Genomic DNA, 72,089 nt, shown 5'->3' on the forward strand with positions numbered 1-72,089 from the left:
ATCTCAGAGCAATCTCACTGAAATTCAGAGCATAATCTATGCTAAATTGATATGAATGAAATGAGTGGAAGATCAACCTCCTTCTTTTGAAGTTGATGGAATTCACCAGTGCTTATAAAGAGCCCTTTTCTTCTGAAATCTTCTGATTCCAACATGTTGAACATTTCCCAGGAATACAGCTGGTGGAGGCAGATCTATTTTTAAAACTCTTTCTCAGTTCTTTTTTCTTGCAAGGAGTATTTTGGCCATCTAGCTGTAAAATATTTTGTCTTCCAGGTACGTTATAGGTGTGTGTCACAGTTCAGTGGACATTTATGGGAAGAGCTACATAAGATACACCTGAACCCTTGTCTCATGAGAACATGCAATGAAATAGGCAATGGGGGTTTTATTCTACTAGTCACATTAGTGGAGATTGCATGGCCTGTGGGAAAAACAGGACTAGCCAATTTTTACTTCAGGTCAGCTGTGTCCTTCTGATACATGGTTGGGCTATTTCCAGGTCTAGATGGATGGACCTTGCACAAACCCAACATCAAAATCAAAATAAAGATAATAGGGTCTTTTAAACCCAGTATTATCCATACGTTTCCCCTCCCTGTCCTACTGAATACAGTAAGCCCTCAGGGGAACCCAGTTTAAGAATGCTTTATTCTAGGCGTTCATTTTAATTACAACCATAATTATTTTTGTGCATGTGTATGACCCAGTTAGCAAACCCATCTTCGGCATCTCATGGTCTCTCCGTCCCTGCCCATCTCTGCAAGGAGGTAACCTCAGCTCCTGGCAACAATGAGCAAAATTATTTTTGAAACAAGCGGTCGAACTGGTTGCTACATCTTAATGAAAATTATTTAAAAAAAAAAAAAAATTTCTATGTATATAAACAGCCCTTCCTCCCAAACCTGGTTAGACAAGAATGTTCCTGGGTGTGGACTGCCTTGTATAATTAACTGCACAGCTGTAGCTTCAGATCCCTGGTAACGTCTGTTTCTTTCTCCCTGCATCTACCTAGCATAATCCAGGCGTTCTCCTCCTCCTTGCAGGAGCTCCAGGTGCGTCACTTGGGCAGAAACTTTCCTGCATTCCACCGTCATTCCTTGCTGAGACGACGAGTGGGCAGACGTACCCGCTTTGTAGAGGGTTGAGAGACAGGAACTGGAGGAAAGACTGAGCAGTGAAGCCAATTCACCCTGTTTAGACAATGGAAACGGGGAGTGCAGCAAGGACAAATGGTACCACTGGGAAGTCAGAGGATGTGAAAAGTCCATCTGCCCCCAAAAAAGAAGAAGAAGTGAAGAAGACCACAAACCCTGGTGGAGGTGAGAAGGAAGCTCTGAAGGGCACTGGCAGTGCTTCTTTGGAGACAGGGCAAATCAAGAGCTCTCTCTTCTCTGGGAGTGACTGGAAGAGGCCCATCATTCAGTTTGTGGAGTCGTCCGATGAGAAGCGATCGACCTACTTCAGCATGGATTCGGCAGATTCAAAGAAGATGCAATATGCCAGTGGACAGATAGGAGACATGAGGAGACCACCCCTCTCCTTTGCAGAGAAAGGCGATCTCAGGAAGCCCCTCTTCTCCTTGGATTCCAAAAAGAGCTTCCTGCCTAGTGAAGGGGAAGGGAGGAAGTCGTTGTTCTCTGGGGGGCAGATGGGGGACCTGAAGAAAACCTCCCTCCCTCTGGTGGAGACAGGGGACCTGAGAAGATCCACCTTCAACAAGCCTGACAGAGCAGCTGGGTCACGGCCCAGGGTGAAGCTCGAGGATGTTCTGTGTGATTCCTGCATTGATAACAAGCAAAAGGCCGTGAAGTCCTGCTTAGTGTGCCAGGCTTCCTTCTGTGAGCTGCACCTCAAGCCCCATCTGGAGGGAGCAGCTTTCCGGGACCACCAGCTCCTGGACCCCATCAGGGACTTTGAAGCAAGAAAATGCCCTGTGCATGGGAAGACCATGGAGCTGTTCTGTCAGACAGACCAGATGTGCATCTGCTACCTCTGCATGTTCCAGGAGCACAAGAACCACAGCACAGTGACAGTGGAGATCGAGAAAGCGGGAAAAGAGGTAATGCTCTTTTTATTGCATGTTCCCATCAGTCTTTCCAATGGACCTCACTATTACACCACAGCTTTTTCTCTCCAGCCTAGAGTCTCTACTAAAATCATGTCTGCATGTAATTCTGGGATGCAGGGGTGGTAGATGGGAAGCGTTTAGTAGAGAACTGATATTGCTTGGGTTCTGCTGCAGTAGGATTGTCATTCTCCTAATGGCTGGCTCCAGCAGAATAGCGCTGGTGGTGTGTAGCAAACTCTGTTGGGGGGGTGGAGAACGTGGTTTCCACCCCTGGTTGCACTACTGACTTTCAACAGAAGCTGAAGCAAAGCCCTACATGCTAAGTTTTTTGAAAACTGTCTCAAGTTTTGACAGTGTTTGTGTAGTGTTATCCAGAGCCAGAGAGGTGGGGCATTGCCCAAGTTCAGGACCTCCAGAATACAGGTAGCCAGATCAGTGGCTGCTAGGTTACTACTGAAAATTGCCATCTCAGCTACTTAGAGTGAGATTAAGGCTTTTTGTTTTTCTTTTCTGTTATGGATATAATAGTGTCAAGCCCCACCTATGGAGTCTTTTGAAGCTTAGATGAAGAAAAAATCCCAGCACAAACACAAAACACTGATTTCCCCTTAAGTGTTACTACAATAAGTTCAGAGGATGAACATCTAAGGAGATGAGGCTGGTATGTGAAACAGTGCTCATTCTAATGAAAAGTCTTCCACCTCTGTTTGCTTAAAGTCTCATGCTGTTTGCTTTCTGGGTGGATGTATGATTATTCCGCTAGCTCTAGTCAAGATCAGGGTCTCACCATGTTTGGTGCTGTACATCCCCATAGTAAGAGCATGTCCTGGCCTAGAGACCTTCTGATCTAAGCAGACAGGACAGGAGAGATTACAGAAAGGAGACTCATGAAACAGTAACGTAAAACAATTTGCCTAGAATCACACAGGCAGTCCATGGCAGAAACTGGAAGGGCACTAAGATCTGCTAAATCCTAGTCTTAGGCACAGCCCCAGCCAGCGGTCTGATGTGGTGAACAGGCAAATACAAGTACCCGCTGTTAGAAATTCTTGAGTTACCCTTAACTTGGAAGAACAGTTTAACTCAGATTTCTGAGGCGCTAGGAAGATTTATCTCATAAGGTTGAAAGAGCATCTTATCTAGAGCTTATCTCTTCTGTCTTCCTATGCAAATTTTTGGTCTTTTCTTGCAATGTCATCTCCAGCTTGCAGCCTTACTGAAACCAGACAAGGTATCTTCCGTGTCTCAGACAGTTTTTCTTAAAGAAATTCCTGCAGGGCTTGCTAGCCTGCTGTTTGTTTCATAATTGCCTGTTCCTGCGTTTTTGATGTCAGCTCTGAACATAGCATATGCCTAGATCTCAAAGCTGTGTCTACTGTCTGCCAGGTTGTCCAATTCCTCTTAGGCGTTTCTACTGAAAAGAGGTTAACAGTTGCTCCCTGAGGAACCAAAGCTGGCCAGAGCCACCTTCCTGTGGTTGGATGGACCTAGAACACCTTGCTTTTAAAGAGGCAACCATAGGTGGACAGAGAAGACTTTACCTAAGGTTTAAATTATGTTTGATTTCTTTCTCAGAGTGCTTGTGCCGCTCTTGTTAGCTCCATGCTTTAGTTCCTGTACTGTCCTGTGCTGTTTCTGCTGCTGCTAAGCCTAAAGGATTTAGGGCTTTATCAATATGAATCATACACATGTGCAAGCTTTTCCTGACAACGAGTTTTGATCATGTTGTAACTTGAGTGAGTATTCACTCAGACAAAAACAATTAACAGGGTAGCTGTTGCTTACAAATGTTTATTCCTAGCCTTATTTATTCACCATTGGTGGAGCCTTAGCAAGAACCACAAAGAGGAATGAACATTTCCAAGTCCCTTGTGTGCGCCACCTATTCTTCTCAAGTCTTGCAAATCAGCTGAGCTGGAATATGGCCACAAATTGGAAGAGTGGCAAAGTGTGGCTGGTGCTGCTGGCCTTCGTGGAAAGAAAAAGCAAAAAACCCGCATCAGGTTACCCCCATCCCCGCCCCGTTTTCATAGCTTGGCATCCAAGCAGCTCCAGGGTAGCTTTACTGCCTCCAAATTTGCTAACTATGCCACTGGACTGGTGTCCAGAATATGGCCGTATCCAGACAGACCCTTTCACAGAGTGTTGTTGTTGAGGAATAATTGGTTTATCTGCAAGGATTTCCCAGTCCCTGGCTGTAATGCAACTGCAAACCTGGAGAGGATTCCAGCAGAACTTGGTGGGGGGGGTTCTATGCTGTGATGCACTTAAGCCTGACTGTCAGTCTGGGTCCTCAGCAATTTGGTGGCACAAAACTTCCCATAATATGGTGTAATATGCTTGGTTTAGGTGTATCTATTCCTTTCGTATTGCAGAATTAATGCGGGTTACAGTCTCTTTCATGAGCCTATCTTTGCTATAGGCCTGTAGGGAAGAGGGGTGCTGTACTTCAGTGTTGGGAAAGCAAGGGATAGCTTAAGATCCTTCCATAAAATTAGGTAACTCTGCTTGCTCCACAATGCAGAGACAGTACAGCTTAAGAGAAGAGGAATGCAAACAAGCCAATATACAGACACCTACTGGTTACAGCATTTAAGCGAGCAGTAGAAAGCCTAATATGTCTCTATCTGTGGAAGAGAGGGAGAGCACAGCAGCATCTTCCACTGTTCAAGAGCCTGGGCTGAGAGTCCATCATGCCCCTTCCTGGTGTGCTCTGAGCAGACAAGAGTGAAAGGCACAGGGGGGCAGCCATAGACAACTTGGCAGGGAAGACAGAGACATTTTTTCCGAGTTTCCACCCAGTGGTATTTGCGTATTTTACCCAGCAAACCTTTAATGCCTTCCCCAGACCCACTTTGCATTAGTTTCCTGCTACAGATTTAAAGGAAAAGTAACACCCCCACCAGAATCAGTACAAGAAACCACCAAGAAAAAGTCTGTGAGGCTGGGTAATAACCACAGACAGCTGAACAGTGAGAATTGTCAACAGCAGCCTGTACACTCCAATAAAACCCTCTGGCCAGCTTGATTTATCAGCAGAACTAGAGCCCCCCTTTCAGACAGAATCCTTAATTTTGAAAGGGGATCCTTCATTCAAAACCTGTTTTACAGGCCTGTTCTCAAAATGAGACAACTTCACATATGCCTACCAGTCACAGAGCTGTAAATAACCTGGCGTTACTATCCAGCACCAGCCTTAGTACTCAGCATGTCAGGTCAGTTCTAGTGAAAAGCACTTTGATTTTTTTTTTTTTTTTAATTCTTCACCTTTAAAGAAAAGTTCACATTGTACAGCAGGTTTGAAGAGGCAGCAGAGAACTGCCATGCAGAAACGGGAGCGGGGTGTTCCTCGTTTCAACAAAGCGACTTTCAAAAGGGGAGACTTCACAAAGTCTGAACTAGGCTTTGAAGTCACCCATCCACAGAGAATGGATCCAGAAGGATTTCCATCTAAACCCTCTCCCTATTGCTTTCACTGTCTGAATAGAGAGCAAACAAGAGTCTATCAGTGTGCCAGTGGAAGGATTTTTGGCCTTTCCCACTGATGCGAGGTTAGGGCACAACGTGGCTGTGAGACCTTATCTACACTAGTTGTGGTTGCTCTGCAGACACAGCTTAAAATAGATACTTTTCCAGAGTTACCTGCAGTTTACCTCTTTAACACGGTTACCACAGTACCTTTCCTGCAGTTACCTGCAGGACCTTCCTAGCTGGAAGGCTGCGGAAGCTGACCTATTGCAAATTGTGATTTAGAGTAGGTTTGCCTGTTTGCCTGCATTCTGCATTAATGCCTCTACAGTGAGGGCAGAACCCAAGGAAAATCCACCAATTTGCAGCTAAGGAATTATCTTCAAACTGTGCAAAGCAGAGAGCATTTTCTGTCCTCAGCTCATGCAGCGGCTAGTGGCATTCTTGCAGGATGCTGGCAGAGTCTCCAGAGATTGCAGCCTGCTGACAACCACCTCTGCTTAACAAAAGCTTAGACAGAAAAACATAATGGCAAAACCAGCAAAAATAATGTCTCAATTTGCTGATTTCTCAGCCACATCATTTCCAATACAGGCCCTGAACTGGGACAACTACTTTAAAGACTTCTTCTCTAGCTTCATTATTGCATTTGGTTGTTGCTGTCAGGTAATTAGCATAGCTCTTCCAGGCTGGTGACACAGGGGTATTTCCTCATTCAGGGACTGGGTTCCCAGAGCATTAAGACATGATGATGCTTGTATTGCTGCCTTGCAAAAATGAGTTGCATCATGATGCAAGACTCATAATCTCACATCTCTAGGTCCTTTACAGCATAAGGGCTGGGTTCAGTTGGGGATGTTTAGGTGTACACTCTTAACTTTCACTTAGGCCTCTTGACTGTCCTAATTAACTTAGGCTCTAATAGGGGATCCCCTCTTAGCTCAAAGACTCTCAGTGTCAGCATTTCTCAACTTGCTATAGTCAAAGTGATTGGTCTAAACCTGTATTTCCTAGATCTTCTCACTGTTATTGTTGTTTCTGCACTGTAGGGACTCCCCCCTCAATGGGTGGAGCTGCTATATTATCTTTCACTAGGACCTTCTGAACCCCAGGTCTCACCCAATGGATTTGTTCTGGGTGGTCCATCACATAAGGGGCTTGGGGATTGTTCACCCTGGAGATCTGAGCAATACGAAGAAAGCTAGGAGAGAAGTTTCTTCATAGGGAATGAAGCTGAGAAATTGACTGTCCCTAGTACCTGTAACCACCCTGCTGAAAATGTAACCCAGGATATATGTGGACAGCTAAAGCAACCTTCCAGCTAGCCCCAGATCGAACAGGGCCTTAAAACCATCATGAAATCACCTTTGCTGAACCCCTTACGTTGTGGCCCATCTACCGAATCCGCCTCCCTGTGCCCATGTCACCAGTTCTTGTACTATTCCATAGTCTCCCTGGACCTCTTTTCAACATTTTTTCTATGGTAACACTAGTTTTAATGTTTGTACTACCATGCAATGAAAACACCTCCCTTGCCTTTGTTGGTGTCTGTACTAGTGTTTCCTTTTGCCCTCAGTATGGGCGTTTTAACCCAAGCTGAACCTGGATGACTGTGGTATTTGTATTCCGGCTATTGGAACTATCTCTGTAATTTCCATTTGCAAATCATAATTCTCGCTCTAAATTGTAGCGTGGATCTGCTCTTAAATAGTTGTTACATGCCATCCCAGAGGCACCCAAACTACTTTTCTGGGTGAAGGGATATTATAACTGCAACAAGCTGTTAAGAGTTAGCTATCACTTTCTGAGCAAGTGATAGTTTGCAAAATTCCTTGAAGACCCATCTTAATTAAAAACTACTATAAAAGTATAATATTGTTATCACGACCTTCCAGCCATCACCTGAATTTTTTTCCTGTTACATTTATTTTTAAACTCCTTGTGTTTGGGAGCATCTACGTGGCTGCAAAAGGTCTGCTTGCCTCAAAAAAAAATCCCTCCTGTCTGTATAAATTCACTCACATTCTTGTCAGAAGAGCATCCTGAAATTTTAGGATGAAGAGGGAAACGACCTCCCATTGCTCAGGGGATGTGCTTTTTACTTTGCTAACAATTAATGCCATCTGGATGTAGCTCTGTGGCTCAAGGAAACAACTTGCATTATAGTGTAATTTTTCAGCTTCATTACTGCAGTGCAATGGGTATCTGGATCTAAAATGCTTTTATTTCATTGCACTTCCCTGCTGTGCAAAGATGGTTGCACACCTTTGTGTCTTGATGCAGAGGACATGTCACATATGCATATGAGAATGGAAAAAAGCATGCATTCCTCCAAGTCACTGTCTTGAAAATGTGAGAACTATAGGATCAAGCTCATGCCTTTACTCTCTTGATCAGTAGTAGGAAGAATTTTCTCATCTTAATACCCTTCCATGTCTGCTCTGAGCCCCTGTAGAATATGAACTCATGACTGCATTCAGTTGACTATTGAAGGATGTCAGGGTATATGGATAATATTTAGAGGGCCAGTGCTTTCCTAACGCTCAACAAACAAGGACAAGGACAATGTGAAGATGCAGCTCTTCTGGCATTGAGATACCTTCGAGTACGTTTGCCTTTTTAATTCCCCCTTTCTTCTGTTTTATAAGGCAATGAAACAACTATCGAATTGTTTTCCCTCTGTAGAGATTTTCTAAAATGGAACAGTTACACTCAATGGCTCTCAGATGCAGCTGTGCTTGATTCAAGCTCAAGAGGATGTTCAGACACTGTGGTGACTGGCACAAGAGCCCTGATGGGCTGATTTCCTTGGTCTGGGCTGGTTGACAGTTTGTTGCCTGCTCTTCATCGTGTGATGCTGTTTTCTACTCCTTGAATGGAGAACTGAAAACTTTTAAACTCTCACCCCAAAGGCAACTACGGTCACAAGAGAAGACCCAGGTTTTCATGTTTTATTTTCTTGGATGGGCAGCAAAGCAGTGGGAACTAAACTTTGTGCTTTACCAGCAGGGAGACCTCGCTGTGTTAGTTGCTGTGGGAGTGGATTTATCCATCCCTCATCTCCCCTGCCTCTAACTGTTGGCCTAAATGTAAGTGCTTTTGGGCAATACAACCATTTGCCAAACGATCCCACACGAACAGCAGGTTTTCAGAACTTTTCTAACACGACACAGCTCAGTTGTGGAATGCAGGTAATTTCTGCCAACTGCATAGTTCCTAAACGGCTCTGGGGCTAAGTGTCCCATAGCCAGATTGCCTGTAGTTATAGTTGTGCTGTGACCAACCTGTACACACATGAAACACAGAAAGATCTTGAAATGTGTAAACAACGGCTTTGTCATGATCTGTTGGGCAGGGAGGTGATGAATATGAACAACCGAGGGAGGGGTTGCCCAGAGTTAACGGCGCAAGGCATTACTAAACAGCCAGGTCCTGGTCTGATCCAGAGACATGGCATGCACACCAACCAGTATGTTACACCAGTGCATGGCTGCCCAGCCCTCCATAGGCTCCAGTTCTATGAACTGCCTTGCATGCAATCATCTGGTCTGAGCTTCTCTGGGAAGCCAGTGCAAAATGAAATGCAAATGAATCCCAGTGAAGTTGCTGATCTAAGCCAAGCATGGTTGACTACACCTCCTCCCTCCTCTTTTTGTGTTTTTTATTTTTTCCAAGCATTCCCCAGCTTCATCATAACATGAAAGCTCTCAATTCAGAGCAAATTAATCCACAATCCTGTCTAAACAGAATTCCTGCCAGAGGCATCGTCCTCTTGTTGCAACACTCGTCAAACGTCATTCCGTAATTACATGAAAACTGTTATTGCTGCAGAGGCACACCCTGGGATGGGCCCTTCACTGCATACACAGCTGAATTTTGAAACAGGCCTCTTCCCCCTCCAGCTAATGAGTCCAATGTGATTAAAAGCGGCACCATGACGGTAGCCTAGTAGGTGGGTGCTTCTGCTGCTGTCTTTGCTGAGGGAGCTGAATCTTTTGACCCAGCCAGAAGCTCTGGGATCTTGTCCAGTGTCAGCACATGATCTCCATTTCAAGCAGTGCCAGGAACCTGTACCTCCCAGCTATTATTGTTCAGGGCCAAATGCATAAGTGGAAGCACGGTGCCTCTTTGAAGTAGGCCACCCTCAGCCCCAGTTCATGAGACTCCTCTCTTCTCACAGGCTGAGCTGTCACTGCAGAAAGAACAACTGCAGCTGAAGATCATTGAGGTAGAAGATGAAATGGATAAGTGGCAGAAGGAGAGGGACCGTATCAAGGTGTGTATGGGATATTCTTTCAATTCTATTCACTTCTCTGTTTCTCCTGTACTTGTCACTTTCTTTTCTACCCTCTCACATCCCTCTTCTCCTTTCCTCAATTTCTCTGACATACCCAGCTCTTACTCACTCCTTTCCTTACCCAGTGTCTATCTCATCGCTCTCCAAAACTCACTCATGCCAAATCTTGGAAACAACAACTCCTACTGAAGTCATCTTGCAACATGCCCTGCAGGAGATCAAGAAGAGGCAGCACAGCCTTGTTACAAAATGGTCCAAGGCACCTCCCTGCTTTGGGTCCCTTATAGTTCTTCAATCACCAGTAGCCAAGCTGATTTGGAAACAAAGGTGTGCTGCTTTTTTTCCTGCTAGACCACACAAAAATAAACTCCAGAGTGGCTCTGAATTGCCCAAACAGAGATAAGGCAGCAGGAACAGATGCAGGTACACCAACAAACATCTTGTATATAATGGAACAGCTCATTTCCATACTGACATAGGGCTCCTTTATAATTCTTTCACCACACTAAGGATTAGAATGTAGTAATAGTATTTTTTTTTTTTTCATTTATACCCTAACTGAATAGAGCAGTGAAAACACTATTTGGAGACACCCCAGAAAATTTGCATAATATTAATAGGCAAAGGCCATTCTTCTCCCTTTTATGTGGTACACACACATTGGCTTGACAGTTCTGCTTTTCATCTGCTTTATTATTATTATTACTACTATTATTATTATTATTGGAAATCTGACCTAGAAATTTTAACTCTGAATATAGTTACATCCACAGTCCTTCTGAGGAATATTTCAGAAGGACCTAGAGGTCAGGTTTGTAAAAAGTGTTTTAGCACCTTTCATCCTTTGAAATGGTGGGAATTTGGTCCTCAAATTCTTGAGGAGCCAGAACCATGATTTAGAAGGTTAAACAGTGTTTTTAAATATCACCTAAGAGTGCAGTTCACAAATTGAAGTAAAAGATACGCTCTTATAATCAGGAAGGCAGCATACCTTGTAGATTACACACACACAATTATTGCAAGAACAAGTATTACTTCTCTTGGCACAACTTTCTGGTGCTAAGACTTACGTACCTAGAGTCTCCAGAGTCACAGTCTAAATGATGACAATGCTTGGATGTATCCCCCTCTGTATGCCTCTATTAGCAAGTGACTCCCCGAGAAGTTTAATATTTTATTTCTCCTGCATCTTTCCTGCTGCCTCCTCTCTTTGCCCCTTCCCTCTGCAGAACTACACCACCAATGAGAAAGCCACAGTGGACCAGCATTTCAAAGAGCTGGTCCGTGACCTGGAGAGGCAGAGGGATGAAGTGAAAGCTGCCCTGGACCAGAGGGAAAAGATTGCGTCAGAGAATGTGAAAGAAATCGTGGATGAGCTGGAAGAGAGGGCAAAGCTTCTGCGGGAGGACAAGGAGAACAGGGAGCAGATCCACCAGATCAGTGACTCCGTGCTCTTCCTGCAGGTAACCAAGATCTCATTTTCTTTTCCTTTCTTCCCTGTGAGGACAGAATTTGTCCCAGAGACAAATCCCAAGTTGGTGTAAGATGTGTTAATCTCCAGTTCAATGCACATGTGTGGCAAGAACCAACCCTGACATCTGAAGCTGTCTCTGCTCTGGCAGGTGAAGAATGAACCTAGGCCTGCCAACGCCTGAGTGTTTGTAGATGACTACAGCTCACGGGCAGAACATTTGTCTGCCCCCTCCATCTTCACTGTTCTCCTTTGCACTTCATACTATCTGGAGCCTAACATTAGCCAGTTCCCTAGGATCTAGCCTCCGTCTCTTATGTTCCTCAGTAACCTCTCCTCCCTTCTTTTTCACAGGAGTTTGGGGCTTTGATGCGGAATTACGTCCCACCTCCATCTCTCCCAACATACAGCGTGCTGCTTGAAGGGGAGAGCATGAGCCCATCTATGGGACTTCTCAGAGATGACCTCCTAAACGTCTGCATGAGGCATGTGGAGAAGATCTGCAAGGCTGACCTTGGCCGCAACTTCATAGAGAGGAACCACATGGAGAATGGTAGAGTATCTGAGATCTGCCCCTTCCCCCCCTCCCTGGGCAAAGCCTAGTTCAGGGTCAGAGGAGATGAAGTGTGATGAGTGTGCTCTCTCTCAGAGGAGAAAATAAGCAAGGACCTAAGGCAAGCTGGAGAAACACTACCTGTAGCTGAAACCCATTCTGGAGTATCAGAGCTATCCTACCAGACCTATGTGGGGATGGAGCCAGTTGAACTGCCAGGGATTTAAAGTATCTCGTGTGGGACTTCAGGGCAACACTTCTCTTGAGGGTCAAGAACAGTGACCCTTCCCTCCTGCAAGAGGCCAGCAGGGACACTCTGCCTTGTGCCAGGCTCCAACAAGCCCCTGCAAGCTTAGCACGACAGTTTCTACATGGAAGACTGCACAGATATACAAAGGCAACTCAGTGGCTCACTAGGTAAATTGAGAAGGCAGTGGCAGAAATGTGAACGTAGCTACCCCAGTATGGCAATTTTGAAATCCTGTCATTAGCCTATTTGTACAGCTCGGTTAGCACATTTGCTGTGCTGGTATGACATACGATTTTACAACAGCCTGTTTCAGCCTCTGCTTGCCTGGCTGGAACATGAAATACCCTGCAAGTACCTGTCACTGAAAATCTAATAACAGATTTTCCAAGTAAAAAGATCTCCAATTTGGTGTTCAGGTTAAGCTGTGACTTGAACCGACATAACTCTCTCTGATCATACTTCTCTGCATGTTCCACTAGGGAGAGGTTTGTTTCCCGCCTGCCCTGAGCCATGATGTCCAAGGTACATGCAGTGCCAAATGGTCCTCACACTTCAGTGATGTTTAAGGATGGGTGATCTTTCTTATGTGAATAGAGAGGTCATGGTCAATACCGCAGCACTGGAAGGAATCTTCTAAGTTTTAGAACCCACTTACTTTCTGCATCTCCCAATTAGTTCTGCAGAAAGGACTTGTCTTGCATCAAGCTCACACATAAGATTAGGAGGACAGGGCACTAGAATGGGACTCAACAGCTGAGGTTCACTTCCCAGCTCTCCCACAAACAGCCTTTGTAACCTTGGGCAAGTTACTTAATCCCATGAAATGACCTCTTGCACTAAGAATAACAGGGATCAGAATTAATCGTTATCTCACCAGGCTGCTATAAGGATATAATCTATTAATAATTGTGGAACCCCAGATACCAGAACAATAAAGTTCAAGAAGCTGGATAGGTAACATGAGGATAAATTGCACCCTGCTGTCCATGAGGATGTGTGACTTGAAAAGATGCAGGAATAATCTCAAGTCCAGTTCATACAACACAAGCAACTGAGGAACTGCTGCAAATCTGCAAGATCACTGTTATTTCATTCAAAGTCACAGTACTCACTAGACATGCTTCCCATATTAATACACCACCTTTTTTCCTGGGCAAGAGCCATGCAAATCATTCCAGCTTCCTTCCAGAAAAGATGGATCCACATTACAAGATGATATGATAAAGGAGAAGGGGAAGAAACAGACAAACCCCCCCCCCCCCAAGCCCCAAAACCAAAAACCCAGACAAAAAGCAGCCCGTTGAAAAGATGCATAGAAGTCAGAACAGCATGGGTTCAGTTATTGGTCAACACGCTAACGTTTTTCAGAGCCTGGGTTTTGTGAATCAGCCTGTCTGGCATTCACAATCTAGAGCAATTAGAATGAAGGTGACATGGGACCAGAGTACATTTAGATCTCTAATGAGAATCACTAGTATTCATCAAGTGATAGCCTGCTGCCTTCCTACATTACGGAGAGAAAGAGCAAGTCCCTGGTCCCAAGGAGCCTGCACTGCAAACAGTTCATTAATGTTTATCTAGCACCATCATTCTCCATTAGACATGAATTAGGTGGACCAGATACTTCTGGTCCAGAGAACCAACCTTTCAGAAAAGTCAGGAATTGCATTCAAAGCGCTCATGATGCATAGCTAGAGCCAGATTTTTAAACTCTCCCTACCCTTAAAGTAGTACCAGAAATTGAACATTACTTGTCTTCCAACATTTAACACTGCAACGTACCTGCTCAGATTCCCAACACTCCATGCACTAAGGTTTGCTGAGAAATTTGTCTATAACTTAATGCAAGTAGGTGACAGGCAGCTCAGATCCCAAAATCACTTTTGTACATTTTTCTTTCTTCTCCTTAGCTCACCTGGAGAACTGCAGAATTTCCAAACTCTGCATGGCATAATGCCAAAGGGGTTTTGGATGCCTGACTACTCACAGCACTTCTGAAAACTAGATGAGTAGCATAAAAGCACTTTGCATTCGAGTTACCATTACTTAGGAAGTTACCTTCCATCTGCTGACCTGTTTTTTGCCAGTCCTGAAGCAAATACATTTTATTTGGCCATTTGTACAACCCAACAAGAGTATGCATATGTTCAGTTCTAGTAGCTCTGGATAAAGACTGACTACTTCTTGATCACTTGATCACTTTTAATTAGGGTCCCCTCCACGTTACTGATGCCAGAAGTCCTCAATGGTACTTGAAATCCGTGGGATTCAAGTGCCAAAACATTTCTGAACAGGGCACCAATTAATTACTCCTAGAAACCTGGCCACTTTCAGAAACTTTACCAGGGATTTAATGGACACAGCTTGGAGTCTGCCTAATGAGAAGAACAGTGGTATCCACTCAGTTGGGAAATGTTATTTAAGGTGAGTCTCAGAAACTTCAGAGCTCTCTGTTTTTCAAACCACAGTTATACTTGAAAGAGGACAGCACTCTGCATCTAGTGACTGCAAGGAAATAACTCCACAATTACTTAATGGATTTAATTAACTCAGACTCCCCCTGAGTCACTGCAACAAATTCATGCACAACCGGCTTGATCTTCTAGTGTAAAAAACTTCCCAGGAAGAAATATTATATTAATGGAACGAAACCTGCTTAATAGCAGACTCCAAAGGGAATCCACTTTCTTTTAGTTGTCATAACAGGTACCTACTTAGTAGTGTGGCAAGGAGGCAAATAATCAGAGCGCATCCAGGGAGTTTAAACAACACAGAAATAAATAGGAGAAATAACATAAAAGTTTGTTCAGTGACTTAAAAATCAAAGAATGGAACTATTTAAATTTACCCCCTTGCAGAGAACAATAGGTTTATATAACACTTGAGGCCCTAAAGTATTTTTATGAGCAACTCTACTGATAGAGCATCATTTCCTGTGAATCGATGTTAGAAAACCAAACCCAGGCTGCATAATACCTGGCAAAAGGGTAGGTTTCATCCACTTTGCATGAAGCCTGAACCAAATGCCCTTGTCCAAGAGCCCAGGAAGCTAGAGCCGTTTGCAACTCAGGTTTAGCATCTTTCTTTAAAAATTGAACAAACCAACACGTTGAGCCCTCCCAACACTGACTTCTTGAGCTTTGTAATACTTGTCCTTCAAGATCTGCTGGTTGAAAGCCAGCTCTGTGTACAGGTTAAACACAAAAGAAGCCAAGCCCAAACCACCGCTTTTGAAGTGGGGAACATCTTTAGCCACACAGCAGTATTTTGGTAGGAAAATGCCTGAACCCTCAAGTCTCCCTATGGATTTTCAGGAGATAGCATATCTACTGAATGGCTGAATGCTTCAGCTGTGCTACGCCTCCGAGGGAGCTTTTTCCTATATCCCAGGCTGAACCTCTGGGCAGCTACAGCACTGCTTTACCTCCCAGCCAGAGTCCTGCAGAGGAATTACAAAAATAGAGGAACTTGTTTTCAAAGGGCAGAACCATCTCTCCTGCAGCACCTGAGGAAGCAATTCCAGTCTGTTACCTGTCCCTTTCCCCCTCCTCCCGTCCCTCTCAAGGCCACTAAACTGCCACCTCCTGCTCTGCTTCTCCAGGTGACCACCGGTACATGATGAACAACTATGAGTGGAACCAGCCCGACAACTTGAAGAGATTTTCCATGTTCCTGTCTCCCAAAGGTACAGCACCCAAATGGTGCTCAAGTTTCCTCCAAAGACAGCATAGGAAAGTAACTCCATTAATGATTTGTCCCAAAATTTGCTTTCTCTCATATTTCCCCGACAAGATCAGTCCCTCTGCATTTGTTTACGGCGGGTCTTCTCTCCAGCCTACAGAGCTTTGAGAAGTTTTTGCCTTTTCATCTCAGAAAAGGCAGCAAAGGTTCTCAACTCCATAGAGGAGAGCTGGAGCAGCTAAACTCTTTCAAGAGTGTAGTTTGTGAATATAGGGGAGTTTTAACATGTGTTATCGGGTTGAAGTAAGTGTTATTCTCCACCAGAAGCTTACCCCACTGTGCTATCAAGTGTGAAAGCTACACTAGGCTTGCTCTGTATTATGATTTTACTTTCACCAGAAAATATACTTTTTCCCTACAGGGAAAGGACAGAAGTGAGGAATGTGTCCTAAAAAAGCTGGAGCCTGGAGTTCTTTTCTGAGCTCTGACACTGACAACAAGAGCGCTGGTCATTTGCTTATGTCCTAATTGTTACATGAACACTGCAGGATGAGTTTTTGGAGTGAATGACTATTTTCAACACATTCAGTTGTAAAATGGCAGTTGTCTATTTCTAAATTAGTGTCAGGACCTCCAGAGTGAGAAGCAGAGAGTGCTAAAAGCCTAGGCAAAGCAATGCCTGTAGAAACAAAAGAACAGAAAGGGTAGCACAAAATAAGTAACCAAATTTCCTCCGGTCCCTAGAGAGAGCAAGGCCCTGCCTGGATTTGCCAGGTGTTTACAGCTGCTGTTCTGCAAAGCCAGACGGTGGGCAGGGGGAAGGGATATGCCAGCAATTAGCAGTGGCACTCCCCTGAAGGCGTATTTACAGTGTGATGTTGCCTGCTCTGTCATTAGGGTTTCATGGGGATAACCCAGATCCCAACACTGAGCCCTTTGTCTGGATTTCCACTTTGCCCTTCTCCTCTGTTACCAGCCCACGCCGGGCAGCTCGCTGGCAGCCCTGCCTGGCGCCGTGGGGGTGAGGATGCCATTTGGAGCAGATACCGGGGGCAGATGTGACGTTCCCGGTTCAGCATCAGCAAGCCTTTAGCAGGACTGTTTCCTGCAGGCCCCCCAAAGTTAGGGGGCAGCTTCTTCACCAGAGGCTGCAGAGGGGCTTTTTGCCAGTGGTGGTTTTGTTTTGCACGGAACCTGTCTCCAAACACCGCCTGGATGGTTATAGCTGCTGTTCTGCCCCAGCTGCTTCAGGGCTTTACAGGCCCTATGCTGTCAGGGAAACACATGTTCTGCTAAGTGGAGCTGCCAATGCTGGGGAGAGACCAAAGCTGCAGCCCTGCATCCAAAACTGGTTTGGAAAGTTAATTCTAAAATTGCATGGGCTGAACTCATTTCTATCCAAAACATGGGGCTTCGGGTTCAGGTGGAAATGGCCTCACATGCATTTGAAGGGAAGGATGTGATGGGAGGAACACAGCAGACAATGCCATTCTGCCATTACCGTTGCCATGCGTGTCTGGGACAGGGCTGAAACCTGACGTGGCAAAAGGAAGGGAAAAGCCATTTGCGGCAGTGCCGTAGCATGGCATAGCCTGGCTGCTCACTGCTCCGGACCATAGCGCCTGGACTTCCCTCTGCTCCTCTCTGGAGGATCAGCTGCTGAGACCTGGAAGCAGGGGTTCCCTGGCTCCCACCTGGGATCCAGCACCCCAACATCCTGAAGGATGTGCCAAGAGACAGGAGGGATCAACAGGGACTGCTAGATACAGGGTTTCTTATTTAGTGCTGTTTATTGGAGCCAGAGGGGACACTTCTGGATGCAGTCAGCTACAGAGTGGCGTGAGGGTTACACAGCAGCTTGCAGTTCAGTGGCCCACTGCTTCCTGCAATGAACTTTTGAATATACAAATGCTGTGGGAGCATTTGTTCCACCTACACATCTATGTTTTCCTGAGAGCACAGACATGTTGTCTTCCAAAACTACTCATTCTATATTTTGTACCAACAAAGTTACTTTGTCCAAAAAAACTAAGCACATGATTGCACACAGTCTCTGCTGAAATAGGGATTGAACAGCACTGGATTCCTCACCAGGGTGAGGGCTCAAGCATGATCCCTTATGGGAACATCTTGACAGAAAGGAACCAGCTGCTGAAACCACACTGATGGGGACTTGGGGAACAGAATGAATCAGTAGGCAAAACAGGAGACATGACCCACTTAGCTTGCATACTGGCTAGCAAAGGATTATGCGATGAATAATGCAATATACCCGTAATCATTTAACTCTCTAGAGACAGCTTTCTATGCTCTATCAATGTGTCATGTAGAAGTCCAGCACTGCCTCCAATTGCATCTTTTCTAAGGAATTCCATAAAATGGGAGGGGAAAAAAGAGAGGACCACCCTTTGCATTGTATAATATGCACAGAATTCTTGAATATCGCATGATAGTTTTGTAACACACCCTTTTTCTCACTAGTTTGGATCACTGCAAATTCTGCGCAAGGCCACAGCGGCAAGTCTGTTTGCTGCATTGAGGAATGCTACCCAAGTAGTGCTCTGCACTAATTGCAGTGGCCCATACTAAGAAACTGCTTGGATTTGAGATGAACCTATAGGTTTTTAAGCCCTGCTTAAATTCAAGGAGACTTCCACTGCTCTTGTCATTAAAGACACTATCACAGAGCATCTGCCTGCAGGGATGACATAATGAGGCAGTGGGGAGACATAAAAGGTTTCAAATGCTGCCTAAAAGATAGAGGAGCAATCTGTTCAACTGCTCGACACTCCTTTCTGTCCTCTTCCACTGAGCTTTCTTCTCCTGATGTCACAAACAGTTTGGCCAAAGCCAGGAGGAGGTTGGAAAGATCATCTTGTGCCTTTGGAAGTCTTTGAATGAGGAGTAGAAGGAACTCAGCACACAGAGAGGGAGAAGTAACTGCTTAAATAGAAACACTGCTCAAATAAAAAAAAGCAGCCCACAGGATGGCAGCATAACAGCTCAAAGTATTCATCTCTTCTGCTCTTCTGGGAGTCCAGTGTCTCACAAAAGGGGTACAACAGCACTAGTCTGCATCACAGCAGGTCTCACTAGTGTCCTAGTGAAACCCTGGAGCACATGCCTGTCACAGTGGCTGAAACAGTGTGTGCTTGAGCAAGAAATGTTCCTCTACTTGTGTCTCTTGAGCTCTAAATCCAAGCCTCTGCCTGCAGGTCTCTTTGCAGAATAGTTGTGTTGAGTAGACAAACCTGCAGCTAAAGACAGCTCTGTGGCAGTGAAAGCGCTTTGTTCTCTAAATGAAACGTCTCTTCACCATTCCCTAGAACCCAGAGAAAAAAGACCAGGCTATCCTCTACTGCCTGGACCCAGATTTCTAGTTTGGGGCTGTTTCCAGATTGGTGGGGACTGTTTCATAGAGCAATGCCAGGCACAGGCCTTTGAGCCAGCTCATCAGGAGCCGACTGCTGAACTGGATGCTCTTGTTTTACAGCCAGTTTCAACCCACGATCATGGGAATTTTCCTCCTTCCAAGCGACTGAGGAAACACTTGGTACGGGTAATTCCGACTTCAGTTTGAAAGGATCTAACCCCCCGTGCCACAGCTTTCTAGCTGGCTAACCAACCTTTTCTGCTTCCCCTCTCAGCTGTCCTGTCACTTGTCAATGACTGTCTCAGAACCATCTCTTAGCTGGGTTATCAGCACCACCTGCATACACCCCAACCCAGGCTCTCATGCTCTAGGTGCTCTGTATAGAGGAGGGGAAAGCATCCCTGGTCCTCATCGTTCAGACAGTGAAAGAAGATGATGGAAAACATAGGTGCAAATTTGTTAAGATCCTGAGATACCTAACCAACTGCAATTGATGGGAGTGCCAACATCAATCAATTGCCAAGGCAATCTGTGGAGGTTGTGGCAGAACCAGGAGCAGACTCCAAATACGCTTAGCCACTCCATCGCACATACACCTTTTACTTAGCTCACAAGTTCTCAAAGACAGAGCCTGCGCAATGTTCACTGTCTGTACAGTGTCCAGCACAATGGGGAGGGGGTGCTTTGAGCCAGTGTACCGAGAACCAGCAGCGAGTCATGCCCTTTCTTCCCAGATCCCCACCTTCATTTTTCGCACCTATATTTTCCTACTTTGCTTTGTTCATGCTCAGAGGGTCCTGCCTTTCCTTTCATTCAGAGACAGCCTACAAGCGTCCATGGCCACTCTACCTGGGGGAGCACTGGTGACTCACAGCCACACCTAAGTCGTTCCTGCTTTTCATGCCACAGGCAGGGCTGTCTCCCTCTCATCGTCTCTGCTCTCAGCTTCATTTTGGCAGCCAGGGCATGACCCCAAGGAGGCCAGGAGGGGAAGCCTTGCTTTAATTTCAATGGGCTTTGAAATAACGCCTCAACTGCTTGGAGGCAAGGGAGCTTTGGCAGTTATGTAGTTTTGCTTTGCTACTCCAGTCTCTGGAGATGCAGTTTACCTGCGAGAAAGCTGCTGGTCTTCAGTCACACGTGCACTCTGGGTCTCTCAAGAGAAAGGCTCTTCCCGGCCTGCCTGGAGCATTGAGATCTCTTTACACTCACACACTGTGTACACCGGGACCCCACAACTGACTGCTGTCATCTGCCTTTCCTTACTGAGAGAAAAGGGACAAAGCTATTAGTTCCCATTCTCCCCCAAGCTGGTTGAAGGTAGTTTTACAGGGTGTGTTTTGAAATGCTTAGGCTTCCCCACTGCAGCATGCAACACCATGGAATAACGCAACCTCTTCTATCTTCCAGTAGGCAATGGTACTAAGCTGCCTTTTCAGTTCTCCTCGGTGGGACAGAATCCGCCTGGTGACTTCAGCAAACAGTCTGACGGAAGCCTCTTCACTAAGACCGGTACTAGGCATTTAGTTTTTTCCCCTTCCTTCTGCCCCTTTTTTAGGTGATAAGACATTTCATCCTGTTCTTGCTCCCCCAGAGAAGGCCTGGAGCAGTCCTACACCTGGCCCGTATCTCCTGCCCTGACTGTCAATCTCTTATACACACGTGTTCACATGAGCAACTTACTCTGCTGAACCAGGGCAACAGGAGTTTATTAAAGAGTGTTAAAAAGTATTAAAAAGTTATATCTAGTGAATAGTTGAAGGGGTTTTAAATTTTGTTTGTAATGGGTAGAGATGAATTTTAGATTATTTTAGAGGTATAGGGTCCAAGGAGAGAAAGATACTAGGAAATTATGTTCATGGCCATTTACCCCTCTTGCTTCATCAGTGTTTTAAAACAGCTATTGTCATGAAAGAATAATAGCCACTGAGCACAACCTTTAAGAAAAATATGCAGTAGCTGCCTGTCCTCCTTCATCTGAAGCAGAATCCCCCATTCACCGTCTCATAATCCTCTTTTCACTACCCACTAGTTCAAGGGCACCAGAGGTGGAATCTAAGAGCATCAGCACCTGCCAAGCAGAGTCAGGTCTGATTAATTTGCGAATGGGAGATGGTGGGGAAAGGCCATTGCCTGATAGCACTGAAACTGGTTCTAATTCGGCAGGGCTGGTATTATTTTTGAATTGGAAGGGAGCTGGTATGGTAGAAGGGGGTTAGGGCTTATCACGCTGCCAGAGGTACTGTCATTAATTTCTGTCATGAAACTCAGGCCTTGGCTCTTTGCACTAATTAAATAGCATATAGTGTTCCTTGCAGGAGTCAGAATGCTTAGTTTGGGACTTGGCCTAAATTTAATTGGACTGATTGCATTCCACCTCTCTGCATTCCTCAGACATTTTAATTAGACCTTCTTTACTCCCTTTTCCTAACTGATTGGGTGGTGGAGTAGGCATCTGTCTGACGGCTGTTGTGTCCTACCCCAGAAATGGCTGCGTTTCAATGTTAAGCAATGCAATACTAATTATGTGGCACTTCCAGTCCTGCTACTCATCTTGACACTCGCAAGGGGAGATGGGGATGATGGCAGGGACTGATCTATAACAGGCTGTTTTATGTTGTCACAGCTTATCCTTCAATAGTGAGACATCAGTCTGCAAAGGTGACGCCACAGACATGGAAATCCTCTAAGCAGTCTGTATTGGTAAGAAACATACCCTTGGTGTGAAAGCATGTGCGCAGCTTCAGCAAGAGAACTATCTGTTCTAGGGATTCCTGAGACTTCAGAGACTAGGGCTTGGGTCCTTTGGAGATAGGCAAGTAAAAGCTTCAAGTTGACTGCTTCTGTTATCTTCTTCTGTGGCTAACCGCATCCACAGGGGGATACAGATTAAACACACCCCACCCCGCTCCCAATTCTGGGTTGTAGGAATAATCAATACTTCAAAAATGGCATTTTGAAAAGATTTTGCCCTGGTCTAAAATTTGATCCAGGTTTCTAGAAGCTATACAAATACTATAAACATACATGCTGCTATATGCAGTACTTCTCCTCCCTTCACGGATATCATACACTCTTAGTAGCCTGCAACATCTAGAAAACACAGAGGGTGTAAATGACATCAGAGACAACCATAGAAAAGTATCTTGCTAATTACATCCCACAGTGGGCAGATACAATATCAAAGATGAGGGGTCAGACTATGATCATAAATAACTAGAACATCTGTAAGTCACTCATTTTGCACTGTTAGCACAAAACAGGTAACAGTGCATTATAAGGGGCAGAGGACAGTGATATTTTAGGTCTTGTAGTCTTAAATATACAAGGTTAACAAAGAGTTAATGCATAACCACAGAAACACTGAGTTCATCTATTTTTCTTAACATCCATTCATACTGTGCTGCATTAAGATCTTGCACAATCAGAATTAAGATCATCAAGTTTTTGCCCCTGTCTACGCAGATGAAATCTATTTTTTGAATTCTGATTATACATTTGTGAAAGATTATTTACTGTTCCCTGAAAATAAGACTTGGAGAGGGTCAAGAATCGAGAGCATTCCCACACTGAAGGAAGAAAACAGAGGAAATACACAACAGTTATAAAGTGTCTGCCTAAGGACTGTAGCTGTATGTCTAAATTTTCAAGGCCCCACCAGGAGATGAATGCCGGTGAAAGGGATGTTCCTTGGTAGACTTTATCACTTTCAGAAAATCCAGCCTTGAGTCTCTGAACGTGCTACAGCAAAACATATCTTCTAGGAACAGCAAAGTTTTGCAGTATCTTCTGTCTTGTGTTTGATCACCGCCCTTCTAAAAGATCATCTACTTCATCATGTGTGTGCTCAGATGGAGACTCTTCCCAGCAATTTTAGATACCAACCTATCCTCCTTAATGGTGGTGTTATACTGGGAAGCCTGGTCAGGAAAGCGAGGTCTCTGTTAGCACTGGGCATTGCTGGATGTGAGCATGGTTATCTTAGCAACAAGCACAACAGTCAGTGTGCTGTGCCCCATGAACACAACCCACGCTTTTCTTAATCCCCATAGAGAAAGCCTGGGTAACTTCTCCCACATGAAGTCACCAGTCTTCTTCTGTCTTCCTTTCTCTCTCATGCATACACTTCAAGTGGCTATTTTATTTTTATAGCCTAGATTCACCAGATTACCCTGAACCTAACAATTGAGTTGATAAATATAAGCATTAAAAAGTCCCAAAATAGAAATACACGCTCTGGACCACAGTAGCTCTGCAGGAGCTTTTATGGTCTATTGGGCCAATAATCTAGCTTTTAAAATAGTCTTAAATATGTATTTAAGTAATACACATTCTAAAAGCTCTGTAAATATGAATTTTCACGAAGGACTATACTGTTTAAGGAGGAATGTCTTTTTAACCCACAGGGAGTTCTTTAAAATGAAGCCCCCTCTTCCATCTCTTAATTATATTGGAAATTAAAGCCATAAAATGAAAAGAATTTCAACAAAAGGGAACATTGAGCAGGAGGTATTGGGAGTCAGCACTGAGCAGCAAGATGGGTTGGGTTTGCTCTGCCCATGCTTCCAGCCTCCTGCTGTGCCTGATATTAACTACTGCGCTGCACAAAAATGTACCAGCATGTTCCTGTGAGATTTCTCCCACCTTCTGCAAGTGAGATCTGGGCAGTGGATCAAACCTAAGACAGATCAGACATTACAAAACCACAGTTTTTACTGATTGCCTTGGTCACTGCTTCCTTGGTGTAAGCATATTCTTATCCAGGCTAAAGATATTGCCCTAAGCAGTGTAACCAGCTATCACAGTCAATAAATTGGCTTCTGTGTTTTGCAATGATTCCAAGTCAACACTAGGCTGCACAACTTCGCCACACGTTGCTTATTTGTAATGGTGCAAATAAGAATGAAATTCCAGGGGCAGGTCCCGATGAGAAGAGATGCAGTTAGGGACTGCAATAAACAGAGACAGGAAAATGGCAGTTCCTTTAGGCTCTCCCCCGTCTCTCCACTCACGCTTCTGTTTACACAAACATTTAGTACTGCGCCCTGCAACATGTGGAGGCGTGAATAAACAATACACCATTGTGTGAGAATTCCCACACGCAAGGGTTTTGGCTTGCCAGCCAGAGAGCACAAATAAATACCATGTGACTTAGTCGATCACTGGCGTAACTGCATGGCTTTAAGTGTGAAAACTCCCATGAGTTCTCAGGTTAGTGAGCAATTAAAAGACACTGACACAAGCATAAAAATAAAGGTGACGTTCTTCTTCTCCCAGAAACCTCTCATCAGACCATGAGTAATAGTCTGAGATTTTATATGATGCATAGGCTCATTTGGCTCAGGAATAAAGTCCATGCAAAGCATGCGTGTAAATCAAAAAGCAACACCATTTGCATTTGATCACTCCAGCACCTCCAGTAGTGAAATGAGGTGGCGTTGCTCTGCAAGAGGAAAGACGGAAGGTGTTAAGATAGGAGTGTGTTAAGATATGTATGGTTGGGCTACCTAGGAGGGTGAAGTATAGACAGTCAGAAAAAGAAGGTAGGTCAAACTCACATGCCCCGAATTCTCCATTGCAGTCACATTACCGCCCCTTTTACGTCAACAAAGGCAATGGAGCTACTTCCAACGAGGCACCTTGATTCCTGAAGATTTAGGGAAGAGCTGGCAGCACTTGGAGTGAAGACTCAGCTGCGGATTTTCATGGATGTACCTGCTACTGTATTAACCTTACTGCTCTAATCTCTGCCAGGGAGAGGGAAGGTGCAGAAGGGAATAGCCTTTACTAGAGGAAACAAGGACTTTTTCCAAATTGCCTAATCGCCTTGAAAGCTCTGCGGGCCTTAACAATGTAACCTCATCCTCTGCTGTCACCTCCTTATTCCCGCTCTGTCAATGCCCTTCCTTTTGCCTCTGCAGAGTGAGCTGCTCTGCTTCTCCTGGGAAGCATGCATGCTTGGGTAGCACCCCCCCACCCCCACTATACCAGTTGCCCCCTTGTCCCGAGTGTGTTTATATGACCATATCTATTAAGTCCTGGTGACAGGTCCCAAGCTGGGGGAGGCCCAAATGCCTTCCTGGAATGGAGAGACCCCAGCCACTGGGAGCGGTGACAGGCTAAAACTCTTCCCATGCCTCTCTACCCCATCACCTGGCCCTGCTCGGCCAGGGACACACAGCTCTCACTGGGATCAGGTCCAGCACTGCCATCTCCCCGAGATCCCTGCAGACTCCCCCCAGCCCGTGCCAGTGGTGGCACGCTTCCTCAGGGCCCTTCCTCAGCTCAGCTCCTGCTGGCTTCCAAAATGCCAGACAACAGGACCTGTTCGGAGCTGCTACAGCCCCAGGCCAGCTACTGGTGGAGGACAGAAAGGCTTTCCATCCCATTAAAGTACCCCTCCAGCCACCTTTTCAAATTAAGAAATAAAAAGAAAATCCATCCTACTAATATAAGATTGATTAGATGCCATAGGTATTGGGTGCTTTTTGTTTTGTTGTGGTTTTTTTAATTCCCCTAAACCAAAATTGATTTATATATTGTGGTTCAGGTATTTTTTTCTGCAATGGGAGTTAGTACCATAGCTTTTTGCTTGGGATAATATTTTTTATTTGTCCCCTGGATCGATGAATCACGTCAGCACCCAGCCTTGCAAACCAGCCAGGGCTGGTTAACCTTTCCATGATCTACCTGAGATTATTTTCTTTCTCCTTGGACAATGCTGAGAGGTTGGGGTCCATGCTGTGCAAAAACCTCCCCAGGCCAGTCAATGGGAGCAGGTGGCCCGTTGCAGGATCAGAGCCCTCAAACGGTGATAAGCAGCTGCAGAACAGAGAGCCAAGACCTGACAGCTACTTTTCATGGTTTGCTCTGTTCAAGCAGTTTTTGGAATGGCTTCCCCCACCTTTCCTACCCCCAAATGCTTGCAACACCTTGCTGAGAGAGGTCACACCTATTGCTCCCTGAAAATTACTTTCTTGCTAATCCCTGTGCAAAGATACTCGCTGCTTTTTAATCCGACACCTCAGACAAAACTTCTGAGGCTGAAAGTTGGCTACTCCAGAATACTTGAAATGGCACTTACAATTGGGCTGGTGGGTTTTTTTTTTTTCTTCCTTTAATGACCAGAGGGGAAGGGCATAGCATGGTAGGGAAGGATGTGAAGAAAGGGAAACTGGGATAGAGTTGCTAGGAAATACACCGAGGGGTTTGAGTATGTGTGTGAAAGGATAAAATAAGCCCTCCCCCAAATCTCACTGTTTGTTTTGCCCCTGAGCAGGCATCCAGTAATCACTTGGGCCCCTTACATTCCAGTAAAAGCTTCCATCGCCTGCTTTCTGTTCTCCAAAATGCGGGCATGATGCCTCCTCCTCCTCCAAAACTCATATATTAAAATCCCCCCCTTCTTCCCTGCTCTGAAGAAGGCCTGCTGCGGTGTCAGCTGGCACCTGCACTGCCCTCGCCCAGCACACGAACGTCCGGCCCGAGGAAGCAAGCGTCCCCTTCCTCCCGCTGCCCGAGGAAGCGAGCGTCCCCTTCCTCCCGCTGCCCGAGGAAGCGAGCGTCCCCTTCCTCCCGCTGCCCGCGCCCCGCCGGCTCTGCCCTACCCCACCTCCGCCGCCCCCACAGCCCGTTTGCTCCCCTTCCTCTCCTGACCTCAAGGGCCTCAGTCAGACCCCGCACACACGACGCTTCACACCAGCACACTCCGGCCATGGGAACGGAGCTGCTCCCCATTTCTGTTAGGCCGGGAGGACACCCAGCCCCCCCTCCCAGCCCCGCGGGTCTCCCCGCAGTCCTTTGCCCCGCCGGAGGAGCGCGGGATGGGGCACAGCTCCGGCCCCACTGTACCGCGCAGTCCCGGGGAACCAGCAGTGCAGCTTTGAGGTGTATTGTGCATGAACTGTTTTTATCGTGTTTGTCTCGATCAGCAAAGCAAGAGGAATTCCACCTCCTCAGACAGGACACGACTGCGCTGATGTAAATGAGGCCCTTCACGTGTGCAACATACTGCAGAAATAAAGGAGAAAGCTCCATGTCTGACCAAAAACCCTGGGAATGAGGTGTCTGTCTGTGGTATTTGTATGCTCGTAAGAGTCTCCGTGAGGTTGGCTCTTCAAAATATTCTTCATATGAACAAGGGGTTTGGAGAACCCGTTTTCCCAGCTCCTAGAGGCTTTCTTTTCACTGCTTTCTGGATATTTTGAGTCAGGGTCACGTCAGCTCAGAGAAAATTCCCACATCCTTGAAGGTCAAAGCCAGACTGATGGACACACTGGTAGGACAGTATCTTGAGACTACCCTGAAGATATGCCCAGCTAGGTCAGTTCCCAAGCACCGGTGCCGCACAAGTCCTTCCCTGCAAGGGCATTACAGAAACCCCTCAGCCTGTGGTGGTTCATGATTGCAGTGCCTCTCCCCTGCCAGAGTGAAGCCTCACCAGTTCCCACTGGAGGAACGCACTTGCTCACACATGTGCAGGCCAAAATCAGCCTGGGAGAGACCAGGCTGCGAGGAGACCTGCCGAGCCGAGGCACTGTTTCGCCCCAGCCTGGACCCCAGTCTCTCTGGGGGGTTAGTTCTGGGCACCACTGGGGCCCTCCACCCACTTCAGCCCTCCTGGGGATACAGGCCTCCAGTTCCGCGCGGCTCAAATTTCTTGCCTGTGTCATGGCTTCTCCGGCCTCTGAGGGAGAGAATAAATCCCTTGTGGGCTGCTAAAGATGCGGATTCAAGGCCAGATATGCATAGAGGTAGCCCTGACAGCTGCTTAAAAGAGCAATCGTACATGTGAATCTGTGGGGATAAGAACAGAGGCAGGCAAGGTTTATTCGTTTACCCTAGATACACTAAGGCAGGGAGCTTTCCAAAGGATGCCTGGCTTATTTCTTCTCCCAGCTACTGGATACCAGCTATTTTTCCCCAGACATTGCCGACAGTCATTCCTGAAGAGTGAGGATACTACCAATTCACTTGAGAAGCCAGTAAATCCTCCTTGTTTACCCCACATGGGAGTTACCAGAGAACAGAGCTCAGCGCTCTCCCATCAATTCCACTCACTGCCTCCATTACTGTTATTACTGTGATTAAAAAGCAATCAAAGAGAAATCTTCTTCCTGTCCTGAAATTGCTGCAAACATCTCAGTTCCACCACTTAAGCATAAGAAGAGCAAGTTACAAGTGCATTCTGCACTCCTGGACTCTTGCGACACCAGCAAAAACACTGGCGCTCATCTCCTGAGCAGTCAGAGGCAGCGAGCAGGGCCGGCCGCGCCGGCAGCATGCGGATGGAGTAATGAACCTCGCAGCTGCAGGGCTGTGCCGTGCCTGCTTAGGGAACGTGGTCAGAGCGGCCCCAGACACGCCGTAACACGCTTCACAGCCTGGAAGCGCGGTCTGAGCTCAGCACTGCTGCACAGCTGGCGCGGGGAGCCAGGACAGCCAGCCCAGCTGAAGGAGACAGGGCTGCTCACCTCCCGCTCCTCAGGCAGGCTGGAGGGAGTGGATCTGGGGTCAGGCATCAGATCCCTGGGAGAAGGGACGGGGTGGTGGGTCTCTCTGATCCGGCCAGCAGCTGCAGAAGGGCAGAGGACACTTGGACACCCGAAGCTGGGCTGTCAGAGCAAGGCTCGATGATAAAATCTACAGTCAGGGTGACAGAGGGAAGTGAGCAGACATCACACCTCTTCGAGGGCCTGGATGCCGATGAAATCAACTCCTCTCCCTCTTTCATACCCAGCAATTTGCAGTTTTCTTAAAGTTTAGGCTTCTGGGTCTAGTTTCTTGGCCCAGAGGAGGCTGTTTCTCAGCACAGACTTTATTTGTAAACCCCCACTGCCTGCCAGAGCAACCCCAGCCCCTTCCCCCCACCCAGCTCTTTAGACCCAGCCCGACACCGACACGACACCGACACCGGCCCAAAGCACCCGCAGTGCAGTGCAAGGCATCCTCGGGCTGTGTGGGTGGGACAGGGGCCGGTCCCGCCTGCAGGGAGGGACAGTCCTAACTGTCACAGTGGCCTTTTGATCATCAAAAAAGGGCAAAACTGACTGCCACACAAATAAAAGCAAGTTTATGCTGAATTTTGCTAGCTTACATCTAATTCTGGGCTTCCGAACTGGAACGATGCATGATCTGTGCTAGTCCAAGGGAAACATAAATAACATGGGGACAGACCCTCTTCTTGGATGTAAACTGGCTGCACAGCCAGCTAAGAATCAAAGCAAGTAGCTCCAAAACCTGATCACCTTTATTAATTCATTCAGCTCACTCAATCACTTGACTTCTGTCACCAGAGCAAGACAGGCCACCGTTTTATCTTTGTACATATTAACTATAAAGTTTTAAAATGAACAATTCTTCAGGGGCATAAACAAGAATAATAAAATCTAATTGCTTGTGAACCTTTAAATTTATGCAATATTTTAATGACATAAATTTGCCACTCTCTTGCACAAAGATAACACAGAAAGAAAGTGTTTGAATTTGCTAATTAGCAAGCATAAAATATGGGGATGCGTTCTTAATAAAACTATTGGGATGCTCAATCAAATACTGTGATAGCTTCTGAATTTTCATTGCCAAAAATCTGGTCTTTAGACTTCTGGCTCTTCAAGCTACAGACCTTGAAATGATGCAGCATAACAGAGCATTTCCTCCAGACCAAGCTGGAGCCAATGGCACAGTGACACCAGCTTCAGACCCTCAGTCAAGGCCAAATTCTGCTTTGAATATTTCATAATCTTGGGGGCTAGCTTAGGACCTGCCTTGAAGAGACCGCTTACTTACGTGTAAAGTTAAGTATGTGGATGTGTCACACGTGGGACTGGGGCTGAAAATGAATAGGAAATACTCAGCATCTGTGGATATGGTACAACCGGTAATTCTGCTACCTCACCGTGTCACAAGAAAAGCTTTTTCATCTTCTTCAGCTCTCCTGGACCAGCCCACCACAGCTCACAGACAGACAAGGAGAAAACACTCTATTGCCTGGTACAAGTGAGGCCCATGTCTTACAGCACAGTCATCCCGACAGTACTCAGAAAAGTAACAATGAGAAACACAAAATTGGTTCAGTATCTTCTTTTTACCCCAGCTTTTTCCTCTACTTGGATTTTTAAACAGCTCTCAATAAACTCAACAGAAAGAATTGTTGAAGTAATAATTCTAAATAGAAAGAATAAAGAAACTCCTTACAAGTTAATATTTCCTATAACCTAGGAAAAAACATTTAAGCCAGATAAAACATGCATGGATAGTTGTGGTAATTAATTTGCACATTTTAGTGCACTTAAACTAGTAATCTCACACGCTTCCACTTCCATCAGTCATCTATCTAGTCCTGGAATAGTTGCCATGCACTGTCAGACAAAGCTGCCTGCATGTTAGGGTAATGAAGGATAAGCTTTTTGCACTTTCTATTGCTTGTTATTACAGGATCTTCAGTGTTTTGTAAACACGAGTTTTCAACACTTTCTGCCTGAGAAGGCAGGCAAGCATGGCCTGCAGTTCCCTCATCAGGAGACAGAGGCACGGACCAAGGGGAGCAGCTTCCCTGGTATTGCTGCTGCTGAGCTCTGTGCTCTTGGGTATGTTTCAGGGAGGACTCAAAGCAGATTCTGCCAAACTCTACAGACTGTTTATTGACTCTGATAAGGCCTGCTACCAGATGCTTTGCAATAGTGTTAGACAGTCTCCCCTGGATTGCCATGTTGGACAATCTTCCTATGGCTGGCACCCTAAACCTGGTTAGTCCACCTTCAGTGAGCTCTAGGAGGAACCTGACAGCTCCTAGGTGCCGCAGAGCCCTGCTGAAGTTGGAGTGGGCTAAATGGGCCAGCAGAGCCAGAGTTGCCAGGAAGAGTCTGCTTTGGTGCTGTCAGGAACTGCTCATCAACCCCTGCACTAGCAGCATCAACTTACACTGATTTTCTTTAAATAGCCCAGCACCAGAATTGCTTGTGAACTGCTTTTGGGTCCCTGCAACACAGGTGCCACAGGACAGCTGCCTTGGTTTTACAGGGACATGCACAGAAGGTATTTTTGTGGGATCTGAGAGAGAGACCTATCTCAAACCCCACAGCAAGAGCGTTAGCACTCAGGAGGCCAGCCTTGCATTTCCCTGCTCCAGCAGTTTGACAGACCCCATTACCTTTTCACATGCCATTTGGCTGCTGTCAGAAGCAAGAAAGCTTCTTAATACGGAAACCTTTAAAGGCCACAGCCTGCATATGTGTGCACTTTACTGGAGCCTCCTTCAAAGATTTACTTCACATTTTCTCTTCCCACTCGGGACCTCCAGGGGACGACAGCTCCATAGCCATGCTCTCCTGCCTACTTATGGATTCTGTGAGTACTTTCCCATTGCAAATCCTGGAGGATTTAATATCCACTCTGTAATCTACTGGCACCAACAGGCATTATCTAACTAAACCTTAAATTGAAAATGCTAGTCTTTCCATTTTCCCCAAGCCGTTGTGAAAAAGTCGGGTTCTCGTAGCCCGATGTAATTTACTCTCACGCTAATTAAAATACAGCAGTCAGATGTTCCTGGCAAGATACTCAGCTGGCTGATGCTGCGAGTGCCAAAGGCACACCAGGACCTGTGTGGAGCTGGCAGGTGGGACAGGGGTGCCCCAGGCCTCCCAGACTGACTCTGCTCTATCGGACCTGCCTCTGTTCCGTCTCCCCACACACCAGCAGGAGCAGCATGCTGAATTCTCCATTCGTTTTGCTGTGGCTCTGATCAGTCAAGTTTTGGCTCTACTGAGGCCAAGGATTGTCACTGAGGGCATCCAACTCCTTGTCCCAACCCATTACCAAATCTCGGCAGCAGTGATCAGCAAAGAAACGGCTTAGTGTTGTGTTTGGTTCTGCAAGTGGTGGGAACTGATCAGTATCCACAGAAACGCTCCCCACCCAGCTCACTTCCCAGGCATCTGATCTGATGGCAACGAGAGCGGCTGCCTGGCCAGGCTAGCGAACACACATGGCTGGGCATGCAGTGGTGACCTGGGCGGGGGAGGGGAACAGGCAACAGGGACCCAAGACATGCATTTAATGCAGATAGACATAGGCCAGTGATACCAATTTGTGACCTTGACCTTTCTGTACTGCCATGTGCTTCCAAGATAAAGAAACAACTTTTCTGTAGTTCTTCCTCCCTCTCATTCATCATACTCCATTTTGGCTAAATCACCAAAGTCTAAACACCAGCCAGCAATATTCATTTGCCATTTCCAATTTTATTAGGAAAAAAATTAAAAGTCTCAGTCCCAGTCAAGCCTGCTGTATGTATCAGGTTTCCACATGGACAGGGTATGGATTCTGCTCTGTAGTAATCAATCCCCACTGACACACAGCAAATGGAAAATGGAAACTTTTAGGGGAGAAATCAGTCAGGAGATGCAAGAACAAAGACAGTGTTAGAGTGAATTGCAGAGCAAGTCCATCTGGTTCAGTAACCCATCTGACAGTACCAGATGCTTCGATGGAAGATGCCAGTAGACAGGTGTGGGATAAACAGTGTTTAGGGAGAGCTATTTCCTCCTGACCCCATCAGTTAGTACTTAGCTTATGTCCTTAATTAATACCACTTTTAGTATTTTTAAATCCTATTAACTACACATCTGATGCAGCTCCCTATTAGTATAACAGCTGAGCACGAGGATCTCTGGTACATTTATTTTCCCAACAGTTACGGCAAATGTGAAACGACCACAGGGAACAGAAGCACAGAGGTGGTGAGATTTGCTTAAGGTTGAAAAAGGAGTTCGTAGCAAAGCAGGAACTTGAGGTCTAATCTCCAGCCAGGAGAGGATTCTTTTCCTCAAACATATCTAATCCCATTTTGAACCCACTTGTCCCTCAGCTCAGGAGCATGTGGCAGCAAAGAGTTCTACAGTCTAGTCTCATAAAAATACTTCTCTGAGAACAACTGTTGTGCAGATGTCTTAGCACATTTGAAAACCACTTGGCAGATTAAGGCTGTTGTTAGTGCAGGGAACGCAGGGTTACAGCACAACTCCACCTTCTATCTGAAGGGACTGCAGGCATCACTGGGAACATTGGCCTTGCCAGTGAAGGCCCTACATGACAGATGTGGGGATTTCCTCCACCCTTTTTGCTCCAGTGTAGCACATTTATTGGGACAAGAATCATACAGGCTGAAAGGTCACCTCTTGATCAAAATGGGGGGGTTGGCAAGGCAGTATTGGGGGAGAGGGGGCAGCTGGACATTTGCAACATGCCTTTTGAATTCATGTATCAACTCACCATGGGAAAACAGTGAAGACATTGATACACGGAATATGGTTAATAAGGTTAATATTTCGTGTGCAATGCTTAGGAGATGATGGAAAGATGCAATAATATACACGAAGTTAAGCAGAGGAACCTAAACAAAATGACATATTTTCTGAAAAAAAAATTAGTATGAGAAAGATTTTCCCAGCTGAAACATTTATGATTTTATATACGTTTAAGAAAAATAATTTCAGAGAAAGGTAATGACTGAATATTCCCAAATCCTTTAGCTTCTGCTAAATGAACAGCTGCACAGGAAATACAGGGAAATAATCAAGAAGAAAAACCTCATCCCAGCATACTCTCATGTTCAGTAGGCATAAGGGACTTTTGCCCTTCATAACTAACATAACAACTTTGTGTTTTCATTACCCAGAGAAATGATTAATCCCCATTTGAACCTCTCTAGATGCTCCACTTCCATCACATCTAACGCAGCAAGTTCCACTGAAATACGTAGAATTAAAAAGAGGTCTAGGTCTAGGACAGAGGACTGACTTAGACTAATGAAATATATGAACAAGGTCACAAATTTCTTTGCATACAAATAAAAATGTTGGAGCTCATCTCTCCAACCTAGGACAGCCATTCTGGGCACCCATCTCTGTTACCACAGGATCAAACTCCTCAGTTTGCAGTAACACTCACCAAGACATTCCATACTGAACCAGCCACGCAGGAGTTCAAAGCTGTGTGCTATATTATTATGTTTTATTAGTATGGCTGTTGGGAACATAGGGCATCACTTTTTATCATATGCTGATAGAGTTATGGCCAGTCAACTCAGTTATGCTAATCATTAGGAGTTTTTTTAAGGGTAATATCTTTTCATTTCATAGATAAGACAGGCTAAGAGTGTACACATAGTCACAGTGGCTTGGCTAATGAGTGGTAATTTGTTCAGGGAGCAATTAATTTCAATAAGCAGTCCATACATTCCCTGGCGAAGGGAGGGGTACAGTCCAGACTCTTCAGTTCCCGAGACACTCCTGTCATTTGCAGTGAGGAAGAATTTCTCTTTTTCTGCTCATTGCAAGCCACCAAAACACAATGCAGAGAAGTTGCAGTGCCAGCCAGGCAGCAGCACAAAACTGATGCACATAAACCGGCTAGTTTCTACTCTGACAAAATGTGACGGCCACACATCGGTGCCCTCTGGGTGACCAAGGCACTGGCCCTTTTCCCTCCTGTTTCAGCCAGCCTCAAGGAAGACAGCAGCCTGCCCCCAGCAGCTCTCCCTTCCAACTCCCAGATAGGTCTGTCTAGAAGAGCCCAGCCACAGCAAGGAGCGAGGCTGCAAAGTTTCTCTCCAAGACAACTGCATATCAAGTAGAAATCACACAAGCACTCTTGATAAACAGCAGGCAGTCCTGCTCCTGCCAGCTAACAGGATTAATCTAAATGCACACAGACACAGCTGGGCAAAATCAAAACATCGAGCAGAGACTAAATTACACCACTTAATGGCAAAACATCTTCAAGGCTCCCACTCCACCCACTGCCTTTCCCCTTGCCGCTGCAGCCATGCGAAGGAGGAGAAGCTTCATCCCTGCCCCTCCAGCTCCCCGACAGGCACCAGTTCAAGTGACAGACGGACCTCAGAGGTGAAACCTGGCCACCCAGTTCTCATAAGAGCAATGGGCAGAAGAGAGCCAGGTCTTCATGGACCTGGAGTCCTAGCTGCCAAGGGTCAAGGGATTAGCTTTTGAAGCAGTAGCAATGGCAAGGTCTCTTACAAAGGGAGAGGACATGGCTCCATGGTTAACACCACAAAAGACTCGGGCTCTTCTGGCTCTGCTGCCAACCAGTTAATGACAGAGTGAGTTACCCAGTGCAACGCTGAGCCTGCGGTTCACCCAAACCACAGGAAAGCAGTCTTTAACACCAAAGAGAAAAACCTCCACACATTTCAGCAACAGAGTAGAGGTGAAATGAAAATAAGCAGCGTGTGTTCAAAAGGCTAGTGTAATTTTTACATGGTTGAAAGTAAAAGCCACTGAGGCAGTGCCACACAAGAGGGTCTGTGGATTTCCTCCTCCCCCTATAAAGACCGGGGATCTTGAGATTGAAAAAGATGGAGAAGTTCTATCATAGTTTACCCATGTTCAGGTCCCTGCCTATACAGTGGAATGGAGATAGGAAGTGATACAGTTGCAATCACATCTGTGTTTTGAAAATGAAATTTGGGCACAGGGATTGCTTTCCTGACTCCACGCCTCAATTTCATCCTGTGCACATCTCATTTATCTGGGTTCTCACAAACTGCTTTGTAGAATTAAAGAAAAATCTAGCTGTTATGGCTAATGCCCCGGCATCGGTTTCGCAGAGTTTATGGTGCTGTGGGCCAGGAGATGCAGAAAGTATTACAGCAGGCACCAGGTGGATGTGTCTAAGCAAACTTAGCAATGCTGGAAATGATTTGGGTTGGTACTGCCCCATAGCCAGATCTCATTTAGACCCAGTAAGCAAGGTTTTGCATGGGCTGGGTCCATTCATATTGTGCTCACTAGAAACAAGACTAGCAGTCATCTAGGAGGTAATTGCCTGACTCACCCCATGTGAATTTTCGTAGCAAGCAGCAGAGGCCAAATCTCCTGTCCCTGAGAGCACAGAGACCTCAAGATGACCAAGAAAAGGTCCTATCGAGCTGCCCTCCTACTGGACACTAATCCAAGACAGCTTATGAACTCTGCTTGAATTCCAAATGTGAGCGAGCTACTTCCAAGTGTTTCCTAATGATACCTGTGCACTTAAAGGGAACATCCTTCATTCTCCAGAGACAACGATAATGTCTGGTATGATAATACCAGAACCTCTGTGGTTTCAAATCAAAGAATTCCAGAAACACTCCTAAGTTATTGCAGCACATTACAGATGTCTTACTAGGAGATGGGTTTCCCCTCAGCAGAAATGACAAGCAACATCCTCCTCTGAGCAGCCCTGAGAGAGCTCCCGGTAGTTGTAGAGCAGCAACAGATGAGAGGAGTAATGACCAGATTTTGAGAGATTTTGTGAAGAACACAGAACCCCAAAATAGATAGCTGCTTACAAGCTTTCCAAACTAACAACAAAAGTGAAGCTTCTGCATTTAATATTGTAAGGGGTTGTCAGTACTATATGCCATTACAGTTGATCAGGCTAAGCTCAGCAAGAAAAAGCTAACATGGGTAAACTAATACTGGTCAACATGATTATGGCTAGTTTGTGGCTTCCGGATAGAATTTCCTTTTAATTTCATGAATATTAATTGGAAAGAATTATGCCACAGAGAAAACATGGTCATGAGGCAAATCAAGTTTCCAGCTCAAAGGATGTTATTGACTTTTTTCTTTTCTTTTCAGAGCGTTTATAATTTTGCTTGTGGGATGCAGTTCAGCTGCTAAGCATCTTCCTGTCTGGGAACAGGTCCCTGGTGGGCCGAAAAGATAGAGCTGGAGCTCAAGCAATGTAGAAACTCACTTTTGTACAAGTGGCTGTTTCCTCTTTAAGGATAACTGTAAGTCTATTTCATAGCAGACAGGAAAGATGCTTTCTATTTAAAGCAGATGGGTTAAGAGTTCAGGAAAGGAGGATGAAAAGAGATCACGGGAGGAAAGGTTCTTGGAGATGTAGGGATTTGAGAGTAGAGATAGGCTGGCACTTGGCAGACGAGAAATTACACAGGGCAATTTGTACTAAGAACTATTCTGACCCATCTTAAATCAGTTCTTTAGAGTCTCCCCTGAGGTACCACAGTAATTTCCTTCAGCTTTTACTCAAAGGCCAGACTCTCCTCTAGGCAACTTCTTTTTCACAGGTTGTTTGGGTGATCTTAAATGGCAATTGCATTACCAGTAAGACCAGTTTCCTTTATTTCTGCCAATCAGCATGTTACAAACACTGTTACCTACCACAGAACACAAGTTCCTGCCTGGGGCTGTTCTTTCAGCAGCTTTTTAAAGCCCCAGGTCCCATGTAGACTTGATGCAATGGCCAGATCCCCAGCTGGGCTGAGGCTACCACACCTCAGAGCAGCCTCCTACAGCAATTCAAAGAGGAGCCTGTTTGGCCTCAGCTCAGGGCTGCAGAGCAGGATGCTCTCTGTCCTGGGTGACCCTGCGCACATCACTAAGGGGCCACTGTTCTAAAAGTACCCAAGTACCTTTGTGGGTCTAGCCTGTAAGTCTTTCCAGGTGCCATGCCTCCACCAGAAAATGCTGTGCATTTCTATGGCATTCTGTATCTGGACATACAGTACTAGGACCCAGACAAGGTCCTTAAGGATACAGAATGGACATGTATTCCTCTTGTCTATTATTCCTTGTTCCATTTTTTCATTTTTTTAAGCAGCGCTTGTTAAACTGTTCTTGCCAGGCATTTCTAGTTCTAACTCAAAAAAAAAAAAAAAAAAAAAAAAAAAAAAAGGTGTCTCTGCTTGGTTTATGTAGCAGGTGGGCGTGGAGCACCCATGTTGGATCTATTTGTATATCTTTCAGGCATTAACTAGTCTCACCATGTTTATGTCCAGGTGCACGGTGTTCAGAGAGATCAGACTGCTGATCATCTTTGAGACCTTTATTTTCCTTTCCCTTATATTCCTCTTAACTGAGTGATGCTTACCTGCCCTCCCCCTTTTCAGCATATTTGAAAAACAAAACCAGACAACCACTGGTTTGCTTTGCATGTAATTTTTTCTTTTTTCTTTTCTAAGAGACCACAGAGATAAACCTCACAGTCCCAGCAGCAAATCAAGAAATCCTGCAGTACAAATATCTAAAAATATTTTTTACAATAGTTGTCTTGGTATTTACATATTTGCTCCCAGTCTCCCCATCTAATTAGACTCTGAATCCCATATTCACTTACGCTGGCAGATAGCTCCACTGTTTTCATGTTTTGGGTCTGTGACTATCTGGAGGGCTACAGTATAATCCCATTTACGCCTCTATGGAGGATGAGGCAAAAACAAAGAGAATTGAATACTCAAGTGAGGAGGAGCCTGTTTGCAAAGGCTGAGGATGGCCAAGGCAATGCTAATGCAGTTGATGCTATGGGGCCTCTGGCAGGGCTCAAATGTGGGGAGAACACTGACCACCCAATTGAATTCACAGATCTGTTTGAAGATCTTTGACATGAGCAGGAACTAGACAATTACAGTGCAATCTAAAGAGAAGTTACTGGGCACCAAAAGAAAAAATACCATTGGCAAAATCTGTAGTGGAAACATCAGCAACAAACTACAAGGACAACAGAGGCAGGAGGAGTTTCCAGCGGGTTGTGTGGGGACCTGAATTATCCATGCGTTGAGAACTTCAGTGAGCTGCTGTCTCTGCATGTGGGACAAAGCCAAGGGGAAGAGGATCAGTTCATACATGAGCTGTCTCCTATGTTTGTGCAACATGAAGCAAGCAACCTTGAAGCAAAACTGGAGCAAATGTGGCTGTTGCTTCCCAGCTCAGATAAATGACGGGTTTGCAGAGAAGCCAAGACATGCTTGGGAGGAGCAGTCTTTGAGATGCAGCCATGGAGACACCAGTTCAGTAATCAATGCAAGGCATTTGGCATGATGGCTTCTCAGCTGGATTTGTGAGCTGGGTGTTGGCCAATCATTATAGCTTCAAGAGTGTTAGCAGGGATGTGGTCATAAATCACTAAGTTCCCAGCCCAGCAGCAGGTTGAGTTGCAAGGACCACACCAACTGACACCAATGCTCAAAGAGGTTTGGGCAATTTCCCCCAAAGCATGATATAAGCAGAATGAATAAGAGAGAAAAATGCCTGAACAAGCCCTTAGAATAAACCTAAGCTCTCCCCTCCATCAACTCGAGCAGCTAGATCAAGCTTCCTGGCAGCTGAGTATGTGTCCCAGTATTAGGGTCAGGCTTATTGCTGTTGAACCCTTCTCAGACTCAAAAGTAAAATCATATTCTTTCAAGTTAGGGGACTTGTTTTTGATTAAGGGTGAAGGGGAAGGGGAGGGGAAGAAGCTGTGAGAAGACAGCACAAAAATGAAACAGTGTGAAAAGATGCAAGTTGGGAAAATTTTATTCCAACTCATTGCCTCCATTTCCCTGCCATGTGAAAAGAGGATAACATCTACATCTGAGGGATAGAAGCAAGCTTGCTTGAACAGCATGTGCAAAATCCATTTGCCATTCTTGCATGAAAGGGGCTATTGAGATGTGTGGTATTAAGTGAGCCTTTATCTGATACCCTGCCAACTTGTTGGAAAGTCTCTTTTTACCCACAGCAGGGTCAACAGCCACTAGCATGGCTGAAATAGGGCTGTGCTGCTGGCACAAAAGTCCCATCCTGGCATTTTGTCTGGTACAGAAATAAACCTATAAGCTTAGGATTTCTCTCCCATTGGTTAATGCATTAGTCAGAAAAGCAGCCAAGAAAGAACCCCGATGTGCCACGGACTGACCCGAGGGGAGCTAATGGCTAAAGAAATTACCTAGATGCTAAAGAAATTCTGGCTCCTCAGTCTTGACCTATTTGTTTTCTAAAATGCAGAATCCAAATCACTTTGATTTTTAAGTAAGAGATGCTCCAGGGATGTGTGTTGTCTCAAGTGGCAGCAAGAGACCACAAAGCCTTTCCACCTTTAGGTTAGCAGCAGGATGTCATGGGGGCTGACAACCTTTTAATCGCCAATGGCATGCGAGCTTTAGGCTGCACAGTACCAAACCTGTAATTCAGTAATCTCTGCAAAAAGATTGTGAAGGCTTGGTCAGAAAATGCTAAGCAGTAGGGAGATGGTTGTTGGCAAGAAATCCTCTCTGTTGCGGCTTGTGCTACCAACTTAAAGCTGACTTTGTGCCCAGCAAGTCTCTCTGTTATGCTGTCCCTGACCAGAGAGGGATGGGGAGACCCTTGCTCATTGCATTTGCTGCATTTTCTCCGTGATGGGAATTATATGCCAAATTACATACCTTGCCAATCCACTTAAATTGGGATCTTGCTGACCCTAATGAACAAGGTTCCTTCAAGGAACACAAAGCTCTTCTGACAGTGAAGCTATGAAATACTAGCTTACCTCCATGCTTCTCTCACACTGAGGGGAATTGTAAAGGAGGCAGCAGCATTAATTATTGATCGCAAATAGAATTAATAAAGAAAGAACATTTACTACAGCTGATAAAATGTTTCATGCAAGATCTTTATCCTCAGGTCAGTAGCAGAAACAAGACAATAGCATGTAGCCCTCCATGCCAAACAAGACGCGATACCTTGGTTTCTCTCAAGGCAGAAAGACTGCAGAGCTGCTCAGGATACAGAGAGGGCTTCCAACATGCAATCAAACTTGAGCCATGCCACTACCTGGTGCAAGCACTGGGCCTCAGCCTTGCAGCTCTGGGGAAGTGATCTGCTGCCCTAATCCTTGCAAGCCAGCTGCAGATGTGCAGGCAGACCTTGCAGCAGGCAGCTATGCCAGCAGAACTGGCCAGATTCTCTCTACAGATAAATAAGCCCTCTGCTCAGAAGGCAGATGTAGGTGGGGTGGGGATGGGGTTGAATAAGACAGCTAAACCTGAAAGCCTGTGCAAGCTTGTTGCTGGTTGGACAAGCATAACCACGTCCCATTGGAGGAAATGGAGTGGTACTTGGGGTTTGGTCGTGTGCTTTACTGAGCTTTCAGGAGAAGCTGTCTTTCCCCTTGCCACAGAACTTCAACAGCAAACCTCTCTGGGTATTATTGCATTTTGAGGCTGCACTGTGTTCAGGCACAGTATTTCTCACTTTTGAGGTTAAGATGATTTCTCATTTAGCTCGGATAGAGAGCTGCTTCCCAAGGCAAAGCCTCTCCAGAGACCACAGCCTCTGCTCACTATGGACATCTCTGACAACGATATGATTTTTTCTGAATCCTCTTGGCATGCACACACTAGCACCTACATAAATATTGTCAGTGCACATAAATCTACATAAATTAGCCCCCCGCCCCAGCCTCAACATCTAGTAAAGCTCTAATCAGCAGAAAAGAACAGATTAAAGATAAAGGACTAGATTGTCAGATTGCATCAAGTCTGTGCAGTTCTTTGAATTCTGTTGAAGTTACTCTGGTTTACACCACCTGATGGGGTAATGCAAAGGTTCTCCCATTGCCTTGAGTCAGAATATTTTATGACCTAGTTCTATTTATTTGTACCCACAAACTAAACTAACCTGCATTATAAATTATAGTGAAGGAAGGGGATATTTTTCTCCTTCTTCCAGAAAGCTTTACATTCATCAAAGTTAATTGTAATCGGCCATTAGCTCCCATAAATAATCAGATATATTGCTGAGACACAGAATAAATCCATCCAAATTATGCTAACGAGTAGGGGTTTGAAAAAGTTTAATCAAAGTTTTGATATGGAACTGCAATCAGCAGAAAACTGCCAGTTCTTAAAGCTCCCCTGTCTGCAGTCATCACAAAACCCCTAAAACCCAGGAAACAGTGGAAGCTTCAAGGGTTGGGTGTTGGAAATCAAACCAGCAAGGCACTAGTCTCCTCTACACATCTTCAGGTCTATATTTATATTGCCATCCACAGCATGACAGCAGTACTATGTGTCTTGCTGCTGCCTAAACAGGATCCTAGGAATGAGTGGATTTAAGTACAAGATAACAAGGTTTTGGGCATCTATTCTAGACATGGTTTTATAGTGCTCTCCTAACAACCTGCCTATTGCGCAGTGAAGAACAGCAGCAGCCACCTTGTTCAGGCTTTTCCCCCTTAGCCTGTAGCTCCAAACACCAGCACAGTTTCAATCCATCACTCCTGCTAAGAGCTCCATTTTTCAGGTCAGCTCCTGTTCTGTCTTATAAAGTTTTTAAATGAAGGTGGGTGCTCACAAAGCCAGGGTGGTCTCCTCCCCTGTACATATCAAGAAGCAGAAAGGGGATATTTCTGGACTCTGAGTACTGGGAGATGAAGGCCCACACTCCCCCAGTCCTTGCTGCCTGGGTGATAAAACAAAAACTGCCAGTGCATCCTCCTGCTGCCAGTGTTGCTACAGCTGTAGTAGCTGGGAATTGTTCATGTAGACAATGCTCACAAGCAATTTCTGTGAAGTGGATGACGGGACTGTAATTTCATGTCTTATGTTGTCAGGGAGTCACAGGAAACTCAATTAAAAGTTGAGACCAGAAGACAGACAGGGGAAAAAAAAAAAAGGAAAAAGAGGGGGATGTGTATATACATACACGTACATATATATATGTTGTGCGTACCTGGGACAAAAATGATGATTGAAGTGTCCCCGTGCCTCAGCAATAGGAAGCTTCTGCTTTTGATGAAAAACAGGGGATGCAGAATGTGCTAAGAAAAACCAGGAGCACGACTGGGAAGGAATCCAGCTGACAAATTACATTGAGAAAAGATCCTTCCAGGCGCGGGAGGCGAGTTGCAGTTCTGATTGAACAGACTTGTTAATAAAAATACATTGAACAAAAAATGAAATAGAGAGCAAATCCTTTCAAATAAGATTTCAGTCCTGACAAATCCGTGGCTTTATTTATGAGTTCCCCTGTCCTCGCTCGCCCAGCAGGACAGTAGAAGAAAAGGAGAGAGGTGAAAACAGACTGAAGCATGTCATGTCCCTCCCCAGGTCTGACACACAGCGATATAGCTGGGGGCAGAGGTGGGGGAGTAAGCCACAGCAGTTTTAAAGCATCTTTCCCCTCCAGTTGCTTTAAAGTTACAGCTTGTTTTCCGGGAAGCGGAGACAGCTATAAGGCAGCAAATCTAGGTCATTGTACTACATACCTAGCTCTGTCCCCTAGCAGGCACGGTTACAGCAGCAACATTGCTCTCAGCCCTTTGTTTCTTCTGCTTTTGTGTTTTCCCCCACATCTGCACCCTAGAGGTCTGTGGCAGGTCCCCACTGTCAGATATAATGGCTAGAGAGCTCTGTTAGCCAGGAACGGGAGCTCCATCAACTTGTGTTGGGGCAGCAAGAGAGCGCTCTCTTTCTGAGGGACTTTCTGGGGACTCTTTCTATGAAGCACCAGCACTAAGTATTTTGCAAGCCTCGAGCACTGCACTTTTGCATTTCGCAGGTTTGTTTTTTCAGTTGCTGGAATCATAGAATCCTAGAATCGTTTAGGTTGGAAAAGACCTTTAAGATCATCCAGTCCAACCATTAACCTACACTACCAAGTCCACACTAAACCAATCAAGGGTAGACCAGACTAAACCATGTCCCAAAGTGCCACCTCTGCCCGTTTGTTGAACACTTCCAGGGATGGGGACTCCACCACCTCTCTGGGCAGCCCGTTCCAATTCTTGACCACCCTTTCCGTAAAGAAATTTCTCCTAATTTCCAACCTAAACCTCCCCTGGCACAGCTTAAGCCCATTTCTCCCATGTGGTTAGCGATAGGATGAGAGGAAGAGCCCAACACCCCCCTCCCTGCCCCCTCCTTTCAGGTAGTTGTAGAGAGCGATCAGGTCTCCCCTCAGCCTCCTCTTCTCCAGGCTGAACACCCCCAGCTCCCTCAGCTGCTCCCCATCAACCCTGTGCTCCAGACCCTTCACCAGCTCCGTTGCCCTCCTCTGGACACGCTCCAGCACCCCAATGTCTTTCTTGTACTGAGGGTCCCAAAACTGGACACAGGATTCCAGGTGCAGCCTCACCAGCGCCGAGCACAGGGGCACAATCACCTCCCTGCTCCTGCTGGCCACACTATTCCTGATACAGGCCAGGATGCTGTGTAATGAACAGGCCAATGCTGAGCCTCATTAGCATGCATTTCAGGTGCATGATTTAATTGTCAGCTTTGGAAAACACCTTTAGTGTCATGTGGGGAGCATTAGAATTGGGCCATGAGGTGGGGCAAGGGAAGTGCAAAGACACTGCAAGGAGGCATGAGAAAGGATGTAAATCGTGCAGGGCTGAAACTGCTTTAAGGCATGCATCTCTGCTATCTGCTGCTCTGAGCACATTGCACTCACAGGCATCTGAGTACCAGTAACTTACCAGTCTCGGGCCCAAAGTCTGTCTAGGTTTCTCTCTGCCCACTCCTTTTTGTCCATCCCATCTCCCAGTCTGACCCACAGGGAGTTTCAGCAGCAAGAATCAGTGACCATAGCCTGTGGGATGAGAAAAGCCACAGAAATCCAAGTGCATTTCCGAATTTCTCCCCTATCTCCCTGCTCACAAAGCCTTATACTTTGAGAGGCTGTTTTTCTGCCTCTTACACACTGACAAACTCCTGGTCTCCAGGGCCCATTTGCCATCTAGGGCCCATTTGCATAGTGCTTCCCAAAAGAGTTTAACAGAGCAGAGACGGCGTGCACAGGAGCAGGATGAGGGGGAAAAAGCTGGAGGGTTTCAGTGTTTCAGAGCACTATCCTTGCATGCCTAGGAAAATTTTTGCTTCCTACCATCCTTCATCCACTGGAGAGCAATACTACTAGGGTGGTCCTGTGCCAGCTCCTGGTGCTCCCATCTCACTGAAACCCATTACAGAAAATCCCCAGCTGTCCTGCCCAAACTGGCACTGTTACTCTTGCCTCAGAGACTCACATTGTGCAAAAACTGCCTGGCCTATTTGTCCTTACTTCACATTGCTGCTTGGACGGCCTTTTGCTACCTTCCTTCGTGCAGAAACATGGTGAGCACCACTGGAGGGCCTACAAGTTGTTTGAAGGAGTCTATCTTATATTTGCCACCCCCTGGAGTTAAAATATAATGAGATCTATAAATAATAAAAAAATCAGCAATTCTTTTTCATGTCTTTAGAAAGGCTATTCTCTAAGGCTACATAGCTTTTAGAATTTTTAATGGCAGTGCAAGGGGGGAGCTAGAGAGTTTTTCTTCTTGATTTTAAAGATAAACACATGATTCATGGAGGTGAAGCTTTAAGAAAAGCAAAATCAAGAAAATGAAATCTGATTAAATCATCTCTTTCAGTCCAGTACAGAGGAAAGACAGAAGGAGAAAAGCAGATTAAGTTTTGCTTGGAACCTCTTAAGAGAAACATTTATTCCCACCAGACAAACAGATCAAACTTTTTTTTAATGCATCTATAGATGGCAATTTGAACAATTCCGTTACATGCAACAGGGTGTTTGAAAATCTGAGCTCAGCATCTGACAGATCTATAAAGAGGGAGACTAACTGGGGAAGAGGGAACTGATACCTACTTACTAGCCTGGGGTCTTGTGAGTCTTTCTGTGCTGGGGAAACAGGACAGACTGCCTTTAGGGTCATTCAGTTCAATGTGCAAGGCAAAGGGTATTAATAATACAAATCCCCCCAATACCTGAAAGATGAATATACTAGGTCAATTCAAGTAAATTATCATTGATGAAACTAGCACATCTGAGTTGAGGAAGAGCAAAAGAAAAGCCGATATCACACTCCCAGGTTCTGTCTCAGCAACGCCTGCTCTGCCTGCTTCCTTCCTAATGAGGCATTTTACAATGCTGATGAGAAAATTCCCCGGTGCCATAGAAGCACCAGGGTGGGGACTAGGGATACGATGACATTTGTATGCAGTAAGATGAAGGCAGGCACACAGGAAGGGGAGCAAAGGTCGAAAAAATGCAAGGGAATCAAGTTGACTTGCTCTATTGCACAGACCTCGACATTTGGCATGTCTCTCTAATTCCATCAGCCCCCTGCTCCCCCCTAGAGAACAAGCCAAACCAATACACAGACCTGTGGATTTTTATTTATGAGAACCTTCTATTCAGTTAGCCCTGGTCCAGCAGAGCTTTTTTGCTTTTGTTTTCCCAAGCATCAGAACAACACTGCTAATCCTACAGAATAATATTAATGTAATCAATATGATTATGCCCATGAGAGAATGTCAGCCACTGTAAAACAACACAGCCAAAGGCATCCAGTAACAGAATAAAAACAAGGACAGGAGCTTATTTTTGGATTTGTTTTGTTGTTCTGTCATTTTCTATCCATTTTTCCCTTTCTATGTAAAATAGAAATAGATGGAGTAGAATTCTTAGGCATTGCCAAAGAAAGCCAGCCTTTTGTTAAGGCCAAATACTAGAGAGAGACCCTAGCTTAAGTATCTGCTCTTCAGGCAGTTTGAAAAACACACCCAAAGCTACGACTTCCCCACTGAAGCCCAGGTAAGTGCTGCCCAAGCTGCCTGTCAGTCAGTGTTTGGCTGTCTAATTATCTGTACGGCACCGCTCTGACAGAGGAGATTATCAAACCGAGCCTATTGCTGCTTAGCTGGATGGTGCGGGCAGAGCAGAATCTGAGTGCTGCTGTTCCAGGACAACCTTTCTGCATGGACTGTGAATGATTAGCACAGACCAGAGGCCTCGCTTCTAGGTGGCAAGTGCTAGCATTTCCTCACACTTGAAAAGGCTTGAAACAAACACGGAACAAGCAGAGTATCTGAGATCTTGAAAACACTTCCCCACACAACTCTAAAGTGATTTTCTAGTGCTCCCACAGCCATACCTGGATGAGAACTTGAGTCCTGTACTCGTATTCTGAGACTATATTTATGGAATGAGTAATTTCCTGCCAATTTGTGAAAACCTGGGGTTTACTTTTGAAGGCATGCAGTTTTCTTTCTTGAGTACCAGAGAATGGAGGAGCTAGCAAGGGGGATTTGTCTCAAATGGAGCTGTGTCTGCACTTCAGGTTGCTAGGCAGGTTCTTACAGCGTGATCATCGCTCTGATAGTAGCTAGCAGCTGCCCTGCTCACAGGTGCATCGCTCAGAAAACTTCTGTTAAAGCTCCCCTTTTGAGGGTCAGCATCTCCTAGTCTGCACAACCAGTCCCGTAAGTCTTTGTCTTCATTTTTTTAAATCTCCCATTACTGTTTCTTCTAAAAGCTCCAGGATGGTCCCCAGAGTCCATACAAGAAAATAGAAATTGAATGAAGATTAAAATGCTGATCTAGAGCTACTAATGCCCCTCAGGAGTTACACAAACATCCACTTGGAATGAGTCCCATCTGGATAACAGCAAGAAATGTTCAAGAACAAGCCTTGAAGGTTAGTTAATGTATTAGCTTTCTCTAGATCTCATATCCTCTTTGACTTTCACCCCTTTTCCCTGGCGTAAAGGAATGCAGTAAAGCTCTGGTAGTGGTCACAGGGCTTTAGCCAGGTAAAGGCTGCCCCTGCTCTGGGGGTTGTATGAGCCACTGATGGGCTGAGAAAGCCTGGATGCTCTTACAGGACATGCCAGTGTCTCATGCATGACTGGCCAAGCCCCCTCACCTCCCTGAATGTAACTCTTCTCAGAGGATGAAGGGTTATAGCATAGCTAGGAAATCAATATCATTTAAGAAGGGCTGGACTCAAACTGTTCAGAAACAGGGAGAGCTGGTCAGATGAACAGGAGAATTTGGCTTGCCCCTTAAATAGCATTAGAAACTTAAAGGGCAAGGTTCAGCTCTGCCAGTGGAGATGCCTCTGGCACAGAGGTGTGTGTGCTAATCACCCAGCAACTTCACCTGGCTGCTTTTTAAATCAGTAGAGAGAAAGGGACACTTCTTACATGTGGTTCATCTCCTCCTGAGGTCAGCTCCTTGCCTGACTCACACAGAGTTTTGCTTTGGACAAGGCATGGTGCTATGCTCCCTGCTTCTGTTGTGTTTCAGCCCCCTCTCCTATCTGCAGGCAATTCACTCTACTTCATCCAGTTCATCACATTCTCTTTTAATGCCTTTGGTTTTGTCATAGGTTTTTATGTGTGTGTGCATGTGTTAAGCCTGGGCAGGAATGTGTTTGAACGTTTAGCCAGATCAGCCTGGGTTTTATTTATTCTTGCTGGGACGTGCACTCCAGCCCCTGGCTGACATTATATTAATTGTTTCTGTTTCATTATCCTTACTTACAAGGAAGGGGTGTATGTGAAATGAAGAAAGCCTCATATGCCTTGCAAACATGTTTTATCTCCCCTTTGATTCCTCACCAGCCTGTTCCAGCATCAATACCCACTTTAAGCTGGTAACCCAGATGCTTCTTGCCTCTCCCCATTATCTGTTCATCCCTCTCCAGGACCATACTGATTTCCTGCTCTGTTCTCCGCCCCAGACCCTCCCAAATTTCTCCTTCTCTCCCTGGCCTGCCAAGGTTACCCCCTCCTCAGTGTCCACACCGTGGGCAAGGCACTTCTTGTCTCATGTCCTTCTCTCCCCTGTATCAAAGCCTCCCAGCGCCAGGTATCAGCCCCCCAGTCTGCAGTCACAGGGTCAGTCACACTCTGTCAGGATGGCACACCTGCAGTGGCAGCACAGCCCTTCCCCAACAGGTTACTAAATTCCTGCTAATCCCAAGTCCACAAATAAGAAGTGCCACTCTGGCTCTGATAGCAGGGGCAGGGAGGGAGAGTCCGAGAGCACCCTTCGTCAGGGAGTGATGCTGAACGCGCCTTTGCTCCCACCCTTTCACTGGGAGGCCACAACCAGCTGTCTCCAGACTCCTGGCCTATACACAAATACTTGTGTTTATGGGGTCAGGGTGGCTGCTGGGGTGAATCTGGGATGCAGCAGAGCTGCCCACAGCAGTGGCCTGCTTGTACCTTGCTTCTTTTTGGAATAATAAAAGAAGTAGCTACCAGGTGCCTCTTGCTGCCTTTCTGTGCTGGCAGGTTATTTAGATGCAAATTTCTTGTCTGTGTTTGCTGCTTATAAACATGATAACAAAACCTTCCATGGAGATGGGATGTGGGAGAGGTGTGCAAGGGCCTTTTGATCCAGCCAGGTGAGTTAATACAGTATTATTCACAACCAATTAGACATTTTCAGACAGGAAGAGATAGCTATATACTGAGACACAGTTCGTTAAACTGAGATTGCAGCTGGGAGCTGGGGAAGGCAGAGGAGAAAAGCCAAAAAGAGAAAAACGTGTTCAGCTACAATTAGACTGTATTGAAATACCAGCTCTTGCCTGCCTGAGGGTCAGCGGTAACACTTTCCTACTGCAGCAGCAAGAACTGCACCACTTGGACTCCTATTTGGTTCCTACAGTTTCCACAGAAACTCCTGAGTTTAAGTTATGTTGCACTGTGCCTTGGGACTGCAGTGAGATCAGCTGAGCCCTTCCTGTCCTACCCTCCTGTGGATGTCCCTCTCCTCTTCCTAGGATTCAACAGCTTGTGTTCTTTTCCTCCCCAAAACTCTGCACGAGGACCAAAGAAACACCTTCTCAGTGATTTTTGTCTTTATTTTCTGTGATGCAATGTGTTTCCCAGTTTAAGGACCCTGTCTGAGATACAGTGTTGTCTAGCCAAGTGCATTTTCAGTCAAGTTACCTGGAGCCCCCTCCAGTCTGGTAGTGTCTTGCTGAAGGTAGCTCACAGCCAAGTCCCCTCTCCATGCCGTTGCAAAATAACCTTTGATTAACAAAAACTTACACATTTTAAGATCCTTAGATGAAAAGTATTAGAGTGGCTATGAGAACAGTAGATTCGCAGACCTGAAGAGGCCACACTTATCATGAAAACCTACTTCCTACCCAGAATAGGCTGCAATTTCTGTATAAGCAAAATTATATCATTTTTAAAAGCCCCATAATCAGTGAGCTTAATCCAGAGAGGTCCTGTGTCCTTAAGAAATCCTCTCAGCTGTCCGCTACTGCTGAGAGTATCACCTGCATGCCCTGCTCTCAAGTTAGCACTAGCGTTAAGTGTTGAAGGCTGTGAGGTTTTTTTTCCTGGTAAGACAGGAACAGAGAAGGGGAGATTTCCTGGGAGGGATCACTTTTTTCTGGTAGAAAATGACTAGTGCCATCAACTCCCTGGAAAGGTAGGGCTGCTTTCCAAAAAATGAGTCTGAGTTAACCCAAAGGTGCGAGGATAGGAACTTGCGTGTCTCTGCTCTCAAGCCAGCGCACAACTGGCAGGCTCACAGCTCCTTACCCAAGTGAGCCACTTGGCCTCACCACCAGCCCTCTCGGGCCCTACCTGTTGCCCTCAGCAGTTAAGGAGTTGCTGCCTCTAGAGATCTCACCTGGACACAGGGATGCGAGGGCCAGCGAATGCAGGGACTCGTGAGCTTGCTGTTCAGGGTGAGCAAGGAAAGCAGCCAGCCAGAGGCTTTGCTGCTGGTTCCTGCCGCCCTCCACACACTGATGGACCATCCCTGGTTTCCCATCACTCCTAAGAGGAGATGCTGATGGGCTGGACCACATCAGGTGCTGTGTCAAGCCTGCCACTCACTCCCTCCACTTTCCCAAAGAGGAGGACTAGAGGCACCGCCTGTCACAACAGGTATAGCTCACCATGACAGACCCTGTCAGCTCTTACTTCCTGTCCTGAAAACATTAGGAAGTTCAGAGGCTTCATAATGCCTCAGGCACTTAAACCTGTTTTTCTTTTCAGTGACTGCCACTGCTGTCTAAGCAGCGAGTGGTAGAAGGAAAGAAAGAGGCAGAGAAAAACTACTGCAAGAAGGAGGGAAAGATCAGCAGAAGAGTTCAGCTAAATAGAACAACATTGGTGACCGGCACCTAGAAGCCAAGACTAAGCTCAGAAATGTACTTCTCCTCCCTCTGACCAGCTACTAAAAGTCATGCCTCTACTAACAAGCAAGGCACACAGCCCTGCTTCTTCCCCCACCTCATCCCCCCGCTAACCCCATTTCCCACTCTGTTCAGCAAATGCCTTTGCCATGGAGATGGGACCTCAGCAGCACTTAAGTAAACTCTAGCCCCGATTTGCCGCCAGCTTATACCAGCTGAGGTCAGCAGCCCTCCCACAAAAGCAAGCTTAGCTGTGCTGGCATCACCTCCACCTCCATCCTGCTCACCCAAGCACCTGCTTCTGTCTGGGCTCCATACCCCTATGGCTGGCTGCACCGCTGCTCAGCCCTGCCAGATTGGCCAAATCTCTGGCCTGGAGTTTTGGAACAAAGATGTTGCCTGTAATTTTTTGTGTGCTGGTGATGGTGAAACACTGGCAGAGATTGATAAGCACTGAATCTGCTGGTTCCAAAGAGGCTGTGATGATCACTGCAGGATCCACCCATCCTCCAGAAGCCCTGTTTTCAATTGCAATTTTAATTACAGATTAAAACAGAAGTGTTGGTGTGAAGTTAGTCCCCCAGCCAGGCTGACACAAGCAGCTGTTTTGGTTTACTCATTTCCTGTCCTCCCTCTACCTCTTGGCTGCTGACTTATTGATGTGTCTTCCAAAGACATAGGGATGCCAAGCCCTAGATGCTTATTATATCATTTGTTTGGCATTTTGGAGCTTTCTCATGGCCCAGAGAAGCAACCCACAAACATGCACAAAGCCAAACCCTTGTTCCCCTTCACAGCTCTCCTGAAAACACCCTTGCAAAAAAGCCAGTGAACAAGCAGCTTTACCTGGGGGCTGCATCTGTAGCCTATCATCATAAAGTGCCCTTGCTCCTTGCCTCATTTCTATCTGCATTCACTCTTTATCTCCTGGCATGTTTAGTTTAAACTGTCTGAGGAGAAGACCATCTTTCTACTGAGTCCTTATTCCTCTCAGCACCAGAAGGATTGAACTATACCTGAAGCTCCTAAACAAAACTCCTATACAAGTGAGATATTTATCTATTTTGTAACAGTAATCCCATTATAACATCATCAACTCTGATGGTATTGAGGTATAAATGGACCCAAAATCTCTGTTCAGATCTCTCCCCCCTCTTTTTTTTTTTTTTTTTTTTTAAAATCCCTGCCTCATCAAAGCTAGCAGTGTACTTTGGGGACTGCTCCAGATTTCAAGCCTATTTTAACTGCTTGTGACAAAGAGAAAGGACATGTGAATAACTAAGGAAGTGCTGATTTCACACACATCTGTAAAGACTGAGTGGAGGAGAAGGGGATCTGGGTCCCCAGGCCATCCTTCATGACTCAAAGCCTCTCCACCTTCAGCCCATGCTTTCTGGTGAAAGGAGAGCTTTAGCCTGGAAGATGGTGTCACAGGGAGACAGACAGGGATTTCGTATATCTACCTACCTCTAGGTATCTCTTATTCTCCAGAGTGATACAAGAACAGAGAGCTTGTGGCAAAAGGCATGGGCTGCGGGGCAGACGGGCTGTCCTGCTCTGAACTTGAGCCCCCTCTCCAGCCTCTGGCATGAGTCAGACCTGCACGCCTTTGACACCAGCAAGGAAAATGGATGGAGACCTCTCCCTTCTCTCAGGACTCACTTGGCAGATGCCAAGTGAACTACAGCAGGGCATAACCAGGCAGAGGGAGCAGCAAATGAGTCTGACTAGCTCCATTTGCTATCCTGGTGAGTGACTTCCCCTGCAGAGATGGGGACTGTGATCTCTGGAGGAACCTGTCAGATAACACTAGGAGCTGCACAGGGATTTATGCTGGCAGGGGCACAATATTTCACTTCGATGACACTTGCTTTCTTAATATTTTAATCATGCTGTTAACCTCAAGACTTGAGAGACACAGCCACCCTTCCCACTGTGCCTTCCACTGATAAAGCCAAGCCCTGCAGCGAACGCCATGCTGACAGCATTCAGCACAGCACACACAGAAGTTTTCCCAGCTCGTGCGTCACAGCGCACATCACGCCAGAGACCAAGGGACCAATTACCCATTCTCTTCCACTGAATTCAATGGTGCTCATGTCTCAGAAAAGCAACACAGAAGAAACAAGAAGGAAAGTCAAGGTCAAGGCAGCCAGGGCTGCAGGACTCGCTTCTGCATTCCTTAATAACTGCAGATAGCTAAATGCCACAACACACTTGCTTTCCAGCCAGTCCCATGCTGCACTCTTACGAATGACTAGTAACAAAGGTGTCAGAGAAAGGCAAGAAACCCTCAATGTTCAACCCTACATGTAAGATTCATAGGATCGTTTATTGCCTAACAAATTCCCTGCTATTTCAGAAACTTAGGACATTTTTCATGTCCTTGATCTGTTTTGCTTTCTTCCCTCAGGTTACTTTAGCTTGGGAGCTTTTAGTCTTGTTTTAAATGTATTATCCTAGCATGCATATATCCCAGGGAAATGTTTCTAAGACTTGTGCACAGAGAGGAGATTTTCAAGATGCTTGTGGACACATCTATTATGGGACTGCATATTTGCAGGGGACAATATTTGATGAGCCAGATGATTGCTTCTAATCCAGGGTCCTGTGTTATATTAGTGTAAGCTGAAAATTTACATTGATCATATCCAGGTGGTGTGTTCATCTGGTTCATTCTGTTCACAAGAGTAATCGGACTATCTCAGAGATGTACAAAGGATATGAAAGAAGAACCTGCTCCACAGCGGAGAAAGGCAGAAAACTATTAAATGCTTTCCTAATTCTGCAATTCAACAGAGAGATAAATACTGTAATGAACTGAGTTTTCCAAGTCTAACTTGCAGCTTAATAAAGTCCTTTCTAGGTGAAAGAAGAAAGCAAAGGCTCTGAGGACTCATCTTGAACAGGGTGTGCAGAACAGCACTGGGCTGAGCCATTGTAAGCCCCACACAAGGGATATTACAGAGCAAGTGCAAAGGCAATGCCAAGACATCCCAGGCTGCTCTTCAGTCTGGCAAATGGGATGTAGCCAGCCCTGCATGACAAAAGATTGCAGGCAGGTGTCTGGTCGCTTGCAGGAGACAGGGTGATAAATCCTTCCTGCCACTGACTGCACTCCTGCTCTTCACCAGTACATTCTGACAGGGAGAGAATTGAACAGTGTCACTAACAGACAGGGAAAAAATTATAAGGTTCATTTAGAAGGCAGTAAAGAGGGAATTTTCAATTTCCTTTTCAAATCACAACATAATAATTCTTTCCTAGTCGTTTCAACAGGGGAGCAGGAGCCAACAGACCTCCTAGCATTTCAGTATCCAGCTCCACAACTAGGATGGGTGCCTGCGCTCTGTCTGAGAGAGAACAACTTTGAGACCCCAGTGGGTCGAGGACTTCAGGCAAACATAAGGGTTGGTGCACATTTTCAACACCTGCAAATTCCAGCTAAAACTATGGCCTCTTTACACTGAAGCACATTACAAATGGATAAGAAAAAGACCCTTTTCCTTAAGAAGGTTTTTATTGTCCTAAAGGAAAGAGGACGTCATTTTATCACCAGGAAACAAAGCCCCCCCCCCCATACACTAGATGACACGACCAAGCCCTTATCGCTAATCTGTGGCACTACAAAGATTACAGGCTGAGCCGAAGTTTAGGGTGAATGCAAAATCAGGATTCTGCACTGTATCTGCACGTTTATTCTATAAAAGCCTGGGAGCATGTGCATGCTCATGCATTAGCGAACAGTAGGGAGGATACATGTGACAGCATGAAAGTCAAAGTTCTGCCATAAATTCCTGTTGGTTCCTTGCATGAAATGACTGTGATTTCAGGAGCATTCCTGGAAAACTGGAACAGATACTAGGCATGTGTGCAAGCATTGATTCAAGGTCTTTGAGTCATTGTAGATTGGTATGCAGGAGGGAGGACAGGGTCCTGGGGAGGATATGAATACATTCACATGCCAGAACTATGGAGTCATGAATTGAACAGACACATAAGCAAAGTATGCTTTTGCATAGTGCTAAGCAAAGTAATCACAGCCTTTCTTGGTTAACTGTTTTCCTATTCTTCTTTCCATCACCTTGTAAATAGCTACAAACTGCCCTCAGCTGGATGTACAGGGAGATGATTGATGCAATCAACTTCTATGTAATTAGTGACCAAAGCAATAAGGGCAGTCTCCTGGTGTTTCACTGGAGATCTAATAATGATACATACATCATATATAGATATACACATACCATTTTCTCACACATATATTTATAGTTATGCCCATGGTTAGATGATTAAGAGCCATGAATAGTCCTGAAGGCTCTGTTTTGCTGTTGTATAAGGGGTTTTGAGGGGATGCCAAAAGCTGATTGCTTCTACAGTGCAACAGTTCCTGTTTGGATCAGAAAGGCCACACAAAAATGTATTAACTGTTACTTAAATCCATTGTGCAGTTCCTACACTCTTCATTTATTCCATTTTGTACTAGTATATTTTTTCATAATATGGACAAGAGTTTCATTTGCTAAAGCCAAGTGTGATGCCACAGAAATCAATATATAATGATAAATTTTCTGTAGCTCAGGATCTGATTCCCAATCTTTTATCTGAATTACTCTATTGATCAGTGGAAAAAATGGATTACAAATAAAAATACAAGACAATTAAATGCTATGCAATTAGCACTAAGCCTCAAGAAAGATGACTTAAGGACAAAGGGTAAAACTCAGTAATCAGCTTTTGTTCCTACTTTTTTAAAGGATATGTACCCTTACGTTTCAGCGCTCTGGCCAGCCTTTAATTGGTGTATGTTAGGAAGAAGCTTTCCCTATGAGAAAACAGTTCTTCTAATTATCCACTGGTGACTTCCTCTAGCATCTGGAGCCATTTATTGTGGGAGGTAGATACTGCTGTCGTAGACCAATGGGTTGATCATCTAAGGCTATTTCTCTGGGAAAACAGCCAGCCTTGAATACCAATTATCTCATTAGAGATCTGGAATAACTCCACTGACTTTAATGGGAATGGTTAAATTTGGAATAACTTCATACAGTGGGCTCATCCAGCCTGAAATGTGCATCAAGGACAGTATATTTCAGTCTAAACTAAAAGGACCTCTAACACAACACCATGGGGAACAGCATGAGAGAACAGGGAGCACTTTGAATGCTGTTTTGACGTAGTGTGACAAGAACATTCCTGCCAAAACACCCAGCTGCAAATTAGTCCCATAAATCTCTGCATTTGCTGATATCATTAAGGATTTGTGGATGTGGAAGGGGAAGAGAAAGGGCAATTAGATTTATTACTTTGGGACTAAGATCAGGGCATCTACCAAAAGTAGAAATGTTTTGTGATAGATTAAGCTTGACCTTTAGGCTATGCTATGGTAGCACACTTGGCTAGTATTATCCTTTGAAAGCACTGGAGCAAAGTTGTATATAGGCCTTTATTTCCAATACAGAAGCACCTATAAGTTTGATAGCTCACTGTTAGCTGATCTGTGGCCATAGGTCACTCTCAAATCTTCATTTATGTCAGGTAATGCCATGCATCATTGATTTCAATTGAGAAGATGCTTATTAATAAGATTTAGTGTATTGGATTGTAAGACTAGCAGAAAGACCGTCTATGTCATTATAATGATCCAGAAAGCTGGAATAACTCATCACATCACTATATAATTTTAGATGCTTGCCACAGTTTTCAATGTTAACAGCTTGCTTAGGACATTGGGGCTTTACTGCAGGTCTGAGGATCTAAGACCCATATGGAAAATGATGCGAAGATTGCAAAGGCTTCTGTATTAGAAGAGATTAAAAATATTAAGACTAGATTAGTTTGGGGAGGAGATGAATAAAAGGTGACATGATAGAGGCATGTAAGGTAATAAATGGCACAGAGAAGGTCAGCTGGAGGGTCCTGGTTTTACTTTTCATAATACAGGAATCCAATTAAATTAAAAGGCTATTCATTTAAGACTGATAAAAGGAAATACTCTTTTCACATGCAGTGCAATTAGGCAGTGGAACTCATGACTATGAGGTGCTACAGAGGCAGAGAATTTAGGATTGCCTCAAAAGAGGGAGCGTTCACAGAGGCAGAATATGCATCTTTAGCTCTTTAGGATAAAAGGTTTAAAGGGGATATAGACTCATACCTTAGGCTATACATTAAGCGCAAGAGACTTGGTACTCAGAAAAGCTGGCCCAAAGACTCAAGAGGGATTTGTTTCTGTCCATAGCAGCTTGTTGATGGAAGGGAACGCCCTCATATAATTTCATTGCTCGCCTTAGTGGGAATGATACACTTTTTGTCCTCAGAAAGTACAGCACTGGGTTTTGCTGTTGCAAGTCCCAGACTAAAGTAGCCATCAATGCGAGTCTGGTGACAGTGACAGAGGAAAAAGTATCCCTAATTCCATTCTTGAATGAAAAAAATTCAGCCTTACAGTTAAGTGATAGAACCTTATCTTTGTCAGAAAAATGAGTAATTATAATAAATTAAATACCATTTTTAAAAGCAAAGCTTTAGGAGGCTCCTTCTTCAAGTTAAGTAACAGCGAGAAGACCCAGTTAATAAGTCTAATGCATCTTGTCTTGGGATATCAGATGAGCAGTCACCAACACACCCGCTACAATAATAATGCAATATTATTTCACCATTGTTGTTATTTATTAGTACACCGGCAAATGCTATCCAGATTAGGCTGCTATTATGCTAGGAATTGTATATACACATGGTAAGGTAAGTGCTGCTAAAAAGCATTCATGATCTCAATTTAAATTAAGCACAACAGGTATAAGTAACAAACAAATGTAGGCAATAAAAGAAAATGGATAAAAGCTCTAAAGATAAGAAGTGCCCAGAGGCTCTTCATGTTAGGGTTTTGTTTTTTTTTTTGTAAGAATAATAGTAAATGAATTGCCTGGAAAAAGTGTCTTAGACACTGTGTTTTAAGCAGATACATCACTGAAAAACAAATTCTGAGTTTCATAATCATAAACATTTATACAGGAAAACTGATGCTGTGATTTATGCTTATCCAAATCAGGGATTTAAAATACACCATGTAACCACAGACAAGAATCACAGCTGCTCCAAATACACTTCCCAGACACTCATAACTGACAAGCTTTAGGCCAGGATTTATCAGTAGAAACTATTTTTGAATATCATGTTGCCAATAAACATGTTTCAGAAAGTTGCAATCATGGAGTATTCACAGAAAGCAAAGTGGATGAAACGGCCACCAAAAATTCATTTATAATAAAATGAATGAGGGCTTGAATGGAACTGTTTTCCATTTGAAAATGTTATTCTTTCAAAATCAAAATATTTTGTGAAATTGTGCTAATTTTGGCCAGGGGGTATAAAAGAATATTGACAACAATTAGATGTCTTGGTTTGGCAGTTTTAGAATAATAGTCTCTGACATTTCTTTGTGAGATTATTTAAATTCTAATTTTTCACCTGATAAAATACAAATATCAACACTGAAGCAAACAGTTTCAATTTTGAAAGCTGACCAAGTTCCACCTAAAAACAGGTTTGTGGGGTTTTTTTTTAATCTGTTCCTGTTACATCACTGCTTATAAAAACCTTTTCATGTCTGAGCTAAATGTATTCATGAACCCATCTGTTAGGTCCTTTTTTAGCTTAAACAACAAGACATGGACTGAGACCTACAAAAAGTCATCTGCAGAAGAAATAGTGCCTTCACTAGAGCTGGCTATAGGAGGGAATCCATCCTGTGATGTTTTTTTCAAACCAATTTTGCTTAGAAAATTCAAAGATTTTGAAACATATCTCCCCTCCTCCACTCCACTTTGAAATGCTGAAACAAAATGAGAGCAATTCTTTGCACGTCTGGGTTGCACGCTTCCTTGCTTGTGCTGGGCTGTTCCTAACTGTCCGGCACCCAAGGCTGCCTGAAGCCTTCTACCCATTCATTCAAGACACGCACTACAAAAATCAGATCTTTTCTCCAACTGGATAGCCTGTGTGGCCAAAGTGCTTTGGTGCCCTTCAGTGTAATGGAAATAAGCTAATTTGACTCAATCTCTAGAATTAAATACCTGTGACTGAGCCATCCCACTCTCCCAGTATTCTATCTTTTTTACCCCATTTCTGAGCTTCTCCTTCCATTCCTCCTGGTAATTACCTGCCTGCACGATCTGTGGATGCACAGTCCCCTACAGACCATGGAGGGAGGTTTTCACAAAGGTCTCCAAGACAAGCCACTCTAAAAGTGACAAAAATGTAAAACCCTGCTGAGCTAAATGCAACGTGAAAAGGGCAAAGCTAAAGTCAGCTCAGCAGAACCAGTCCCCCCTTTGCTCAGAACAGACTGCCTCAGGAGAGACCAGGGCTGGCCTGCTGTTACCTCTCAGTTTGAACAACAGGACTTTTAATTTAGCATCCGGAAGGAGAAGGTAAAGGTCTGTGCCTGATGACATTTCTTGTCTCTGATCCCATCTGTGGCCACCAAAAGTTCATCTGGCATCTCTAAACGTGTCGTCTGTATGGAAGGCATCACACCACCAGCAAACATTCCTAAGTGGCTTAGCCATACCAAGAAGTCAGAAGGGAAAACCCGTTACCCTTACCCTGAACTTCTAAATTAAAAGGTAGGACTGAAGGGGTTAAGAGTAGATGTCTTTGGTACTGTATGTCCCTCTGTTTATTACACAAGCAACCTACTGCTTTAACCCATGCAGAGACAAGAAAGGTACACAGTCATTTCTAGCAAAGGGAGGGAAAAAAGAAGTCTCACAGATGTATTGGGAGGGGTGAAGACGTGGCTTCAGCATTAGCACTTTGGGATTATGCCAAAGCACAAGGGAGATTGAGCACAGCAGATTTGGGCTGAGTACTGATAGAAACAAGAGCATCCTTGAAATGCCGGTCTGCATGTTTTAGCTTCTCCACTCGTTAAATAAGTGAGAGAAGGCTCTGTTGAATTAAGCCTCCTTGCTAAGCTTGGGGTACGGAAAGGCAGGTTAGGGAGCAAACCAGCTGACCTGCATTCACACCAAAGCCTTTGTCACCGCTCTCTTGTGCCGGTAAGCCATTTCCTCCCCCTCTGCCTCTATTCTACAAGTCTCAGCGCACAGTGAGATTTGGAGAGCAACAAAACAAAATAATGGAGGTAAATATTGCAAAAGCAAAGCAAAACTTTGGCACTCATCAAGCAAAGCATCCATTGAGGGGGGTGTGCGTGCATGCGCGGCGGTGAGTGGGGATTCTTAGACTCAGTGAGGGATTGGGATGATTGACAGCAGCCACTCAAAGGCTGCAAACCAGGCACAGCAAAGAGACACTGCTGAAAAGAGGGACATTTGGCAGCGGCTGGTGCACTGCCCTACCTAAGGAAATGGTGGCAAAGACAAAGGTGTGAATTCAACCCACGCAGCCCTGGAAAAGTCCTGCTCATTTCCTCACAAAATAGGCTGTCAGTGCTGTGAATCACCCAATTCCTAATTTAATTCTGAAAGTTATTCAAGAGAGGGAGAACAACAGAGGAACATCTGTGCTGGTAAGATATACTGAGGCCCAGATACTGAACATTATTTTAGTGCAAATTAAACTTTTTCCCCTTCCTCATTCTTGCAATTGACAAGAATCTTCAAACAACTAAGGGGAAGGAAATAAAAGCATTCAGCAACACCTCAGTTATTGCTTTTTCCCAGACAGCTGCTTGAGCAAGGTTTTTCTCTGTCCAGAGATTACAGTTGACTAGCTGTGCTAACGTCATCAACAAATAACATTAGGAACAGCTCTTTTGGAAAAGACAAACATCCATCTATCCCACTCCTGGTCTCTAGTGGTGGTCACTGGCAGATGTCTGGGGAGGAGGACAAACAGACCATACTGCCTTCCCCAGCTTTCCAGACTCCCAGACTGTGGCTGTAGGATTTGACTACCCTTCTGGACAAGGGATCCCAAGGTTTTTTGTAGCTCCTGACTGTAGTGTGCAGTCCAAGCTTGTACCACCCACCTCCGTGGGATGGCAGTGAGGTATGCTCCCTCCATTCTGTGGTCTGATCTCCACGGCAAATAAACTGCAGCGTGGGCCAGAGAATAGCCAAAATTGCTCTAACAGAACACCAGTTTGGATGATGAGGGACTGAGGATGCATGGCTGCATGCTCCAACAGGGAAGGCTAGCTGCAGCTTTAGGGACTTCAGTTGTGCAACACCAGAATTTCAAATTATATTCTGGTGGCTCCTTAAGATTAGAATAATATTCTGCTTTGATGACAGCACAGTGACCATGAGGATCTCAATGCTAACTAAGGATTTTGTATCAACTATGCCTCAAAAAACTCTCCAGCAAAAGAGAGAGAAGAATTCACATCAAATGACTGGCTTTCAAGAGAGTTTCATGGGATTTGACAGACTCAGCCAAAATGCTAGGGAGGGCACTTTACCTTGCTACTTCTCTGTATGGGCTCATTAATTAAGGACTCATATGGAAGCATCCTACAGTTGTCTCCTGTGGTGGCCAGACTGTTCAGAGAGATGCTGCTGCTGTTCTTTCAAGGGCTGTTTCTGCAACACACACACAAGCTCTGAACTAACAGAGAGATAGGAGCAGCTGCTCCCACAGGAACCAGGATCTGGGAGAGCTATTCTAGCACATCTACCCTGCTGAACAGCTCACACACCTGCAACAAATTCTTTCTCTGATGATGTTACTGCTCTGACCGATAAAAAAGGACTACCTCTTTGCATTGCAACATGTCTTTTTGAAAGGTTCAGTTCATACAGTGGCTCAGTCATAAGAGGACTGCTGGGTAGAGAGTCAATTCTGTTACTGAGGACAAAGAAGAGTCTAGTACAGGATGGGAGCCCAACAACCTGGGAGACCCTGTTCTCATCACTGCCACGGGATGGGGGGAACACCCTAGGAGCACCTCTGCCTGTGCTGCAAGATCGGTGGTTTTGCATCTCTGTAATGGCAGAAGGAGAGCGTGTCTTCTCCAGGACAATATAGGCTGAGCCTGCTTTGTCCTTCTTAAAAACTGGCAGTTAATAATGTGCTTAAAACTGGCTGTCTGCATCCTAAAGCTTGTAAGTGAATGTAAACAGCTAGGGCTTAAAACAACCAAGAATTCCCTCCAGGGCAGGTCTAAGACAGGAGTTATTCACCTGAACAGCTTCATCCAGGTATTGCCCTTTTAAGATGGAGCTGGCCAGCTTTCATAGGAGCTTCAAAGCTCTCATTTCTAGTTTGCCTTAACTTGGCCTTCATCCTATTTCTTCCATACCAGAAGTATAAGGAGAAAGGAAGAGGTAAGGCAAGGTCTGTCTCACTCTTAGTCTGCCTGGGTTTCTACACAGTGTTATGAGAAAGTCTGATTCTTGCTTCTCCTCGGAACCTGGGCTTATCTCAGCTCTTTGAATTTAGCCACAAAACTGCATTGTTGCTGCCTGGTCCATGGGGTAGCTAGCAATAGGACAGCATTGCCTCCACAATAAGATCTCTCACCTGAGAACATCATTTGTCCTCATTCCCTTTCTCCTGCTACAAATACTGCCCACTTCATTGCATGCAGACTCAGTACACAGCTCGTTCAATCCAAGAAAAAAAGCATTGCATTCAGCCTAAGACGACCGAACAAGGAAGCAGGGTGTGTGTGTATACATATTTAAAAAAAAAAAAAAAATCAAATCACAAACAACATACAGGTGGTGACTACAATCAAAACACAAAATAATTAAAACAGACATGGCTATATGTAAGTGAGAATAAGTAGATACAGTGTTTCCATGAATATATTTAGGTGTAGAATGAGAAGGTTTCTACCCACCAAAGTGACGAAGCTTTGAAGGGGGGAAGGAGACAGGGAAGGCAACAAACACAGCCTGCACAATCTGGCTACTTTCAAGGTGGAGTGTGAGCAAGACACTACATTATACTTTCAACAGGAGCCCTGAAAATGAGTAAGAACTGCAGACAGGAGGTGGGGAGGAATAAAAGGGAGACAGAAAAATGCCCTTAAAAAGATCATTTCATATGAAAGAGCATCATCTTTCATGGTCATATTACACTTAAGATTATATACTAAGGTACAAGAAGTCTCTAAATATCAGGCTGGGGCATTTAAAGTCTTGGTTTAGAGATACACAGATCCCAAGAGCAAGACAAATCTTCATCTGTCAGTAGTCCAAGCAGAGGTAAAGTCTGCACTCCTGGATTTTCCTCTCAGTTTTGCTCTCTTTCTCCTAAGTCCTGCCATGCAATGCCACAAAAAAATCAGTCTTGGAGAGGGACCTTTCTGATGAAACTTTGGGATAGCCAGTGATTTTTCCCTTCCTTCCTGCAATGAGAGAAAAGGGAATCTCTGAAAACTAACTGGGTCCACAGAACACTTTGAAGACGTGGGATGTGATGAGCTGTACATGACAAAATGCAGTCCCATCCATCATTTTACTTTGGGTTTTAAAGTAGCTGGGCATGAACATCATCATCCCCATGTCAGACAGCCAGAGAACTGAACCTGCAACCCAGCCCAACATCAAGAAAAACAGCAGCTCTGACCTTTCCAATCTCCTATGGCTCATTTCAGTCCATTGGGGCCACAGGAGGTGTCTGCTGCTTTCCGACCCTATCTGCAGTAAAATTGGCTGCAAACACAAAAGCAGCCCTGTCACCCAGGTAGGAATTTCAGGCATTAGGGGCTTTGACATGGCTGGTTTCAACTTCTTTCCCTCCTGTCCTTAGCAAACTATTGCCCAGCATTTCACACATCTCTGTTCCTCTCTTCCCTCTAAACCTATGAGATAGATGCTGCTGGTAGCAAATTCCTGTTGGTAGAAAAAAAAAAAAATCAGCTCCTTCCTTCCTTTTTCTGAACATCTGAGCTTAATTAGGCTCATTCTGCACCTGTCTTGATGACACATGAAGAAAATTAATGGAACCAGCAGCCATTTCAGACTTCCATGTGGCCTGTGGGAGCCTCCAATTACTTCCACTGTTGGACTATGTCATGGATAAGAATAAAGGACTTTAATTATCAACCCTGCTGTGCTGGGGAATGGCAACAAGATGGATATTTGGCTACATCACATGATCAGCACGGGTTCCTGACAGTAGCATTTGGAAAGGAATACAGCAAAGGTTGTCAGGAGCGAATAAATTCTGAGCATGGAGCCTTCCAGCAGCCTACAAAAATCACAGGTCTGTCTGTGCTGGCAAATGACCCAAAGCAACATGATAAACAGTGCCACTGAAGTTCATGGGACAACTCATGATGCATGTTCCTGAGCACTTGCACAACCCCGTCCTAAAACATAGTATCTGAGCATCCACAGACACACCTCTCTATGCAAAACTTCTGACTTCACTTCCCTTTGCTTTAATACTACGTAACTCCACTGACTTTGGTGAATGCAAGCTATTACATGACCTTGAGAATGAGAGAGAAGAGAGATTATATGCAAGAAGGAATATAGAAGTTGATATTTTCATCAAAAATAGTCTCCTGGAGTAAAATACTTTTTCATCAACACAGAAAAGAACAGAGAAGAAAAATAAGAGAAAGTAGTTTCTTACATTTTTGGGGAGTCAAACACTGGTAACATACACAAAAACTTTCACAACAAATTATTTTTGACAGAAAAAAATTCTTTAAAACCGTGTTTTTACATGTTGTAAAAATGGCTGTGAGCACACCTCGTGTGTGCACGCTTGCAGAACAATTTCAAAGCCATTAAAAAAAAAAAAGACATTTCTATAGAAGTAACAGAAAACCAAAGAAAAAAACCACTCCAAAGCACTCCCCCATTTCTAGACACAGAGGTTAAAGTTCACTTTCCTGCTAATTCTAGCATGCAATTTGTAAGTCATGGAGCTGCCAAGGTTCCTGTACTGCTTTAGCTCACATCAGTCCATGACCACAGCTGTACACAGGCCCTATTCTAACATTTGGCACAAATCTGACTCTTTTCTAATGCTGCTCTTTTCAAATGAAAACTCTGAAATACTTAGAACTGATGAGCTGATGTGTCATGAGGTTTTAAATAGGCCCAGCTTTCAAGTAATAGTTTCCAGTAAATAATTCACTATTTCATGTAAAAGAGGTGACATTTATTACCTATATTTTTATGGAGTATCCAATGAAATTTTATAGAAAGTGTTTGGCTTCTGATGAATCAAACCCAAAAAAGAGAGGATTTGTCATATCTCCATTAATGCAGGTCTATATTCCTATCAAACAGGTTCACTGTAGCCAAGCTAGCTATTCCCCAGCAACAGCAGCATTACGTTCTGCTGCAAACCAATGAAACTGGGTCTTTGTGGACCTGTATCATATACCTGCCGCTGTCGTGTTTCACACTTCCCAGCAATGCGTCACACCCAGTTAGCATAGAAAGCGCGTGGGCTGAACACCATATGGAGAAACGCGAACGATTTAGGGAGATACGAAACATCTATTTGGAGTCCAATTTAGCCAGGAGTCAACTTTTTCTGTTATTTTTTCTAGGAAGGATTTTCAGCTTATATCAGGAGACAGTAAAGGGTAAAGAAACCTCACATTCTGCTTCCGCCTCTCTATACCAGCTTATTTCCTTATGCCAGCTCATAATATCAGATCCAGCAGCCAGCTTTCTCCACAGCTCTTGGAGTACAGGGCAGTTAAAACTAAGACCCACAACTAAGGCTCTGTAGTTATGAACTATCTACACCAGGAATTCAACTTCATCCTGCATATCCAAAGCTTCACAGGCCACAGTCTTTTTTCGAATATATTGTCACCCATCTCCAAATCTGGCCACCACCTTCTCTTAGGGCTCTGAAGGAAGGTGGGAACAAGATTGGTGCCCATTTTCCCAAATACCTCATTGCAAGAAAAATGGATGCCATTTCTGTATCAGTTCCCAGAGACAGTTATTCTCCTCTTTCCCCTCTTGAATGGATATAAAATATCTCTTAATGTTTCTAAGAAACATAAAAACAATGAAGCCTGAAATGATATGTAGGCGCGTATGACGTATGAAGGACAACTTCACTCAATCTTACAGCAGAATAATGGCTCTTTAGGTAATTAGTATCTGATATTTTTAAACAGATGGGTCCCTCTGGCTGAGGGCAACTATAAGGCTGAAAACAATCGTGAACAAGTATTATATCAATTTCAGAGATCCTTGTCTCTGTGGACAAAAAAACCTGCTGCCTTCCTGTGAACATTATAATGATGAGCACATTAATATTAGATAATTATGACTTTGAAAGATTAAATGAAAAACGGTGATGATGAGGAAAAGGCATTATGTTAAATAAAACTCCTGCCCGTGTACGCTGTTAACGCTCATCTGTTGACAGATTCAGACTGAAATAATAAAAGCAAGAGGAAGGGAGAGGTCGCTTCTGCCCCTGTCCGAAGTGGCAGAGGTGCAACCCCGAAGCAGGGACTCCCAGTGAAACAGTTATTCAGACAGAAAAGGCATCTTCACTCATCTATAGTAGCAATGCTTAGCCCCTTTTTATAATGCTTTTCATCCTCAGAGCTTTTCATCTTTTCAGTGCATGCTCAGGGTTTTGATTTGCCCGATTATGCTCGTAACAATAAAAACACAGAACACTTTTAGAATCTTTCTTTGAAGGATCTCAGAATGTCAGGGAGAACATCTGCCTAACCTGTGATATGGACAACTCTTCTTATCTATCAGAGAGATGCAGTTGTACAGGACAGGGGTGCAGGTAGGCAAGCCTTGAAGTTAGAGCCAACATCTAAAGTGAAGATAAAGACTGAGTATCTGAAACTATAAACAAGAATTGAGGTAGTCACTGAAGATGCAGGGATGAAGAAAGGATCAGTGAGGGAAGGATCAGAAGATGGCACCAGAGCAAGCTGAGGGGTAGGAAAGAGACAGGCTATAGCCATCAGATGCTCCAGCTGTCTTCCCAGAAAGCAGCTCTTGTCTCTCCATTGTCTTAAACAAAGCTAGTGCTCTCACTGGTCCATCACCTACATCAAGGAACAGGAGCACAGTCCTGCTTGTCCACCACACTGATAGCTGGAGCTAGGCAGAGCTCCTGTCCAGACCCAGTAGCCCTGGCAAAGAGATATCAGAGATTTAAAAAAACCCAACCAAACAAAAAACCCACACACAAACAAAACCAAACCAAACCACAAAGCAATTCCCTAGATCATTCCAGGATCCTTCCTCACATTAGCAACCATACCACTTACGCTCCTGGCCAAACAGGTGCCCCTGCTTTGGATGGCTGCCAACCCTGAGGGGCATGGCTAGCCCCCAGCAGCCCAAACACTGCAGCCTCACGCATCCCTGACACTGTCGCATTTCTTTTCTTATAATTTCAGATTTTTGCCTCTCGCCCCCGGATAGGCCCAAACTAGGCAAGCAGTACTTGAGAGGCAGAGACAAACCTGTTCACGCCTGCGTCCTTTGCTGAAGGCTAGCACAGAGCAGAATTTTAATTGCTTGCCCAGCCCCAATCCAGAACATGGAAGAGGCGTGTTTTCTTCCTACCTCTTTTTATTTTGCTTGCTCTGAAGGAATTTTATATAAAAAAAATTTTATAAAAACCTTACCACTGTGTAATAAGCACAATCCTCTTAGAGCAAATCTGACAGGCACTGAAGGTATCTTAATGGATGTATTATTTCAAATGTTCCCTTCTGTTTGATATCTGGCAAGCAGAGGGAAATGTGATTAGAGGATGCTGGGCCAGCTGTATAGCTGGCCTTCCTTCCCACCTCTCCTATTCAGATTATTTCCCCCCTGTTGGTGACCTTTTGAATCTGGCTCTGATCTGGACCTGAACTAAAATTTATGACCCTTTGATGAGAAAGGTAAAAGGGTTTGTGTGCTAAATTCCTTTTCTTCTCCTTTAAAAAAAAAAGTTCTTAAATAAGACTCAATAAGATCCTTTAAGCCAGTTGCTTTTATCTATTTTTATATGGAATTTAAGGATTTATGTCTTTTTTTTCCCCACCTCCCTGTTGGTTCCTTTTTGATTGAATTACATCAGGAGCCGAGAGTCACAATGTTCATTGTAGCCAGAGTAAAGCTCCTTTAAGCTCTAAAATCACAGAAACTGCATCACACATCAGCAATGTTTTCAGTGGTGATACCTCTGGGTAAGGATACTTGTATCTCCTTCACCCTCGTCATCATTAAGATTTTAATGCAGATTTGGCTTCCAAGCTGGTGAGATGCTGCATTTTTTTCCAGCTGTGACCAGACACTAACGTCCAGGCATACCAGGCTACCAATTATCAGCCATGCCTTTACCTTTGCCCTGCCTTACTTGATGGAGAAAACATTGTGTTTGTAGCAGACCACTTAGTAGTGTCATGGCTTGGGCAAACCTCCTCACTACTCTCCCTTGAGGAACGTTATGTCAACAGATCCTCATCAAATCACTAATTATAATAATTAGGACAGGATGATCTAGGAGTTAACAAGCATGGTGCCCCCATTTGAGTAGCAGTCAACTTCCTTATTCTTCATTATGCCCTCACTACTCCGCAGCCCACAGTCAGGTCTAAAGACAGATCTGCCCCCCCTCCCCTCCCCAGCAGGCTCATGGGATTCAGGCAGAAGGGATGCTCCGGTAACCAAGGGGAGAGAGATTCCCGAGCTATCCCAGCTTCTGCAGTGGTTAATCAAAATAAATTAGGGTATGTCAGAGAAAATTTAGAAGCTACAAAATGCAACACAAGAAAAACTCCTGAACTTAGATACTTTGAAAACTTGATTGAATGTGTTCCGGACTTCAAATTTCATGGCCCTGAAAAACTTCTATCGATTTTAACAGCATAGATCATGTCCTGACGCACATTGATTTCCATTATCTTTCTCTCTCCTTCTGTTCTGCTGCTAACACCCATTCTCTTGGGATGCGACAATCCTATTTTAACATACTGCTTTCTCTGCAGGGGATATCGCTTCATTAGCAGTCTCAAAAGGTGGGAGGGAAGCAAGTTAGCTCTGGGACATATGGCTGAGACAGATCTATCCCTGGTGTAAATTCCATTAACTCAATGCATTCGTGTGTTCTAGAAGCAAATCTGGATTTGACCTATTTCCATGCGTGATACGTGCTCTCAAGTTCATTGCTAGGTTCTGACCAAGTAGAGCCCCATTGTGGATATGCCATTAGCCTGCAATGAGGCTGAGACCAAGGAGCTGTCATCTGCAGACAGAAACATAGGGAGACGAAGGGACAGATCAAGAAACACCTTCTCATCCTTATTCTCAAGATCTCAATAAGGAAGTGGCAAGACAGGTAAAATGATGATAATTTACCTTCTCCCCTTTAGTTCTCTTCCCCCTCCCCCCCCGAAAAAGTTTCAAAGAAAGGAAGGAAAAATCTCAAAGCCAAAAAGAGCACATTTTTCTCCATTAAGCTTATTGATGGTCTCAGCAGACCACAGCAAGATCAAAGAGAAAGAAGGAAAAACTGCAGCTTATTAGAGAAACAACTGAGTACAAGACAAATATCAGAAAGCAAGACAAAAGCCTGATATAGATGGGGATGAAGCCACAGCCAGACCACACCAGTGCAAAGTCTTCAGCATTCAGGAGACTGCAAGGAGCAAACAGCTAGCCTTTGCCGCAGCAGGATGACAACAGACTAAGCTCAATCTAAAATAAATGCCTGTCCCAGACAAGATATGCCTGCAGTGTAGATCTAGCAATGAATGTGATGAATTCCTGTATGGCTCCCATTTGCCAGATCTAAAAAGGGTGATCCAATGCTCACCAATATCACAGGCTTGACCTCCCCTAATCTCAGTGCTATTTAATCAGCCACTGCTTCCTAGCTCAGTCATCAAGCTTTTAGGGAAGTTTGGACATCCAGGGCCCTAGATGCTCCGGCAGCATCCTCAGTCTATGCCCACAGGTATGCTACCTGGAGAATCTCACTGCCAGGAAGCTGTGCAACTGTCTTGCTTTTATGGTCATTGGAGCATTTGTTTAAGGCGTGATTTTCAGAGGTGCTAAGCACCCTGTGGAGCTTAACAGGAACTACTGTCACATTTTAAAAATCAGAACAAGAAACATTGTCACACCAGTGTGCTGGGTGCTGTACAAGTCAACAGGAGGATCACCAGAACAAGAGTAGCACGGGGGCATGGGCGTACCAACTTGTTCATAACTCCTGGCTATTGGTAAACACTTGCACATCCCTCTTGAAATAAATATATCTCACATGCAGATGCTCTTACACATGGATAAACCTGCACAAATGCTCATATAAATTCAAATTAGGAAAATACTTTATTGACATGACAGGCACTATAAGCACTGCCAAAACATAAGAGGAGAAATCTGTCAGAGGGAGATACAATTCAGCAGCCAGGTTGAATGCACACAGCTTCACCTGGCATAGGAAGTGGAGAGATACAGCATAAAGAGCGGGGAAAGCAGTCCTGCATCACCATCACCAAGGTGATCTGGGGCAGAGTCCGGCCTCCTCAGCCAATGCAGTCTCACTCCCCAACATGTCCCTGGCACCCACTCGCTGCCTCAATGAATCTGCCATGCCAGAAACTCCTTTTCTTATTGCCAGCACACTTTCTGGAATGCTCTTTCTTCCATCCAACACAGGCTGTTCCCTCCCTTCCTTGAAGTATGTTTCCTTCTCAATTATCACACATGCCTGTCTCCTCTTGTTGCCTCACACCTCTACAGCTTTTTGGACAGCAATGGGTGGGAGCAAGCCAGAGTCTCTCAACACCTTGCAGAGCTGATGGAAACAAGGCATTGGTGGGTTCTGCATCCGCTGAAAGGTCTGCAATCAGTTGAGACCAACATTTGTGAGAATTAAGGTGCAAAGCTAGGTTGTAAGAGATGTGGGTGGAAACAGCTGGGAAGAGTCCAGCACCTCAGAAATTAATCGTGCAGAAATCTGAAGTTGGAATGGAATTTCCCTCTGGTTTACGAGGGTGCAGCTGATGCAGATAGTTGTGGTTGGGAAGGAATTTTCCCTAAGGGACCTTGGCAAGGATTGAGGTTGGGGAAGGAGGACAAAAAAAAAAAAAAAAAAAAAAAAAATTTTCCTCTTGAGCACAAAGCAAGAATTCAGTGAATGTGCTGCTCACCTTTATGGAAACATTCCTCCAGAAACAGTCCTCAAGTCCCTACAAACCCCACTTTTGAGTGCTCCCTGTGGCTGTCCCTTAGCCTTTTGAGGTTCAGGAGATCTGGGATTCAGCTTGATCTCTAACATGGATAATCAAGGGAGCACTGAGAAAATGCCTTTCCTCAGTGTGCTTTAGCTGACCCCTCCACCAGTTCCACAACAACATGAAAATGACTGGGCTGGCTCAGGCTGCGGGCACATCTAGCCCCTTGCTAGCACATTCTGAAGGGAAGAACAGACAATGTAAACAGTCATTCTACAGATTATGGAGAGCAGGGAGCAACAATGCCAAGAGACTTAATTTTATGCATCTCCAGATAAAAGCCAAAGTGTAGAAGATCAAAGTTAAATATTGCTGTCTGCTGCACGCACATTCACCTGGTGTTCTGTGCCACTAAGAAATCTTCCTGCTTACAGGAAAATGCAAGTTTAAAAAAAACATTTTTGATAAACCATTAAAACAAAAGCCACTTTCTAGTCCAAATGTTCACAGTAGCTGCCTCCACAGGTGACTGCTAAGTAGACCTCTAGCAAGACAGCACTTTTTGTTTGCATAAAAATGATCAGCTCTGCAAGTAAAACTAGATATTTATGACTTCTGAGATTTCCCCTCCTCCCCAACTTTGCTGTGAATCTTCCTCCAGCTACCGATTCATCTATGAATCATGGTGTCAGTCCCTGGGTCGGACAGGCAGTGTTTCTCATGTGGCTGCCTTCATTCTCCTCCTCTGCCAGAGCACTGAGCGACCTTGTGGCAGCCAGGGCACGATGCTGGCAGTGTGCTCCACGAAGACAAGGGACCTTTAAAAACAGCAACCCTGTGGCATGGAGACCTGAGCTGAAGGCAGAGGGACTGCTGTAGAGATGACGGTACTGACCACTCCTGGAGGGAAACATAGCTGCTGACAGTCATGGGCTGTCAGGGCAGGAGAGAGAAACCTGTGCTTTCATAGCAGTCGTCGCAGTTCTTTGCATTCAGCCCTCATGATCTTCTATCTAGCTGCTGCCTGTGGACCGTAACTGTGTTCCTCGCCACTAAATCCACTCTTCAGCCAGTATATAAACATATATACACACCTAGC

At 44.9% G+C, this 72,089-nt stretch overlaps 1 protein-coding gene across 1 annotated transcript; it reads left to right on the forward strand.

Moving 5' to 3' along the window:
- The first annotated feature begins 1,204 nt into the window (after positions 1–1,204).
- On the forward strand, positions 1,205–24,808 carry TRIM29 (tripartite motif containing 29). The gene is made up of 9 exons (XM_009490291.1): positions 1,205–2,062; positions 9,720–9,815; positions 11,066–11,299; positions 11,662–11,860; positions 15,712–15,795; positions 19,285–19,344; positions 20,575–20,676; positions 21,791–21,867; positions 24,746–24,808. The coding sequence occupies exons 1-9, from the start codon at positions 1,205–1,207 to the stop codon at positions 24,806–24,808; spliced, it is 1,773 nt and encodes a 590-aa protein (XP_009488566.1).
- The last annotated feature ends 47,281 nt before the right edge of the window (positions 24,809–72,089 follow it).

This window comes from Pelecanus crispus, chromosome 19, assembly GCF_030463565.1.
Source record: "Pelecanus crispus isolate bPelCri1 chromosome 19, bPelCri1.pri, whole genome shotgun sequence".
Lineage (NCBI taxonomy): Eukaryota > Metazoa > Chordata > Aves > Pelecaniformes > Pelecanidae > Pelecanus > Pelecanus crispus.

Coding starts and splice junctions, on each gene's coding strand:
- TRIM29 (XM_009490291.1), top strand. CDS start 1,205: ATGGAAACGGGGAGTGCAGCAAGGACAAATGGTACCACTGGGAAGTCA. Junction 11,861..15,711: donor GAGGAACCACATGGAGAATG/GTAGAGTATCTG, acceptor CTGCTTCTCCAG/GTGACCACCGGTACATGATG. Junction 19,345..20,574: donor AGCGACTGAGGAAACACTTG/GTACGGGTAATT, acceptor TCTATCTTCCAG/TAGGCAATGGTACTAAGCTG.